Below are 72,089 nucleotides of genomic sequence, written 5' to 3'. Positions count from 1 at the left end.
CTATCTGTCAGCGGCATTTCCTACACTACTAAGTACATTTGTATCGCGTGAAAAACGTCCTCACCTCGCCGTGGGAGGTGCTGGAAGCGTTCAGGCTCTTGTGAATCAGATCAATTTGCTTCTGGGGGCCATAGATGAACGGCAGGGTGGACACCGGCTTGGCGTAGAGGTCATCAGTCGGAATCCAGCGCTGGCCGATCTTGATGCTGCAATAAGTGAATACGGAGAAAGCTCTCTTATTAACAACTTGCTTGAGTATCTATCTGTATAGACTTTCATTGTGTTGATTATTAGCGGGCACTGCCAATCCATGCTTGCTGCCTACACTATACTTAAAGGCGCTAGGCACCCCGAAATATGCTCGTGGTTTTTATTGCGCGTTTGCCTAATATGGAACTTGACGATGTCTCCAGCGCCAGTGGAAACACCGAAATAAAGCCTTCTCATGTTTTCAATTACTATTGAAATAAGTTTCCGCACCGATTGGAGCGTCATGCATCAACAACTTTCGGTACTGGATGTGACGCAAGGACACGTGACATATGCTGTTCGTTCTGACTGGTGAGGCTTGAAGAATATTTTGTACGTCTTTATCCGAAACATACAATGACGTCCTTAAAAAAAATAAAGAACGGGCATTACGCTGTCTGAAGCGGAATAGAGGGCACACATTTGTGCAATACAAACTAATCTTGTTTGGAAGTGGCACTAGGTGCACAGTCCAATAGTGTACACTCGAAATATAATGCGAAAATAAGCACATGCACGTAGCTAGTACAGTCAACCGCAACAGGGCCGCTGTAACGTAAAGCTATTCCAAACTTTTCTATTCCTATTCTGTAATCAGCCCTCCACGACTGGCCATGGACCAACCCCACTTCGTCTGTCTGTCATATGACGTCACGAAAACCGCGCTAGCTCCCAATATTACATGGCGTGTACGCACTTATTAGGCATGATTCGACCGAACACAAGAAGAAAAAAAATATTATTTCGACGCTTTTCGCAATTAACCCGCGGCTATTGGTCAAAAGGTTTCAGGTTGCACCCACTACACCTGTCTGGCACTCGACGTCACAAAACCACAAAATCTCATTGCGTCAGAGGGACGTGTATGCGATAGAGAGGCATTTTATGCCGAAAATACTGCCCCGCTCCGAAAAGTGCAGAAGATGGCTGCCGCGATCGTTCAGACACTGGCTACTCGCACATACCGGAGAGCATGCGTTTATTTGCGTATAACACTTCTTGCGGGGGGGAGGGGGGGGAAGGGAGCGGCGCCTTCTACTTTAGGCGGCCCTGGCGGCCCCGGCGGCCGGCCAGGCTGCTGTCTCTTGAAAGTCATGTGCGCCGGGTACAGTGTCCGTGCTGCGCTTTCGCGTTTTAGTTCGTGTTCATGCGAGCAGCAACACGAAGCTCAATTCGCTCGCTGCTGCTGCCGCATTTCCTCACTGCAGCGTTTTTACAGCGTGTTTCCACGGTCATAGAGTGAGATGTGTTCACGTGTGCTTGGCTGCGCGTGACACCATGCTTGCTAATTTATTTAGTTTGCCTATGTTTACAAGCTTATACGGCCGATCAAACTACTATCCCTAACTTCGTATAGCTGTCCACCTATTTCCTATCGCAATCGATGATTCGCCTTTCGGTTGAGGCGAGGTTGCGACTCTTTATTTATACACCTTTTGCAATCCCGGCAGAACTCGCGGTGCAATGTAATTAGTAGATTTTTGTGAATATATATTTTGTGGTTTTATCATTCACACTACAATTGTAAACTTTCCTCTGCACGTTCAGGAAGGTATCGGCTATACTCCTGCAACGCTCCAACCTGAAAAAAGTTTCGTAATTCACATTATTCCTGGTGCTTGTATATATTCTCGATATTTCCCGAATAAACTCATCTTTCGAAAGCTGACGAGCTTTTGAGGAAGGCGCCTAATTCACCCCTTCGCTTCTGCTTTTGCAGCCGCACCACCCTTATCACTTTCAGAATTCGAATTTTCCGCACGAGGCGACTTTTACATCGTCGAAGCGTACGCATTTGGTAATGCGTGTATCTCGATTATGTCAACTTTTTCAAACCCTTCTTATCGCAACAGCACGTTCCCGCGAGAAATACAGGTAAATGTACAACTGACCACGGACTAATGCCGTATACAGAAGTTTGGCCAAATAAAACTAAGTTACTAAAAGTGCTTAACGGCCGAGAGAGAGAGAAAAGCAGACTGTGTTAAATTCTCAGCAGAAAGAACCTGACAGAAAGTAAGATTGCAAGACCAAATAAAAACCCGCACGGCAGCCGTATTATGTGTAACAGAGTACTCCGAAACCACGACAGAGTTCTCTTACCCCTGGAAGCGGATGATCCACTCATCGGTGGCACTCTGGGCATATGTGAGCTCTCCCTCGTAGTGCGACTTGTCGATGCCGCCGAGCACGAACTCGCCGTCGGTGCCGTTGACGGTCGGGTGGAAGTAGAAGGCGAACACTGGTTGAGGGAGGAGTTGGCTCCAGAACATGTGGTCGAAGATGGACCAGTGCTCGGACAGGAAGCGCGACTCAATGCTCAGACCGACGGCGCCGTCGAACTTCACACCGTTGTAGATCTGCGAAGAGCGACGGGAAGCGAATATGATCAGAATCACCATTCCTCCAAGACTGAGGAGGTTGAGAACGAGAATGATAACGAGAAAGATACACAATTATCAGCATCAACGATTGCAGAAAAAGCTGCTTCTCGAGAAAATGGGTCTCGTAGGAAGGAATCAAATACCTTGGAAACCGCCCAACTATACCACCCTCTGCACCTCATTCAACGTCGACGTATAACTTTAGATACTTAGATTCAGTGCCTAATTAATTGGACATGCTGAAATTTATCATTCTCGAATGTATAATCGACGGTTACCCAGCCGCCCTTGTGACGAGCGAGTACAGTGACGCACACAAATTTCTTGCAGCAGAAATTACACGTCATCAACACCGTACGGCAACGGTGGCGTTCCCCCTATTGCCGTACAGATCAGCACTTCTTACTATCGCTTATCAATTTAAAGCATTTAAAGCAAACACATTGATTCTCGCCCCCCCCTACCAAGTTGCCGGCACAGCCCACAGTGAGCTGTGGGGAGTTGTGGAGGTGATGAAAGAGCAGCTAACGATAAAGTCACGGCAAGCGAACACTTTATCTTAATCAGTGCAAACAACAGTGTCGTATGTGCTGAATGAGTGCAAGAATTTTAGAATTCCCTTCGACACCTTGTTTCATTGTCAACAGCTCTCTCAGAAATCAACGCCCTGTGCTGAATTGTGATAATGCGGATCATCTGTCTTTTACGGGTACCTTTAGGCATGTTTGTGCCTTGTCTCTTATGGTACCGCTTGACTAAAGAGAGGATGCGTCTGGCATTGCGAATCGTAGCGCGATCCACTGGTGCACTTGCCGAACGCTCTACAGATGTCTGATAAAACGAATGAGCAATGCTCAATCCTCCAACCTTCCTCATTTGTGGGAGCTAGCACTTTTAGAAGGTTGGCGCGCCTCTGAAGTCGCAGGGATGCCAGTTTGCATATAAAATCAACAACAGCTGCGTGAGCACCACTTTCGCCCGTGGCCCTGAGGCGAGAACAAAGCGGCAGCTGAAAAGTAGGTGCGAAAGCGGCGGCGCGTCTAAGCAAGCGCAGTGCCTTCTTCGGTAATGTTGTCGTCATTCTGGCGCCATCGTCCGCAGGACAACGTCGTCGCCGCTGTCCTCACACGTGCCATCACTTACTTAGCATGGTCACGTTGGGCCATCTAGTAACACCATACGCAACCTCAAACGAGACTAGATAGTTTCCACTTGCGGAATGCCCGGCATAACATATAGTCCTCTAATCTGCGGGACTTGGATAATTTTTGTGCGCGTTGATATAAATAGCACACTGGACGCATATTATTGCGACATTAAAGCACGACGCCCACCGCAATGCAGAAAAAGCGCTAAACAGTTCCCAGTGCCAGCTCTGTCCTCTTTACTGTCCCCAGTTTTCTCCTCATATGCTTGGCACGCGACAAACAATGACAAAAGAGAGAGAAAGAGAGAAACAGAAGCTCGTCGTGTCTCTCCACCTATGGATATATTGTTGTCTATCATTTGCTCCATATATAACACCAAATCTGCCCACTCATTCAACCCGTCAACCTCGTGTTGTCACCCTGTTAATAGATTGGTCCTGCAGGCTCTATCTAGCGCACCTTAGGATCAATGACGGTAGCCTCGACAAACAGCTGGTCGACGACCTTGACGCCGGCGATGTTGATGGTTTCGCGGGCAGCGGTTCCCAGGATGCTGCCACCTCCGATGTAGGGGGCGCTCACCCAGATGCCGTAGGGCCTGTACGACGACGAGTGGCTGTTGTCGAACAGCGGGCGATCCTCTGTGAGCGGAGGTTAAACAGCGTGTGAGTTTGAAGACGTTTGCAGTAAAACAAACAAACAAACAAACAAAAGAAAGAGGCAACTCAACTGCAGTTAACGTCTACTAAAGCGAGGCATTCTTGGTGTGATTCTTTCATTAACCATGTTTGTGGGCATATGAAGTGTGGTTTTCGAGGTATGAATATCAGGATTGAAGAGCAGCATGCTATACGAAGAAATGATTTCGTTGGAAGTAACATATAGACGTGCTGCATTTTATATACACTTATTTACCTGCAGTACACGAAGCACATATTATTTGGTAAAATTGTAAGTGAGGACCCATAGTGCCATGTTGCACTCGTGGTGTTTGTTCTGCGTCAGTCTCGTCTAGCCCAACTGCGGATCGAAACGTGCCAAGCGTCTCTACGCGCTGGCTTGCTTGCGAGAAAGTGTACTTTGCCGCTTGTCGAAGCATACCCCTGTGGCCGTCGACGTTAAAGGCCAGATATGTGGAAAAATGGGCCTGGAACTCGGGAAGAAGGCCGCGGTTTAAAAAACGTGTTAGGGATCCATTGCACGCTGTGAAGGCCATTGGCCAGCGAAGCTGCGTTATCACTTCATCCGATAGACGGATGTGACGCAGCCTTCAACTGGGTCCGGCCGAGCCTGAGCACGACGCCGTTTTGTTTGTTCCTTTCCTTGGTCATCGCATTCGCACTGCTCCTCGGGAGTCCTTACCGTGCGTGGGTTGCTTTGGGCCGGAACCGCGGCGTCCTGTCTAGCCAGAGCACGATGCCACTGTGCATAATAACGTTGCTGTTCCTGTCTTCACGCATCGACTTCACGCTGCTCTTTGTGCGTCCTACCTATGCGTGGCGTTTCCATAGCGCTGTCATAAAAATAAAATGAGTTGCTAGGAGGGTTGTTCTTTTACATATAAAGTGTAGTGACGTCACTCCATGCTTCGTATGCTGCAGTGGCGCCTTTCTGGCAACTGCAGCTTATGCGACCATTGTCTTTAGTGGGAAACGGTTGCGGCGAACGTTATGCGTGAAGGCGGTTTTTCCGGTTCTTTTTTTGTGTCCCCCGCACGGCCGACGGCGCCGCTGCCGCGGATGTGCGGAGGCGAGTGCCATCTGGCGGTGCTGCAAGGAACTAGCTGGGCCCGCGGCGTACGAATTCCGCTGGGATTGGTTCAGTTTTCTGTCGCCGGAGACGGAGAAATACGGGGATCCTAGTCATACACGGCTTCGCTGTAAAATTGGGCAGTTTGACCTGAATGGCGAAGCAGTCGAAGCGATAGCAACGTTTGACGCTAGACTGAAAGTTCCTCAGTAAATGCTCTAGGAACACGTGGGGACAGTATGTTGGCGCGACACAGTACGTGAAGCAAACAGCTGCGCAGCGGAAACGAACACCTGACAATTGTTTGGCCTCCCACAACGCTGATGTGAGGAGAATCGCCGTGCAACAAACTGGACTCATCGTCACCGTTCCACTTAATCGGTGCAGTGGTGGAGCCTGGACAGTGTTCTTCATTCCGCTGCTGGCATGAGCGTTGTGTTCACGCATAATACTCTAAGCACACTAGCGTTGCTGCTAAACTGGTACTGATGCGAAAGCGTCAAATTGCCCATTGAGCAAAAAAGCCAGCGTCTGTCGTCTGTAGCAGCAAAACGCAGGTAAATGTGCAGTGGCTGCGAAGCCACGCCACGAGCGCTCCTCGATGGAGCAGAGCGAGCGAAACGAAACGCCGGCTGCCTCGATAGCGCAAAAGATGTTGCGTGAGGGGAGAGGGAATCACCGCAACGCCACGTCATGCTCGCTCTCGCTCTCGGGAGGCTATTTTATCCGCGCGTTCTCTGTTCGCGCAAGCTCTCGCCGGCGTCCTAACTGCGTCTCGCTAAGGCCAAATCAAAACGCGCCAAGCGTCTCAACGCGGTCGCTTGCCCCAGAGGAGTTCATGATTCCAAAGATCGCCCATCAATCGGCGTTCAAGTGGGCGATAATGCTTTCGCATTCGCAACTCATCAGTGCTTAGGTGCCGTCGGATTTTTCGTATGTAGTGGTGCGAGCGGCACAGACACTAGACGTCAAGTTAATGCCATTTAATATTTCTAGAGGCGTGCGATCATTCCTGATTTTCGGATAAGAAATCGAATAGTGTCTTAATCAATTCACTCTTCGATTGGAATGGTCCCTATACGTATATGCGAAAAATGTTCAATTACTTATCGAATATCTCGAATATCAACTGCGCCCAAATTTACACAAAATTAACGCAAGAGGACGGTAAAATTTCACCTCCGCGGGCATAGTATAGACAAAAAAACCTAAGAACTTGTGCAGTGGAGCAGGCCACGCCACTGAGGTAGCCGTAGTTTACAGGCTGCACAGCGATCATTTGCGCTCTCTGAGGAGCCCTGCGCATCTCAAGAAACGCCTCGTTTGTACTTTGAATAAAGAACACTTCAAAACATACTGTCTAATGACAGAAACTTGCTAAATTTGATAATTCTGGGACGGGAACATTGTTTTACATATCTGTGACGACGGCCGTTCATTATTCAAAAACCATTCGATTCGATTTGATTCGCTTCTAGCCCTATTCGATTCGCATTCGCTCGGGTCTCAAAAAATCACTATTCGCACACGCCTAAAAATTGGTAGTGGCTTAGCTCGGCTATGCCAGGATATACGTAGCGAAAGCTAATGCATAGCATGGTTAGCCTTGGTTAACCTTGATTGCAAGCCCAGGTTAGTCTGGTTGTCTGGATATTGCGGCGTTTAGCCAATCGTTTGGGCGCGCTGTTCGTCTGTTTCCTGGGTGATTCGTTTCCGCTTCATCTCATCTGAGGTCGATCCCAGTCCTCCTCCTGCTTATCAGATTTGTCGCCGTCCATACTGCCGCCTCAACCGTGGTTTCGGCGCACGCGCGCTCTCCTTTTCAATCCTCTGAGATGTTACCAGGCATGATACGCAGCTGGAAAAGCGATCGGAGGCGAGTGCAAGGACGAGAAACGCGATGTGACGTCACTCCAAACGGCTGCGGCGGAAAGGCGCGGCGCTGTACAGCGGCGGAACACCTGTGGCTCGGTGCTACTAGTGGCGCATGCGCAGTAGTGACTAAGGAGCGAGATAGAGAGAAAAATATCCGCGGCGAGGCGCGCGTTGTGACGTCATGTGCCTCCTCGGAGCACCACCACGGCGAAATCGCAAGTTCGCGGCCAGTAAAGCTTTCGCTTTAACATCCGCGGCGAGGCGCGCGTTGTGACGTCACGTGCCTCGTCGGAGCACCGCCACCGCGAAACCACAAGTTCGCGGCCAGTAAAGCTTTCGTTTTAAAATCACTGGCTGCTGACAGACGCCGACGGTTTCCTATCCGTCTAATCTCTTTCACCATCGAAGTGTGACACTGGCAGCACTCGTCATCTATCCAGCGTTTCAAGATCGTCGGTGACTGCTCGCTGACCTTTCGGTGGAGGAGTGCTGCGCCGTGCCAACCTGTCACACCAGCGTATAGTTGCACGAAACTGCCACATGTTTAGTCTTAATTAACAACATATAAGAGGAATTTAAACACCGATAGTGTACTCTACAATAATAGTATTCTCTCAAATAGGAGAAAAAATAGGACTGTAGTCTGCTGAATATAATCGAAATAGAAAGGAGAGTCAAAACGCAACGTAGGCGGCAGCACCGAACACGAAATATAAGTAGGCCGGCAGGTGAAAGAAAACTTTAGCAGAAGGTTTTGAAGTTTATACAATTTTTGTTTCAAATGGCAAGGTGTAGCTGTCCATCGCACTGTTCAGTTCAATAGACCTTTGTACGGAGAACTCCGGTAAAAGGTCGTCTCGAAACCGCAGTTACAGACCTGTTTCGGGTGTTGAAAACACAATGAAACTCCGCTAACAGCAAGCTAACCAGAAATAAGCTAACTTTGTCTGACCTAATTTATTAGACCAATGCCCGTTATAATTTTTTTCTTTACTGGTTTTTTAGAGGACTGTGAATATTTATAAATGAGAGCGCGAGTTAAATCACCCGAACCACACATTCACAAATTCAAGTTTGGCTACACTATTACATTTGTAATCCCCTGGTTACCTGAATTCGCTGCTCTTGTGCTGCCTTCTGCACTGTTAAATAATTTACATTCTTACACCCATAAAGGGTGTAAGGCATCGAGCGAGTTATAGATCTATTTACGCACGTATTCTCTTTTAAGGGTGTAAGTTCTTTTTTACAGTGTGGTCTTCTGGTCTAGTGCTGGAGCGCAATGGTCACTACGGACGTATGTGCTGAAAGCAGCCACAGCGCTTGGTCATCTCGGGCAGTATACGGGCCTACGAGATAGGCGGTTGGCAGTGACGTACGCTGCCTAAGAATTTTGGGCACCAATTTCCGTTCCCTATTCATTGTTTTTCTCCCTTGCCATATTTACAAATCCTTTTACTTTTCCCCCTTCTAGGTAGCCAATTGGACATCTTAATGGGCAACTTCCCCGCCTTCCCCTTGTTCTGTCTCTCTCTAGTGTCCTTTTCTCTTTCTCTCTAGCACCTAGTAGTATCTGCGCTCATCTAAACCCTGATGTAGATTATATGGACACCGTTCTTTTCAGGCGCACCGTGCCGTTTCAGTCATCGCTGTGCTAAAGAAATACGGCGTGTCATAAGTGGTGCAAGCACGAGTTCGGCGCAGCGTAAGCTTTTCCATTTAGGAGTCGCAGTTACAAAATCCAGCAATCGTGTAATGGTAATGTTTCTTTCATACAATACATGCATATGTGTAGATATATGCCATGAATGCTATATGTACTCACGGCACTGTTCCACACTGCAACCAATGGAGGGCACCCAGGTCAGGTTAGAGGCAGTGTCGAAAATGACACTGAAGTTTTGGGGCGGAGTTCCGATGGTCATGTAACCGTAGTACTGGAGCTGCATGCGAAAGGGAAACACGAAGGGTAAGGCGTGCTGCTGGGAAGGTTCAACTCAAGAATAGCACAAAACACGGGCAACGAGGGCAGCACGGGCTGCATGCCCTGTCTTCGCCTTCCAGTGAATGTCTTGTTTTGCGCTATAATCACCTACGACACGTTCATCAGATCAGAGGTTTAACCATGCCATGGCTGCGAAACTACAAATTCGCAACCGTAATATCGCGGAACGTCTATAAATCGTGTACTTCATGAAAAAGTTCGGCAGCATGTTACTCTCCTGTAATACGTGAAAGGTAAAGCATGCTGCACACGTGGTAATGCATTAGCTTATACGATCGGAAGGGTCAGACGTCTTGCAAGACATAAAGAGCTGCTGCGTGAAGTAAACGTACGGCGTCGCAGGTCGATCTCCTCAACAACACATCTATGCACATAATATGTTACCTAAAGGTTCTTTCGTTTTCTTGCTCTTTCCGCCCTTCTTCCCTTCTTTCATTATTCCCTTTTCTATGTTCTTTCGTTCTTTCATTCTTTCGTTCCTCTATTTGTTGCTTCTATCACTCTCTCTTTCATTTCTTCATTCATATTCAGCCATTGCATCTTTGCTTGCTTGATGAGCGATTTCTGATGGATCGATGGATGCATAACTTTAATAAGGTCCTGAGGTACGCGACTCAGCGCACTGCGGGCCGTTCCCACGTTGGGACAGTCAGACCTTGCCCGACCGTCGCATCGTGGGCCCTCTGGACAGCCCATAGTTGCGCCCCGGCATCGGGGCTCTTAATAGCGGAGAGCCTCATTGATTTATTCTGATGAAGGTATCTTTTACATCACTGCATTAGACAACGCTTTTTTCGGGTATGAGCCACTGCAACGGGCCACTTAGTGCTTTTACCATTATAAATTTTTCAATCGCTAGTGAATCTGGAGCTCAACAAAGTTTGTCACTCACACACTCACTCAATCGCTAGCGCTTACACCGTCGTTTTTGTTGTTCCTCCTTTGTGATATTCGATGATAATGAAAGTGCCGTGATCATGAGTGTTCGTGAATGTCTCTCACTAACAGAGACGGATAAATATACCAGGAAGCCGAGAGCCGGAATGCGGTGCGAACAATTTGGAGCGCACATTTCATGTGCCACGGTGGGCCTCGTTTCTGCCCAATAAGATTTCCGACACAGCTTCATACTAGTGACGTTGAGACGCCAACCCGGGTATCCTGCTTTGAGAGCTATGAACGGGAGAGCTTTATGGCAGCAACACTTGCCTGGTACTCGTGCGCGCTGTAATCACAGGACACACTGTCACGTGACGCATGGTTGGAGCGACGTATGAAATGACGTGTGCGGCGGCTCACGTCACTGCGCTATGCACAACTCGCCGTTGTAACAACGCGTGAACAACAGTGAAGTGAGAGCAGAGGAGAACGGTCTGTAGCAGATGTTGACGTAAAAATACTTCAGAAGCACGCGACGTGGCTGCCCACTCAGAAATAACAAACTCCGATTGCCCTCAACATCACTAGAAACGTGGCTAAGGCATCCCCGCATAAATGGGCTAATAGAAGAAAAAAAGACGGGGAACGATTGAAGCTACTGGCAAGTTTTTGACTAATGTAGAGGCTTGGGCTTGTGGGTTATTCATAACTAAAAGCATGTACAGCGCTAAGGATGGTGACTGTGTGAAAGACGACACACACTTTGCCCCCTCACGAAATACAGGGTGACCCAGCTATCGTGCACCGAGTAAAAATACTCAAAGGTCACGCAGCTAAACCCAACCAAAGTAATTGAATTTGCCGTCGCTTGACTATACTCAAATTATATTTTGCGTTGTGCCTAATTACATAATTAGTCATAATTACTTGTTCAACTTCTCAAATAATACAATTAGATTAAAACTATCAAGGTGAAAATTGTAGAGCAACATGAAAAATTCGCGATGCAGCTTTCTGTTGATCAATACGTGTAACGCAAAAGTGTTTTTCCGAGCGTGAAATAAGCCTTCGGGAGGTACATGGTTTTAATTGTTTGAGAGTTGGGAAAGCAAAACTACTTCATGCTTTCACCTACATGCGTTTGTTGAGGTTCCAGTTGGGTTCTTTCGCACACTGCTTTAGAGGGCATTCTAATAAAAGAAAGCAAATGGCACAACCATTAATTTAGTTTTACAACCTGCGAACGCACATCACAGAAGCAGTTTAAATCAAAGTAGATTCGCCTTCCGAATTTACCGGCTGAAGTTCGTGATTCGGAATATATTACCTAAACGGTGATTAATAATATTTTGTTACATAGTGAGTGGTTCATTTATATTTATCGTCTAAGTAATATGCGCCGTTTCGAGTAGCCCAGCTCAAAGGATAAAACTGAGCTATATAAATAAAAATCATGCGCATAAACTATAGGGTAATGACCTGAACACTCTGCTTTGTATCCTTATTTAGCGCTTCTTTCTTTTGTGTCTTTCGCAATTTCAGTTCTACATATGTAACGAATAGTGATTTTGCTTCACGTAAACGTTAACCTTCGGACAGAATTTCATGCAAAGGAACAGCGCCATTGGTTACATTGGAGGTCACGTGTACATCGACTCGCATTCAAGAGGAAGCTTTAGCTCGGGGGTTATCTATACGCATGGGAAAGGAGAAATCGTTTTTCTTGGCAACCGCTGCACCAAATTTCATGATGTCTGTTTCACTAAAAAAAATTAAAAGCCAGTTACTGTAGTGGCAAATTTTTTATTGGCGCCGCTGATTTCTACAAGAATTGCTGAAAATAGCAAATTTTCAGAAAATCATACTATCAAGTGTAAAACTTCAGCAATGACAAACGGTATCAGCATTCCTTACATTGCATCTAAAAGCACATCTAAAGACGACTAAATTGATGTATTATACCTGGCTTTTTAATACACCACTAATATGTACGACTTTTGCAAAACCACTGCGAGCATTGTAACAAATTAAACAAAATGTATAAGTTTAGTTATCAAATTTGTAGGCTTTCAATGTTCTAGCGGATGCAGTTTACAGAACTGCTATATCTGTTCTTTGTGCAGACTTACGGATTTTTAGCCTTCGTGCTCGTACTTTTTTTTTTCAATCTTGCTGATTTTCTGCAATTTTCGTAAACAAACTCAGGCCCTGAGTTTAATTTGCGCTTCCGGCACTCACCAGCATTTAAGTTTGTCTCCCAAATGCTAAATATTCTAATTTAAATCAACCCAAAGAGATATGTTACAAAAGCTTCTCTGCATTTTACACATGTTAGAATAGGTGACATCGGAGTTAGGCCCAGGCTAAAGTTCCCTCTCGAGCATGTTTGTCTTTGTCTTGCTTGTCTTCACACAGAAAAAGGAGGGCACGTTTGTGCTTGCTGTGAATCAGTGCTCTCACCTGAGTGTAGTTCAGGGGCGCGATGTAGCCTTCGGAAGTGTTGTGGTACATGTTCATCACCGGGGAGATTTTGATCTTCATCAGTGGAATGCTGCACAAAATGGGGAACATACCGTGTCACCCTTAATAAGTTGTTGGCGAGAAGAGACAGAGGGGAATTGCGCGCGCTCGTATGACTAATATCGACCTTATACACTGTCCTAAGTAACGCAGTATTTCGCAGCTCCGTTTCATTACTGCGTCGCAATCTGCTGCGCCAGGAAGAGTAACATAATGGGCAAAGAATGACGGTAAGTGCAAGCTAATTTTTATGCGCATGTGCTTTACTACGTTATGAAGATATTTTTAACCGTCACCGTTTACGATGTACTGTGTGCGCCCTTATTTTCACATGAGCAGAGTAAGTAAACCATCTGTGACATATTGCACATTTGAGATCAAAATAAAGAAGATAAGCGGGGCAAGCGGAACATCGAAATTGCCTTTTAGAATTTCCAAGTGAGCCCTTGAACAGATTTGCGCAAAAAAAACCTGTCAGGCTGCCTGTGACTTGGTATTTTTTCGGGAGAGAGGGGCCGGGAGCGAACTGCGTGCTATTGTACTAGTGGACGCTGTGAGATTTAGTACTTTAAACCAGGGCTGACCATATGCTTATGCAATTTCCATTAGCTACGAAATACCCCGCAGGGACGCAGTTACTCCTGCATGGAACGCAAGTATGGCACTTACCCGTCAGTAAAGTTCCATTCGCAATGGAACAAGAAATAGTGATAATATGGCATATACGAGCAAATCGTCCTCACAGCATGTTACAGCTCCGTTCATTTCTACATTCATTCACTATAAAAGTAGTAAGGCTGAAATCGCAACGCTCTCTTTCCACCTCATAAAAAAGGCAATGAGAATCACTAGTTTATTTTTTTTCTTTTACGTGCGTCATCCTATTATGTTTCTAATTATGAAGCGTTCCGTTTCAGCGTCTCGACTTGCGAGTCGGAGCATCGCCTCATTCTTTACACGCATGCCCAACACGAAGCCAAGCTGAAACGATAAGAGTGACGCCCGTAATAACCAATATTTTCTCTATAAACTATGGATTTTCTTTGGGACACGGATAGCCACTACTCTTACCTAATCCTGGCGGCGGCCGCGCCGACCAAGGCGATCAGCGCAATGCACACGGCTCTCATGGTGACGACGGGAATCCTCCGGTCAAGAGAAAAGACAACTGGGTGCTGGTCCGTCTCGAGGCACTACTTGGAACCGTCGAGCGTACTCCTTTGCCCGGACGTGGGCTTTTAAAGGGTCGCGCCACTCGGACGTGGCGCGATATCGCCGCGAAGCTGACGACGCCGCAACGTCGAGCGTTGTCAGACCGCGCCGCAAGAAAACAACCGAAAGCGAAGGCAGCAGCAGCCGTGGCAGCGTCTTGCGACGTCTACTTACGCCGAGCTGGCCGATCGAGGCAGTGCTGACGCAGGTACAGTACTCGAACAGCCGGTCCAGCGGTATATGTTTCTCGGTTTTGTTGAGCAGCCTGGCCGGAGAAACGATTGGCCGAATGCGCTGCAGCTCGGGCCTACACGTGCAGCACGAGGACAAGGTTTAGGAAAAAAAAACGAAACCTCTGAAGCCACCCGCCAGTGCGCTTTCGATTGCGCGTAAACGTAAACGTAAACTGCAGAACAAAACCGGGGTGCAACAACTTCTGCGAGCGACAAAGCAACACGGTGTATGACGTGCGGGGGTCTCTCTCCAGCAATTAGCGTTCTGTGCATGCCGTGGAATCAGCGAACGGGATTCGCGTGTTCCCCGTTACGGCTGGTGACAGACTGGTCGAAGAGACATAGGACTTGTAGCTGAGGCTTTCAAAGGCAGAGATGTTAATTTCTCAAGCAACCCGGAGAGGTGGTCTTCGTTCTCCACGACTTCCGGACAGTGTAGAGTCTTAAGTTTGACACGGTTCAGACTCTATAGCTGAATTTAGATAGCTTGTTAGTTTCTAACCTCAACGTTATTGCATATTCTGCAGGTATTTTTCGTTGAAGTGATCAGTTATGAAAGGTGAGCAAGAAGATGGGAAGATACCTAAGAGGTTTGGTGCTAGATGCAGGGGTATCCATCGTTGCAAAGGCACACCGGCAACTGCTTGGCTCTTAGGTCTCATTTTACTTTTGCTCAGTGGAATCGTCTTTTCCATCTCATTAGCCAGCATTGGCGGTAAGTGGCATTCTTACGCCGTTTGAACGCTGTGACACAGGAGAAAACATTTCCGACGTGGCTTGCACCGAGCAAAGCGCCACGAGAACGCTTTGCCAGAGCACCTGTTGTCCTCCACATCTCTCGTGATCCTCCCTTCAGTAAAGCGAGATACGTATATTGATAGGCAATAATTGGCTGTTATCTCTTTGATTAGCCAATGTTTTCAAAACTCTGATACTGCAGCAGACAGGAGGTCGATATGGCAATACGTGGCCGAAAACAAATAAACAAGAAACGTGCAGCGGTTCACAAGAGAAACTATCAGACAAAGAACGAGAAGAACGGGAAGGAAGGCGCCATATTTTCGTTAATGTCAACCACACGAAGCCGACAAACCGAGTTTCTCGTAATGCGAAGCCGTGGGTTGGAATCCCATCTGTGGCAAGTCGTCTTTTCGTCCCTTTTACTTTGCCTCTTATTTATTAGGTTTAGATTTCCATTTGAAACAAAGAAAAAAACTAATTTGCCCTATGCTTTCCTTGGTATTGGTGTCTGTTGGCTTCATATTATTGTACCTGATACCGAGAGAAACCTTAACACGTTGTCGAACTCCGGCCTTGTTGAAACAGCGAATGAGATGTGTGAATTGTAGCTGCAAGGTTTCTATCGTTGCACATGCAGAACTTTAAGCGAGAACTGTTCATTCTATGAGAGTGCTTTCGCTCACTTCTGTAGCTTTGTAGTAGACACAACAGACATTGAAGAAAAGATTGAATGATGACGTAGGATTGAAAACTGAGGCGCAATATTAGCTGCAAAGCAAGAAACGCCGTAAGAATGATAGCGCCTTCATCATTAAATTAATCAGTAACGTTTTCTTATAAGCAGAAAAAGAAGCTTCGTTTCTCCATTGATGTGGCTACATACAGCTCGCAGCTTTCTTTTTTTTTACACCAACGCCCTGCTCCAATCAAGTAATTATGCAAGCTGCAGGTCACTGAAAGTAGCGAGTCATGTATATGGACAAAGTAGATGTGCGGGCGCAGCGTGCTCGCCTTGGTGGCGTAGTGGTTAGAGTGTTGCGCTACTAAGCCTGAGAGCGCGCGATCGAATCTCGGTTGCGGAGGCTGCATTACGATGGGGGTGCATTGCAAAAAGCGCCCGTATACCGTGCATTGGGTGCACATAATAGAAACCCAGACGGTCAGAGTTAATCCGGAGTCCCTGACTAATGCGCGCCTTGTAATCAAATCGTTATTTTGGCACATCAAATCCAGGAATATATATCTTTTAATTAAGCTGCGTAATGAAACCCAAACTCATATTCCTCGCAATAGCGTGTATTTTCATTTGTGCTAAGCAAGAAGGACTACGGGTAATGCGGTCCTCCTTTTGCCTCACGGAACACAGCTCTCACAAGGCCTTCAAGTGATAACGTTATCTCTACGACGACGCGTTGATGCTCGCACCATGGTGTATCGACAGTTTTTCTCGATAGCGGCGCCAAGAAGCTGGCCATAAGCTTGGTCGGGTCTCCAACTTCATTCTTATTTCCGACACCACGTTCTAATTTCAAGTTATTTTTTGTTTACTTAGCTTTGCTTCACTTTGCAAGTTATGTGGCTTTGCCTTATTTACCTACTTTTAAGAAAGAGAGAGAGAGAAGTTTAATGATACAAACTGCAGAGAGGTCAGCCTGAGGTATATTCCTCTAGCCAGCTATTCGGCGTTGTGGGAAGGGGAAGAGCGAAAGAAAGAGGGAACAAAGACGCGCATGATGGTTGACGATGACGAGAGAAGGAGGATGTAAAACATATGGCAAGCAATATGGCATGCTCAAAGCCTACAGTCCAGGCCCTACTTTCAGCTGCTAAAGATACGTCGTAAAAGCCCTGCTGAAATATCACCGCTTACAGCGGTGATTGCAATGAGCTCTAGAGTGCGAAACGTTTGGGACAGTCGGCATCGTTCTCGTTGTCTTCTGTAGCAGTTCAGAAGCTCTTATTATTAATGGACGAATTTGGAGCGCTTTGGCAACGGAAGCACGGCACAATAAAAACAATCTGACCGCTGGCTTAGTCACAACAGTACATGAAGTCTGCGATTTGTATGGCAACCAAAAATGTCTTAGAAAAGGGCCCGGCAGATATGGTATAGCGTCTCGGTAATTGCAGCCGGTTACTTTACGTTAGCTTGCTTCTAAAAGCCATGGACGGCATAATTATACATGTAACAACGCTCAGCAAGGGCAATTCAAAGCGCGTGAGGTGCAGTACTTATCTTGCTTAAGAAAACTTTTGAGTAATGGGAATCTAGTAGAAGATTCTCAGCTTATATTGTATCGGTCTCCATATCTGCGTAAAAGAATTGCTGCGAATGTACTGTGAAAAATGAAATTCCCCGTTTTAAGTGCGCCATTGCAATGCAACGAGTGTCTTCCGAACCCTAAACTATGTTACATTTTGCACCACGAAAATTGTCACTTTTGCCTGAAGGCGAAGCACTGGAAGTGGTAGCAAGGTCTTGCTTTGCGCTTATCGTGTCTCGAAACGTGATAGGGAGCGCGGGGGCGACGTTGCAAGCGCCGCTATACTATGCTGCACGACTTAGAACCCCATGCGAACCAAAGTGCAGGTATACGCGGTAGCGAAGCTCCATAAGAGTTCAAACGCCCAAAACACGGCGCTTCATCAGTGTCTCATAGGGCTTAGTGCGAGCTGTATATGTGAAGAAAGACTTCCGGCGGGACAAAATTAAAACAACGCCATATTCGGGCCAACAAAGAGAAGGAATTTACGTCAGTTTTATTATTACAGGCACTAAAAGCTTTCTCTTAGCTTGCAATTAGCACAATATCTCCAAATATCTTACACCTCGACTCGATGGGCGCTTAAAGTAGCGTTGCTTCTTAGCAGAATAAACGTTGTAGCGAAACGCCAAATGTACGGTTGTCGGTATTGTACTCTTTCATGAGACGTAGTTTCTTCGTGTACCCAAGAAAGCACTTGGTCGCATCGGCCACAGCGAAGACCAGCCGATCGGCGACCATAGCCACACAAAGGAAGATAAAGTGAGCAATGTATTGATGGTCATAACTCATTGCTGTTAACTGGACATGTCAGGGCACGATGAAACACACCTCGGTAACACACCATTCAGCAAGTTTTAAGCTTTCTGGACCAAAACACTGTAGGATGTCAAGGGGGCGTATTATAGCTCGCAAGCTTTAGATGAGTGCCTCTCCGCACAGTACAAAAGCTGCGTTGCATTGCTACCTAGAGCGGCATAAACGCCCCATTTTTCGCCGGATGCTGCAAAAGAGCTACCGTTTATTAACGCTGAAATTAGAAACAGTCATCTTTTACTTGCAGGTGCCATGTAAATAAAACCAAACGGCAGGTGTGTATATAATATGCAGGCCTTTGGCTCCATAGCAAGCCAACTAATTTTGCATAGGACAAAGCAGGGCAAGCTTGGAAAAGACAACCTGTGGTATCAGCCACTTCCTGGCAAAGACACTTGTTCAGGTTAAACTAAATGACAATTGAGACGTTAGCCGCCTCAGAAGGCTCCCGGCGGGAGTAGCAGATATCCCACGAAGCCATATTGTCAACAGCCGCCATTTACTAGGCAATGATTAGGCTAATGTCACTGCTGAACTAGATACATATCTGCAAATACGCATTATATACGCTTCATATAACACTGATGCTGTACGGGTTTCCCGTGAGAAAAAGCACGCATTGTTAAATAGGCCCTAGACAAAGTTGTAGATTACGTCGCGTAAAGATCGGAATACACGTGCACGTTAAAAACAAGAGGAGCAAGAAGGAATAGACGGATCGACAGGGATGTTAACCAGCTCTCCGACTGGCCGGCTTCCCTGTGCTGGGGAAAGGGGGCAAAATGAATAAAAGATAATATAACAGAAATGTTACATAAAAAGAAAAGACCAAAAAAAGGGGGAAGGCGCAAAGGAGAATACGGCACTGCTTAAAGTGTTTCTCTAATGCCAGTTTTTCGCAAGAAGCGCGACAACGCTTTCGAAGCCTTTTGTGTAGAGGACGCTCTCGGCCAGTGTCCCAGGACCATTTCCTACGGCAAAGTACGTTTAAGACTATCAAACAGTATTGAAAGTTATTTCCTGGCCGCATTGAAGCGAGGATACTCACAGAGAAGGTGGGCGATTGTTTCCTCGCAGCTACAGTTATTGCATGTAGGGTTGTTGGTCCTTCCGATCCGAAAGGAGCAAGCATTCGTGAAGGCCACGCCAAGCCACAAGCGGCACAGAAGAGTCTCCTCAGCTCTACATAGTCCTTACAGAAGACGTAGCCGTAGATTCGGTTCCAAGTTGTGGAGACGGGCGTCAATAAATTCTGTCGTGTTCCACTGTGCGAGTGTAAGTTCACGTGCGAGCGAACGAAGTCCTGTAGTTGCGCCTGTTCTGGATAACAGTATAGCTGCACAGTGGGTACCATCATGAGCAGGTCGGGCGGCCTTACCTGCACGGCCGTTTCCGTAGATACCGCAATGGCCCGGCGTCCACTGATATGCTATGTTCTGTTTTTTTCTATTGCGTGGTGGTGAAGAAGTGTTATGTCAGTGACTAATTGCTCATTCGGTGCATGACTACATGGCGACATAATGCACTGGGAGCGGCCTTGGAGTCTGAAAAGATTGGCCATGCCTCTGACGGTTCTTCAATTCTCTAAAGCGGCACGGAGGGCGGAGAGTTGTTCAGCTGTCAATTAGGTAAAATGTGATGTCTTGAATTTTGTGGCGATGGACATCGCGGCAATAACCACTGCTCCTGCGGTAGTAGCGGAAGAAATTGAATCACCCTTGTAAATGTGGAGGCGTCCTCTGTGTTTCTCAGCAGCAGTGTGGCTTGTTGTAGGGCTAAAAATGACAATTGTTTTTCCTTATTCTAGGAATTGTTAGGAGGACTTCAAGGGTATGTAGGCACCACAACGGTAATGGTGGTCTTGCTTCATGCGTGCACTTGGAGGAAAGCACTAAACAATGCAAATCGATAATACCGCTAAACGCAGAGCGTGGTCTAGAAGTCAGAAGTGAGGTGAGGTGCTGTGATTGAATCCGAACGAAATGTCTGTTGTGCATTCTTAAGGCATCGACACGAGTAAATGTTATGAGTGACAACGCGCAATGGCGACAGTCACTGCTGAAAATACACAACTCGGAAGGCCAAGGCATATTCTCAGTGCTTGAGCTTGAATCGACTGGTTAACGTGTATGTTTTTCCTCCGGGTCCTGTCCATCCCAGGTAAGCTGTAGCACATGGGCCCAAGAAAAAGTACCGTATAAAGTTGAAACCTTTCTTCTGCAAAGGCACCCCGCAATTTTCCCACAAGAAATTTTAGCACGTGGGTGACCGTGGTGAATTTCTTTCTAATGTAGCAATATGAGGGCTCCAGGACAGGTCGCGATCTATTATAACTCCCAGAAAGCGCTGATTCTTCTCGTAATAGCCTGTCCTTTGGTTTTAATAACGTATGGAGCCATCGCCTTGCGCGTGCAGGCAACCAGCGAGCACCTCTCACACGACAGCTGTAGTCCCCGTCCTTGAAAGTAGTTTGACGTCAGTGTAGCCACTATCTGAAATCTGGCACGCACGTGTAGACGCGTCACCCCTGATGCTTAGATGCAGATGTCGTCTGCACATACTGACAGATGCACGGACCGCGGAAGTACACCAATAAGGTGGATGAGCTCAAGACTGAAGTTAGTGGGCTCAGGACTCCGCCTTGAGGCCCACCACGACAAGTACAATGATGCGTTGGTGTGCCATCTTCTGTTTGTATAAAGAAGGTTCTGCTCATAAAATAACTGTAAATAAATACATTGGTAGACACACCCCCTCCCTCACCCGATGTTCCCCAAGGCATCCAGATTAGCTTCGTGCGATACATTGTCGTATGCGCCTTTTACGTCTAAGGGCATCGCCACCCATAAACTCTTGAGGCTTTTTTGTTCCTGTACAGACGAGACAAGCTAAATCACGTTATCTATTGCAGACCATCCCCGCCGAAGGTGTGCCATAGCATCACGGTATATCTCGTTATGATCAAGATACCACTCTGAGCGAGTCAGTACGATCCTCCCCCTCAGCTTTCCAAAACAGCTGGCAAGTGCGATGTGGCGATAGGAGCCGCCAGGCCCAGAAGATATTTACCTGATTTGAGCAGAGAAACGAGGCGCCTGTACTCCACGAGAAAGGAACCAATCAGTCACAGCAAGAGTCGTATGTGGTTCGAAGGACGCGCCGAGATACTTCAGCGAGGTTACACAGAGCCATGGAAGTGACATGATCAAGTCCCGATGACGATGAAAGTTTGAATGTGGCCAAAGCTGCTTGAAGCTCCTCTCCAGACAACATATTGTCCAACGGGGAATCTCTTGGAATCGGTAGATACAAGAATTCGCATAGAAAGGGCAGAAACAAAAACGAGAGCAATGTTATTGACCTATTGGTTTAGGAAAGGTTGTGCCATAAATGGACATCGTCATCATTAGCATCGTATCCTTCCACTTGTAGTGCGATGTGAGATGCGCGCAGCCTAACGTCTACACGCGCGCCCTTTGCTTTGTAATTGCTTATTATTTCACCAGGGTGGCTGCCACGTAGCAGTTGCAAAGGTTGCGGTATAAGGTAGATAGAGAATGCTTGATAAAGAAAAACTAGGGGGAAGCTTAGGCTTCGCCTTTAAGAGTGGAACGCGATAGCATTCAAAGATCGCCGACTACTTTAGGCGCTTCCCATGCAACTGCAGCTTATGTAACCGTAATGTCTACCGGAAAACGCTTGCGGCGAAGATTTTACACGAAGGCTAGCTTTCCGGAGCTTTCCTGCGTGGGCCGGTCTTGGAGGTTGTGCCCAGCGGTGCCTAAAGATTACATCATTTTAAGGTTTCTATGATTGTTTCGCGTGTTAATATTCAAGTCTAAGAAGATTTAACATAAATGGCACGCACAGTCGGTGTTTTCTTTCACGAAATTTGTTTGTGGGCTGTATTTCTCAAAATTCCGAGGAATAACTTTGTCAAGAATGTAAGACAAGGTATGACAAAACTTTAGGGACAGAACGGTGTGGCATGTAAGCCGCATATCCCGCATGTCATTTAGTAAGGCGTGGCATATAGATGTACCTAAAGACGAAAGTAAATTTTCACTCACGGACAACTCCGCTGGCGGCGGCGCAAACGGCGACGCCAACACTGGATTTTCGGCGACACGGGGCCCTTAACGCTTAAACAAAAATTACAGAGATGCGTAAAGATTGTTAAATGCAAAACATGTATGCAATATCTGATTAAATCAAGCAGGCCAGGTGACTATTTGTCACGGCCCCATTTCAAAGGTGTTGCCAATAAATCCTCCTCCTCATCAACTTATTCTTGTACTGTATTAGCATCGTATCGTGCCACTTACCTTGCGATGTGAGATGCGTGCCGCGTAGCATCAATACGTACACACTTTGTGTAACAGTTGGAGAGGTAGTCGGACAAGCTAAATAGGTAGGTTTGAGGGAGAAAAAGGAGATTAAGGAGATGTATAAAATATTCTAGAATGAGAACCACGTATAGCAGACCTGATTAAATGAAGGAGGCTAGGGGACTGTTTCTCATCGTCCCGTTTCAAAGGCAATGCGAATAAATCATCACAATCATCATCAGCATTGTATCGTGCCATATATCGCGCGATGCGACATGCGCACCGCGTAGCGCCGATAGGTTCAAAATTTGCATTGCTGTTGCGTTATATTCCAATAGGTGTCCCGACATGTAGCAGCTTCTCAGGTATGTGTTTTCTGTAGCTATTGTATTATTTGGAATGCATCTATACGTACAATTCTGTATCTTGAAATCACTGGCCACAGCACGCACATTTCCATAGGGGCGAAATGCAACAATGCTTATGCAACAAGATATAGATGTCAGTTAACAAACCGGTGGTGGTCAAAATCTTTGACCCCCCACTATAGAGAGCGTGACTCATCACAAGACCGGGGTTTTGGCCCGTAAAATTTTCATTTATTTTCAAAATTTTTGCAAACTAATTTTCTCAGTATCCCCCCATCCCTACGGCTTCTCATTTAACTTCCCAATCTCAAGGCGCTGAGGTTTTCTTCACCACATAAATAAACGGCGAAAATCAAGCAACAACGAGTCACTAGAGTGAACTTGTTTCGTGTGCAACAAATATAAAAAATTTTCAGTTACTATGACTTGTGGAAAAATGCACGTCACTTATGCCATTGCTCCGTTTACGCTTACAGAAAAACATATATTTAATTTGTGATATCTGGATTCCAAATGAAGCTGGAGTAAAGTCGGCATATATATATTCATGTCACAATGGTCTTCGGTGTCATCTCCCACTGTAACATTGGACAAGCAGTCTTACTGCACTTGTGCGGCTGGAAGGGAACAAGACAATATTGTTTTTCTTTTTCGATCAATTGAGCAATGAATTTAGAAAGAACGTTAAGTTGTGCAGGGCACACATGACGAAACAACTTATAGAAGAACTCCTACAGTCGGTCAAACTGGCATACTTTATTGCTGCAACCTCGATTTCTGCAGAAATGCATCTTTCATTTCCGCTTTGTTTCTGCTAGTCCAAAATAATTTAACAAGCACACGTAAGCGTAAAGAGCTTGATCCGTTGGTACCTAATCAGAAGTAGGAGTTTTTAGAAATGAATGAATGTCCTGCATAAAATGTTTATCGTGGAATATGAGCGTCGTTCCACAAAACCATGAAATCGCTGCCTTGCGTCTTTTCCACAATCATCTTCTTTAGTCGCTTCAGCTGGTCTTCCGAGAAGGGAACCGCCAATCACCGACAACACATTTGCGAACAAAAACGCCTGATGTCGGCTTATTCAAGGTCTCAGCTCCTACTGACTCCCTCATAAGTGCAAGCCATTTGGGCACCTTTCCACCGAGCATGCTCTCAAAGTTATCGAGCATGTGTTTCGTTGAGTCACTCATACTTTCCTTCATGATTTTGAAGCTGATGTTCTGTAGTACTTTCTATAACCGACTTTTGTCCCTCCGGAGCTTCTGGCCGAACTCTTTGCCAATGAAATCAGCAATCTTCAGGACCCAAGCGTTGATGTCCTTCTTGAGCTGCTCGTAGGTCACAAACAAGACGTTCGGGTCATTTCGATGCTCATACCATGAACGTAAATGGTCGAAGTAGTCGCCAAAATCGACCTTGCCTTCCACGAACATGTCGAAGAACTGATCGAACGTGCCCTCTTGGAAGCGGTAGTCAGGATTGTTCCTGGTGTGGTAAAAATAAGCCACGCAGCAGTCGTACGGGTTTCGCACCACGTATATGTATCGGCGTCCTTTGAGTAGAGTTGGAATCGGAAAGTCATGTGTGTCTTAATGAAGCCCGACTTCTTCATGTCCTCAACACATTCGACTCCTCGGGCTTCGAGGAAAAGCATCCCTATCCAGCTGAGCGGCTGATTTCTGGGGGGGAAGGTGATTGCTTATAATGTTGTATACAATGTGCTGCATCCATGTTGTCCTGCACTTGGGGTAGCTGACGATGAATAGGTCGCCCGGCTCTGCCTTATAGCGGAGAGCTGAACAGACGCATTATTTAGGAAAGCTCTTGCATTTGTTGAAGCCGTCGACTTCGGGATACTGTTGATAGCCTTGTATATTTCGTTCCATGACCAGGGCACTGCGCAAAAAGAGCGGTAGCCAAGTGAAATATTTGTGTAATATTAGCAAGGAGACTGATTCTGTGATTTTAGAAGTGGCCGTATCACACGACAGAGCTTGGGTCATGCAGAGGTTGGATTGCGACAACAAATTATTAGACAGCTATACGAAGAAGGGGGCAGTAGTTTTCTCAACTCCATAAACTGCTGTAAACATTCTCTCCCTGTATAAATGAAAAAGAAAGTGCCACCCGCAGAGGCAAACATGAACACATGTCACCCGATGAACGCAGACGCTGGCGGTCACAACGCTGGCGTGATGAAGAGCGGCAGCAGTGGGAGAGAATTGCCCCCGTGCTGCATTGAACACCAACGTGAACTAACCGCGTGGAAGCACAGCGCACACGAAGGTATCAGCTATCGTCCTATGCTTCGCACTCACCGCAGATATTATTTCCAAGGTGGGGCGCACGCGACCGCCCTCAGCCGCATACGCAGAATAAGCGAGATGCGCGCTAACGTTTGACGCCTTTTTGCTACGACAAACCGCGTTTACTTGCTTCTGTTAGGTCGCTAGATAATGCCTAATGTTTAGCGAGCGTGTCACTGCCATTTAACAGCGACGACGCATATCCACGAATTTCTCCATCGACATCTCTCCGGGAAAGAAAGATACAACGGCGTGTTCTAAAGCAACAAATTGTTTAGTCAGACAATGTACGCTTTAAATTGCTGTGCGTATGGGGCATGTAGTCTGCGAGAATGCCAGAACGCACATGTACGACTCTTACCTTTAGCAATAGAAAGCCGCAGTTTCGGCCGAAAGGCGAAGCATCGATTGCGAGAGCAAATTAGTAGAAAGCTGTACGAATTAAATATAGTAGTTTTATCGGCCGCATGTACTTGTAAACATTAGCTTACCAATTAAATTAAAGCATGCAAGCGTGCACAAGCAATCATGAATACAGCTCACTTGACGAACACGGAAAGTCACTGTGAAAACGCTGGAGTGAGGAAGTGCAGCAGCAGCAGTGAGCGAATTGGCCTTCGTACTGCCTGTCGCTCCAACGCGAACTTAGCGACAAGAACATAGCGTCCAGAAAGCTATGAACCCGCGGTGCTTCTAGGTTCTGCATTTATTGCAGATAGGGCCCGCGTGGCCACGCCATACGCAGCAGCCGCCGGACTAGAACGCCTCCCTATCCCTTCTCTACCTCACCCCGGTGCCTTGCGCCCGACTGAAGACGCATTAACAACCTGCGGCGCGACGACACTGGTATCGCCCTTGGACTTTATACAGAACATTACGGCGACGCCGATAGCAAAAATGCGCTTGGAGTGGCTATATCATTGCTATTACAGCAAAACGAAATTAGGTGTTTATAGGGAGTGGTTTTCTACCACTTTACGACCTGATGCAGTATAAAGCTCGAACGCTCAGAAAATTTTCACAGAGGTCACAAATCAAAGAAGACAACAATAAGTAGTAGGTTCACGACAATTCATATCATGCTTAAAATTGAGTTTTGTCTGAAGTTTATATTCCCTATGAACTCATATTCTCGTAACTTTTCAATTTATGATAACACAGATAAACCTTTAAGAAATTTTATTTCAGAATGCGTCATACGCATTCGTGGCTCGCGAACGCGACATAAACGTGACTAAAATATAATAAGTCATGTTTCATGGAGATAATAGCTATCGATTGCAACTTACTCTCGCTGAAGGTGGAGCATGGGAAATCTTTATTTAAGAAATGATATGGAAATGAACGTTTGGCATCACAGTATCAGATTGGAATATTAAAAGAAATTCCAAGCTCTAACGCGTAGCCCCAAAGGAACGCAAATAAATACGAAAGTAGGTGAAGAATTGCTCGAGGATGATGTGATACAGCTTTCGAAGAGTCTTGGGCGTCCCCAGTGGGGTTGGTCACGGAAAAAAAAGACTGCAGCTTAGGCTTCTGTATTGACTACCGCAAGTTAAATTAGGTAACAAAGAAAGACGTCTAACCATTACCACGCATAGAAGTTCCACTAGACAAGTTGCGCTATGCACGTTATTTTTCTTGCACGCACCTACGCAGCGGGTATTGGCTGATATAAGTCGATGAGAGAGATCGTGAGAAAAAGCACCTTCAAGGCGCCCGATGGTCTTTACAAATTTAAAGTACTTTATTTCGGTATGTGTACAGCGCCTGCCACATTTCAGTGTCTAATAGACGCCGTACTTTCACCTCTAAAGGGGCAAACGTCCTTGGAATACCTACACGAGGTGATCGTGTTTCCAGCTACATTTCCAGAGTACCTAAGCCTTCTCCAAGTAATACGCTCGGTTTGCTCAGGTTAAAATCAGAAAAAAAATGTCATCTTTACTCTCGTGTTAGTCGCGTCAGCGTTGACGCGACTAATATGAGGTGACGTTCGTTTTGTGCGACGTGAAAGAGAGCAATTGGCATTTAAGAAGTTACGTCAACGTCTGCAAACGCCCGCTGTTCTTGCACACTTTGACCAAGCGCTTCGTACACACGCGAACAATGTAGGCCGGGGTGCCGTGCTGGTTGCAGTGGCAAGACGGCTCCGAAAAAAAGTCACAGCCTACGTCAGCTGAACTCTCTCCACACTGAGCAAAACTCCTCCACTACGGAGAAGGAATGACTCGTCGTAGCGTTGGCTGATATCGAATTTCGCGTTTACTTGTGCAGCGGCCTTTTCACCATCATCAGCGACCACCAGTCTCTCTGTTGGCCGACTAACTCATGTTCATGCGGTGGTTTGGAACGTTTAAAGCCACAAATGTTTTCCTTTATTTTTTTATTCAGTGTTTTTTCTTTTTTTTTTTGCTGCTTGTCCTTTGTATTGTTATTATGAACCGTCTCGACACCCGCACATCACTGTCGCGAACCTCACAGCCGACGCTCTTCTTCATGCCCTCTCATCACTTTGTTACCCGAAAAGCGGTTCCTTTGCCCTTTGCAGCTCTTGATCTTGCCGCCGGTTTCAGCACGATGCCCATTTACAATCATCTTTCATCGCCTGTATCACTGCTCCGCCGCGAATGCCTTGGTTACGTCGAGTCGGTCGATTCAACACGAATTGTCTCCGTCCTCGACGAAGTGCCTTCTACTGCCGTCCATGAACTGAGTGCCCTCTCCGTACCCGACTCAACATGGACTGGTGTGTTCAGCACATTCATCGGCGAAGATCTGACGCATTCGCAGCGATCTCAACTTCTCGCAATCCTTCAGCACTTCCGCCGTTCTTTCGACGTTGCGCAAACATCTCTTGGCCGTGCATCGACGGTCGAGCATTACATCGACACTGGCTCTCACTCACCGCTGCGACAAAGACCACATCGCGTGCTACGGAATGTTGCGTCATTGCAGACCAGGTCGATGACATGCTCCGTCGAGGCGTCATTCAACCTTCCCAAAGCCCATGGGCCTCTCTCCGTGGCCCTCGTCACAAAAAAGACGGTTCCATCCGCTTCTGTGTTGATTTTCGACGGTTGAACAAGATCACGCTGAAGGACGTCTACCCATTACAACGCATCGATGATGCTCTGGACTGTTTGCAGGGAGCCGAGTTCTTCGCTGGATTTGCTTTCAGGCTGCTGGCAGGTTCCGATGGCAGAGGCCGATCGCCCGAAAACTGCCTTTGTTACACCAGACGGCTTGTATGAATTCACCGTCATACCTTTCGGACTTTGTAACGCACCTGCTACGTTCGAAACAATGATGGATAATGCTCAGCGTGGCCTCAAACGGAAAATCTGTCTTTGCTATCTTGACGACATTGTGGTGTTCGCCCCTGATTTCGCAACGCACCTGCTCCGCCTCCAGCACGTACTCACTTGATTGACCAACGCTGGGTTGCAACTTAAACTGAAGAAGTGTCAATTTACTGTTCGTCAGCTCACAATTTTAGGCCATGTCGTTTTAAAGGAGGCCATTCGCCCGGATCCCGAGAAGCTACGTGCTGTTACTGCGTTCCCGAAACCTACCACTATGAAAGAGCTACACAGTCTTATCGGCCTCTGCTCTTACTTCCGGCGATTCGTTCGAAACTTCGTGTCAATTATATCGCCTCTCACGCAGCTCCTTGGTGGCGCTAGAAATCTCTCATCATGGTCTCCAGCGTGTGACGACACCTTCACAAACTTGCGCCGTCTTCTCACGACGCCACCCATTCTTCGCCATTTGGACCCTCAAGCGCCAACGGAAATCCATACCGATGCAAGTGGTGTAGGCCTTGGCGCTGTGTTGGCATAGCGTCAACCTGGCCACACAGCATACGTCGTCGCATACGCGAGTCGCACGTTAACCAAGGCGGAGACCAATTACAGCTTTACAGAAAAGGAGTGTTTGGCCATTTTGTGGGCGCTTGGCAAGCTTCGCTCATATTTATACGGCCGATCGTTTGACGTAGTGACCGACCACCACGCACTATGTTGGCTGTTGACGCTCAAAGATCCATCGGGCCGCCTTGCCCACTGGGCATTACGAATCCAAGAATATGACATCCACGTGGTTTACCGTTCCGGGCGAAAGCACTACGACGCTGACGCGCTATCCCGATCGCCGCTTCCCCCGAAGGCCAGTCACGACTCCTCCTGCGAGTGCACATTATCCTCTCTGGACGTTGACACTATCGCTGCTGCACAGCGTAATGATCCCTGGACTGCATCTCTGCTCTACCTTCTCTCGGATACGTCGAGAATTCTGGTGTCACGTACGCTTCTGCGCCAAGTTCCTCATTTTGCGATTCGAGACAAGCTACTATGTCGACAAAACTATGCCCCAGAGGGACGCACCTGGTTACTCGTCATTCCGAGAATCTTGCGATCAGAGCTCTGCACCTCGTTCCACGTCGACCCTCTGTGTGGCCACGCGGGAGTCTTCAAGACCTACGAAATACTTCGACACTGCTATTACTGGCGGGGAATGTACAATTTCGTTCGAAAGTTCGTCCACTCTTGTCATGAGTGCCAACGCCGCAAAGCGCCACCGCACAACTCCGCCGGTGAACTCAAGCCTTTACAATGCCCATCCCGATCCTTTGATCGCGTGGGCATAGATCTCTCCGGGCCACTTCCGTTTACTCCTACCGGCAACAGGGGGATAATAGATGCGGTAGACCACTTAGCCCGTTATGCGGAGACTGCTGCTCTACCGAATGCTACAGCGCAGGAGGTCGCCAATTTCATACTTCGCCGTTTTCTCCTTCGTCATGGAGGTCCACGTGAACTTTTAAGCGACAGAGGCCGCGCCTTCTTATCTGAAGTCACCGAACAACTGCTTGCTTAATGCGCTATTGTTCATCGTAAATGCACTGCTTATCACCCACAGACTAACCATACCACGGAACGCTTTAATCGAACTCTTGGTGACATGCTCGCTATGTATGTCTCATCTGATCACTCTAATTGGGACCTAGTTCGTCCGTTTGTCACACACGCCTACAACCCCGCGACTCAGGCCACTACCGGATTCTCTCCCTTTTACCTTCTTTACGCCCGTCATCCTTCGCACACAATTGACACCATTCTGCCCTACCGGCCGGACCCATCCACATGCCTGCCGATCTCGGAAGCTGCCAGACACGCCGAGGAATGTCGCCAGCTGGTCCGCCGATTCACCTCGGACGACCAGAACCGTCAAAAAGCCGTTCCCGATGCCCAGAACTCGACTCCCACTTTTCTCCCAGGCGCTCTCGTCTGGTTGTTAGTGCCACAGCGCACTCCTGGGCTCGCTTCAAAACTCCTTCCGAAGTACGACGGACCATACCGCGTTCTCGAGAGAGCATCACCCGTTAATAACCTGGTTGAGCCGCTAACGCCGCTGTCCGACATGCGACGTCGTAACCACGAAGTCGTTCACGTTCAGTGTCTCAAGCCGTACCACCATTCTACCTTCCTTCCGGAAAACTAAGTCGCCAGGATGGCTCCTTTATTTCCGCGGGGCCATTGTAAGGAGGATAACGAACGTGCGCATAGAGTCAGCAGCGTCGGCAGCATCATGCGCGCAGCAGAGGCTCGAGCTCGGGAACTGTTCGGTACATCCTAGAACCGGCGGTCGCTACGAACCCCAATAAATCTCTTTTATAATACAAACAGACGTTATGATGAAGAAATGAACTTGCTTGATACAGATACAGCATACATCACAGAATGCATAAACAGTGCAGGAAATGTAGCAGCCAGGAGAAAAGAAAAGGTTCATTGCTTCTTCAGGTAAATCACGCACCTCCAAGTTGAGTTGAGTTGAGTTGAGTTGTTGTAGGCTACTGGTGGGATTAGCCTTGCAGTTGCTGCCGGCAATTGCTCCACCGTAGCGACACTTAAAATAAGTAAATCACATAATCAGACACAGACCTCACAAAATACCAATGGTCACTCCTCAGTTCACCATGTGGAGGCCAAATCTGTGTCCTGTAGGTAATTTAAAAGAAGGCGAGAGACCTCCTTCCTACACAACCGGTTCCCGCGCGGGAAAACAATGTCTTGAAAAGAGCTGTGAGGAACTCCTGTCTTCTTGAGGGACCCGAATAACACCCTCCTTTCCGCGTTATACACAGTACAGCACATTAGGTAATGTTCTATGTCACCGCACACACCACACGTTGAACATAATGGTGATAACGCCAGGCCAGTCTTATACATCCACGCAGGGGTTCGAGCAGAGCCCGTGCGAATGCGTAGCAGTAAGGTGGCTTGGTTTCTTTTGAGGCCCTTGATCACACATGGCTTGTGAGGTGAGCTCCACAAAGAACTGAGGTGGCACAACACTGCTTCTCTGAAGAGTCTGTTGTCGTCTTGAGGCACTCTTCTCAATGGATTCCCAGACAGCGCTCTATGGGCGAGGCTGTCCACCATCTCGTTGCCTATGATACCTGTGTGCGAGGGCACCCATTGGAAACATATGGAGAAGCCTTTGATATGGAAATTGTGCACCGAGCGTAGGGATCTAAGACATAAGGCATCAGTAGGGAACCCGTGCTCTAACCTTTGAAGGGCAGATTTTGAATCTGTAAGAATAACAACAGGTTGAGGCGTACAAAACCGTAGTTTCTTTAGAGCTGCCTCAATGGCAACGCTTTCGGCCGTTGTGGAGGACACGACTGCAGTGAAGCGAACAGACCAATCATACTTCAAAGAGGGAATGTGAAAAGCAGCCGCACTAGATCCTTTGACCTTGTCCACAGAGCCATCAGTAAAGATTTGAAGATGACGTGCATATTCAGACTCAAGATGTTCCAGTACCAGCGAACGCGTTGCCGCCAGAGGAGAATTCCGCTTAACGCGTACGGGAGGAATTGTCAACGAACAATCGAGGCTCGCGAATGACCAAGGTGGTTTCAACCTCTTAGTTCGACCTCTAACGTCAAGACCCAGGTAACCAAGAGTATTTAGTGCCAAGTACGCTCGGGACTCAGATCTCTTTCGAAGGTGCTGTAGAAGGGCTCGGCCGGCTGCCGTCTGTTTGAGGCGGCAAATTTGCATCAATAACCTTTGTGAAGCGACTAGGCTAAGAGGTCTCGATAGAGATTCACAAAGTACTGCTTTGTTAGGAGCAGTCTGCGGAACGCCAAGAGCCCTTCTCAGGCCCTTTCTGTGCAGAACCTCAAGTCGTTCCAGCTGTGATATCGAGGGGGAAATTAAAGGGAATTTAAACATGCCGAGTGGAGCACTGAAATTAGTGTGAGCTTTTAAGAAGTTGCACAGGGTTGGTATGCAGTAATGCAGCCTAGATCTACCGTAATTTGTACGTTTACGCGGCACTGGTATTAGCCTGTTACGTATGCTGTAGTCATACGGGGAATATTCTCTATCATTTGGGAGTTTATTTTCACACATATAAAGAGTTTGGTTACAGTCGTATAACTTAGACGCTTTAAGTATATCATGTTTAATGAATAGGTGACCAGTGGGTAATAGGCTCGGGCGTCAATTAATGTTCTCAAAGATTCTTAGTACCTTCTATTGGAGCCGCTCCAGTTTGTTATAGTTGGTGGTGGTTGTAGTACCCCAAACTAAAGTGCAATATCAAAGACGTGAGTAAAAATTAGCATAATATATTGCATTCTTCAGAGTAATTGGTATTAGTTCCCTCAGTCTGTAAAGGCAACTGCTTTGCAGAATTCAATCGTGAGCTTATTGACATGCATGTTCCAAGACATTGTTTCTTCGAACCAAACCCCCCAAAATTTTTCAGACGCAACGCACTGCAAGGCCATTCCTTGAAAGTTTAGGGTGAGTCCGAAGTCACTTTGTTTGTTGAGAGGTTTAAAAACAATATATTTAGTTTTTAATATTTAAGGTTAGTCTGTTTGAGTTCAACCACTGTTCAAGGTTAATTAGGTAATTGTTTATCGTTGTGTTTAGGTGGGCTAAAGTTGCTGCGGAAAAGAAAATATTAGTATCGTCAGCATACATGATAAGTTTGGGAGAATTAGGCAGATCACATAAGTCATTGATGTAAAGTATAAACAATAAGGGCCCTAGAAACGACCCCTGAGGTACTCCATGTCTTACCACAGTAGTCGGAGATGACAAGCCATCGACTTTCACACACTGTTTTCTATTGTAACGATAGTTCTTAATGAATTCATGGGCGACGCCACGTATACCATAGTCATGCAGTTTTGACAGCAGAATATTATGATTTACACACTCAGCTGCTTTCCTTAAATCAATGAACAATCCCACAGTAAAAAGACTCTTTTCAATGTTGCTAAGAATTTCATTCTTGATTAGTAATAACGCCATTTCAGTAGATTTGCCTTTCTGGAAGCCGTATTGTGAATCATTCACAACGTGGTGTTTAGTAAAAAAGTATTTGAGTCGTGTATAAACGACATTCTCAAAAATTTTGGACAAGATGGGCAGAACAGCTATAGGTCGGTAGTTTGCTATAACACTGACGCCTCCACCTTTGTGAACAGGGGTTATACGTGCCAGTTTAAGGCCAGATGGAAATATACCAGTGTCTAACGTTTGATTATTATGAATGCTAGCGGTAAGGCTATAATGGACGCCACACGCTTAATAGGAACAGCACTCAGGCCATTCCACCCGGCGGCGACGTTGTTTCTAATTCTGGAAATAAAATTTGTGACTTCTTGTGCAGTAACCAGAGAAAGAATATTTGAATTAGCCACTTTGGACGTGCATACAGTGGCGTTTTAGTACAATCACAATGGCTATTCGGAGACACGCAGTCGCCAACGTTGTAAAAATTCGTTCATTTTTGTTAGGACGTCTTCATGCGTCTTGCCTTGAACAAAAACTCCAATATTAATTTAGCACTGAACCTTAGAGTTATTAGACAAATTACGATTTCCTGCCATAATTTTCCTGAACAAACAAACGAAGTTAGATCAGTTAGAGATTAAGAACTTTTGATGTTCCGTAGAGAACACAAACATTTTGCAGCTAGCGTGACATAGCTAAGAATGTACGCCGATTGTGCTATTGTGCCGCTGAGCTTCAAGTAAAGCCCCCACACTCTTTTGTTGCAGTTCGCAAATTCTGGCTATCAACTGAAACTAGAGTAAATAGGATAGTTGCGACCAGGTCACAAAGTAGTTTTATGTCGTCTTGTGCTGCCGTTATGTACAAGCAGCGTTATTGTGGCTGTGTGAATAGAAGTGAACAGACTAACATATTTTATGGACAACTAAGCTCGAAAGTTACAAGAAAGCTAGAAAGTTACAAAAACGTTAAGGGCCGCCTGACCCACATGAGGCATTGGCAAACAGAAGACCACGTAGAATTATTGAACTGTAATGGCTTTGATGTATTCCTGCAACCTCAATTTCTGCGAAAATTCCAATAGAATTTCCTTTATTTTACACCAGCGCAAAAGATCTAAGGGAACATTATCAAGCGTAAGGAAGCAGTACTTCATCCGTTCGCATTTCATCAGCGGTACGAGGCTCGCGAAATCGCCCGAAGTTTAGCATTAAACACTCAGTGCGGAATATCGACGTCCTTCCACAATTTCATGACATCACTGCCTAGCGTCTTCTCCCGAATCCTCTTCTTCAATCGCTTCACTTGGTCTTCCGAGAAGTGGTTCCGCCAATCGCCGACAACGCCTTTTCGAACAAAATCGCCTGTCATAGGCCTATCACAGGCCTCAGCTCCTATCGATTCCCTCATGAGTGCGACCCATTTCGGCACCTTTCTACCGAGTGCGGTCTCTGCACCATCGAATAAGGTTTTCATAGAATCGTTGACAGTTTCTCTCATGTTCTTAACGCTGATGCTCAGTAGTACGTTCTCTAACCGACTACTGTCGCTCCGCAGCTTCTGGCCGAACTCTTCCCCAATGAAATCAGCAATCTTCAGGACCCAGGCCTTGATGTCCTTCTTAAGCTGCTCGTAGGTTACGAATAAGACGTTTGGATCATCTCTGTGTACATGGCAAGAGAGCAAATGGTCGAAGTAGTCGCCAAAGTCAACCTTGCCTTCCACAAACATATCGAAGAACTCATCGAACGTGCCGTCTTCGAAGTGGTACTCAGGCATGTGCTTGGTGTGGTAGAAATGAGACACGCAGCAGTCGTACGGGTTTCTCGCTACGTAGATGTACTTGGCGGCTTTCGAGTAAGGTTGGAATCGGAAAGCCATATGTGTCTTGATTGGGCCCGGCCTCTTCATGTCCTCGACAGATTCGGCTCCTTGGGCTTCGAGGAAAGGCATCTCTACCCTGCTCAACAGCCGGTTTTTGGGAGGTGGATGGTCATTTATGATGTTGTAAACGATGTGCTGCATCCACGTTGTCCCGCACTTGGGGTAACCGATGATGAAGAGGTCGCCCGGTTGTGCCTTGTACCGGAGCGCCGAACGGACACATTCTACTGGAAAACTCTTGCTGATGTAGAAGCCGTCGACTTCGTGATACTGTTCATAGTGCCGCATCTTTCGTTCCACGCGTGAGGCACTGCGCAGAAAGAGGAGAACGCAAGAAATATTAATGCAATATTAGCATGGTGACTAATTGTTTGCTTTGAGAAATATTAAAATGACTGGAGCGTCGTAAATATAGCAGAATCAACGCAAACAAATTTCTGACATTGCAGGAGTAGATGCGAGCGCCGAGAGCAGTTCACCCATGCTTCCGAGTTGACACATTCTCGCACTGCTTTTGCACTTCCAAATAACTGAACAAAAACTGTTTTTCGCGTGAGAACGGTAGGGTCAGGTAAAAAAAATGATGGCATCGCTGTCCCGCCTATACATTCCTTTCGACAGTATTAAGATAAGACGAAACGTTTCAAAGCTCGAAAGCGAGGTAAGTTTTCCCATATACTCTTTTTTACCAGCTAAACGAGATAACCTCTGAAGACTAACACGATTTATTACATTTATTGCGGCCGCATCTTGACGGCGGAAAAATGCAAAAACGTTTGTGGTGCTTCGATTAATCAGTAATACCCTACTACGGCGTGCTATATATTACTATCGTGATTATCGCACATAAAACCACAGAATTTAAGTAATTTACTTTATTTTTTTCCTACTAAGGCACTTCGATTTTCTTTCGCATCCATATTTACGGTATCTGAATGGACAATCAGCTCCGCATCGAAAAATGGACTTTAATTGCGCGTTCTAGACAACAACGGCGGTATCCCTGAAAAAAAAAATCGAGTAATATCCAACAACTGAACACCATGAGCGTGCATTTAATGCATAGAAATAACTTTTGGAATGGTCGAAAATTGGGGAAAATCATGAGAGCGATGTAACATGTTTTCGTATGAATTATAGCTTGTGGAAATACCCCGTGCAGCACTATACTGTCTCTGAGAAGTGTCCCTCCATCTCGAACATTTGTTAAAACCAGTCGTGCAACCCCGTATATGGGCGCATTGTATGAAAGTCTGTGGTTTCTTCAGTGACACATGACCTCCGACTGACTGCTTTATAATTTTATTTTTTATCCATCGCTATTACACGAGCTGACATTAGTTCCTGCGCTCGCTGTGTGTTCTAGCGAACAATGTGCTAGCTTGAATTTCATGTGCTCTTTAGCACATTTCGACTTTCATTTATAGCTTGCATTATTAAAGGTATCTCTTACGTTATTATTTTGTCTAGTACGTCTATTTGTTTTAGCCAGCCTTGCTTTGCTACGTACGATTTCCCTTAGCCGGAAACAGAAGCGGATATCGCCCATAGTTGCAACATCTACCACAAACGCATTTAAATCAGAACACAGCAAAATAAAAAAGAAGCAAGAACCAAACGTCAAATAAGTACAAAAAAAGAACGTTGCCGTCAAGGATAGTTGTCGTGACATTGCAAGTAGTGTAGTTTCCGCACTGCAGTCCGCGGTCTCGCGAATTTAATGAATTGAAATATTTCGGTGTGCAGACTATCTATAGGTTCGGACTATGCATCATCTTATCTTTTAAGGTGGGAAGCACGCTTCAAGAAAACAAGTTCACATTCAGGCGTGCTATGACTGTCGCTGCGTACGATCAATATTTCCAGCCCATATTGGCACTAAGCTAGCGCTGCTTGTGCTACGTAAATGGCTGCTTTTGAGTGTTTAGACTGGCGAGCGCATGCACGAAAATCCTGTTCGAAACGCTGCCACGAATTTATAAGCATTCGTACGCACAAAAATGTAGAGATGTGGGCTGCTTCCCAGGAAAGTCGGAAGGAAATGCCTGCGCATAGGAAGGTACGGGGTTCGAGGGGTCCAGTATGGCTAAGTTTGTAAAAAAGCTTGCCGCGTGGGTTGCTTCTCTACTGTATGCTGAAGCGCCCCTGCATATTATACTGTCGTGAGTGGATTATCTAAAGAACAAAAAGCCTTTCACGCCCAAATTGGCCTCTGGGAACTACCCACCGGCCACGTACTATAATCCGGAAAATACAGTACGTACAACCCGAGCAGATGGCAACAATGTGTTCGGTTTACTTTCTTGATCTGTCTCCATCTGGTCTCGCTGTACGTATAGTTGCTCGCCGAACCCCAACAGAAAAGATGTTTGCGCATACTAATTCAAGAACAGTTCAATCTTTATTGTGTTCGAACGTATAGCGCTTACTTGTATTTCATTCCTTTGTTCAATCCGAACGAAGAATATCAGGACAGAACTGTAGCTAAAATGCAGTAGAACCACTGGAATCTAAAAACGGAAGTATACCAATGCTGCTGGCAGTTAGATACGGTGAATGCATGGGCGATAAACGCAGGTATTATCTTAATAGTCGCCAAGACTCAAAGGGCTCATAAGCAAGAAAGTGCAGGCCCTAGGAAGCCGCAACTCAGCGCGAACATGAGTCAATAAATTAGTTATCTGTAGCCGCATTTATTAGTTAGCCGATTCGACAGCGTTATTCTTCGATTGAGAAGTTGCAGTTAACGCACAAATGCAAAATATATTAGCTGGCGTACAAAAGCGTAAAAAACTTGTACCATCTGCCCGAACGTTCCGTTGTATACTATAGATGCAGCTGCGGGAGGTCGTGGCCGCCTTATATACGTGTTACATGGTCCGCGCTTCCTCATCCCCGACAAGCGTTATCACGCGCATGCATTGCGGCAGCAAACATCACGTATCGCCTCTAGTCGTGGCGTGATGACTCACGGTTAGAAGGTCGCCGGAGCGGCACGCCTTCCCCGACAAGCGGCGTCTCGCGAGAAGCCCTCGACGCCGCTAGTACGTTCCAGCTTGGCTCCTTGCTTGGTGCCGCGCAGGTGTCGCGTCTGAGCAAATTGAAGACGGCGTCAAGGCCGATTCCACTACGTCGCTCGGAGGGGAGGCAGCGCGTAAAACAATGCCGTTACGGACGACGGGACTCCGTAAGACCTTCAAAGGCGCGCGAGGTTGTCGCGCACTGCGCATACGTGCAAAAAAGGAAAAAGAAAAGAAATAACAATGATCAAGCGAGCGCTCTGAGCCTTCTTCTACATTGCGACGCATACCTCAGCGTTCCAAGGCACGTCGTCACCCACGTGTGCGGAGGGATCGACGGCCGTGCTCATGTTCTCGCATTTCGTATAGTTTACAATTCCTCCGTTTAGCTATTTTGAAGGGACACTAAACGAAAATATTAAATTGAGCTATACTTCGCTTCATACATCAGGTGCAACACTGTGGAAGCTGCGCAAGTAGTTAGGTCTCCAAATTTTATCACTCCGCGCATTCCGTCTATGCTTCCTTGGGCGCCAGCGGCGTTTGCTCGCTCGAGCATGGACGTGAGGCTGCGGCGACGGGATGCAGATAAAGAAAGTACGAAAAGCAAATTGACGTAAAACAACGTGTTAGCAGCCGAATGAGCGCACGGTTTATCTGCTGCTAACGCCGTATTTAGAAATGCGTCGTAACTTAAAGTCCATGCTTGACTTGATTTAAATGACGCCTGTCGTGAACGCACTAAAAGAAACGCAATGAGCGTCTTGGGTGCGTTCGCACCAGGCGTCATTTATATCGGGTCAAGCATGAGCTTCAAGTTACGCTACATTTCTGAATGCGGGTGTAAGGGTAAATTCTTATTTTCATTCAGAATTGACCTTATATAAAGAACATTTTCACAAAAATCCGTCGAAAGACACCGAACTGTTTCTAAGTTCTCTGCAAAAAGTATATCTAGCTTCCACAGCGTTGGACCTGATGTATGAAACGGAATATAAGTGGGTAGATGATTCGCCTAAAAGTCCGTTTCCTGTGCGCCAGCATGGGACCTTGTTCGATGGAAAACTTCTACCGAAAATGCCGCTGCGGCTTCTGAATTTGAATCGCCCGCACTGAACGAAGGAGTTAATGTAATCTGCACGGGAGCTCCGTTTGAGCCACTTCTTTGGCATCCTTGTGAATCAGCCAGCGCTGATGTAATATGATAAGTACCATGGTTCAAAATAGGCGGCCCCACTGCGAGTTGCAATTTTCGCGATTTTCTCGCTCACGGAAGCTCTTTCCTCTTTACGAATGGCCAATTGGCTAAAGAATTAACGAAATGAACCCAGAGCCCCCCCCGATATGTTAAACGCAGCAATCAATTTTCCCTGTCTTCACACTGAGCAAAAACAAACAAACACAGACAAAAAAAAAGGAAAGAGCACGAAGATGACCTACACGTTTAGGTTCATCGTTCATGTTAGAAATCAGGTATATCAACGCTGCTATTGAAAGCAGCCGTTGGCCTGAGGAAGCCACGACTGCTCGTGTAAGCGACGTTGGTTTTCGTTCTTGAGGCTCGGATGACGGCTTGTTGGGGGCCATCCGGTGCATGAAGGCAAAGAACTTCCAGCAGATGTCGCATTGCAGTGACGGTGTAGAAAGCGGCAAAACTGTGAATGAGGAAACTTCCGCTTTATTGGGCGAACCTGCGCCCCCGAAAACCGGCTACACTTAAAGAATACGATCGCGCCTTTGGAATTGGTATCAGGTTTACCATCTTCCAATGGCGTGGCAGGTGGCCTTTAGTACAAATTTCTTGCATGTACTCCGTCAGAGCGCTGTAGGAGGCATCGTCCAGACTTCTTAGAATTTTGTTAGTTATACCGTCAGGGCCCGTGGCTGATTTTGTTTTTAGTCCCAATATTACTGCCCTGACCTCCGCCTCCGTGATGGGTGCGTCGAGCTCCTCATGGGGAGCTCCGTCGTACTCCCGGAGGGGGGTGCTATGAGTATCGCCAATGTACATGTTGATTAGTTTGTCCTTAAATTCCGCGTCTGTACCCTCATACGCGTGCCTCGCTTTGGATAATCTAATTCCCGATACGGTTTTCGAATTGGTCGGATCTAATAGGTGTCTCAGCAGACCCCACGTTTTGGAAAGGCTCATGCCCCTCTCCATCTCGTCGCATCTGCTGCACCAATTCTGTTCGCATAATTTGATCGCGTAATTTTCAATTTCTTTGTTACGTCTAGCAATCCGCCTTCTAAGATTTCGGTTCCATTTTTGCTTCTTTAGTCTGCGCTCCATACCATGTTTTGCCTCCCACATGTGAAGCAGTTTGCTATCGACTATTTCCGGGGCATCGTCCCCTTCAAGCGTCTCGGTTGCCTCTTCAGCGCGACGCGCGATGACCTCCGTCCAGTTCTCTATGTTTGTGATTTTCCCTATGGCAGCTTTCTCTCGCTCCTCCCTAAATAATCCCCATTCGGTGAACCTCGGTTGACGCGCACGACGCGTCTTCACCCCCTTTTTTAAGGATCAAGGCCAGAATGAAATGATCACTTCCGAAATTGAGCTCCGAGTTTTTCCGATTCAGATCTGTCATATTTTTGGAGAAGGTCAGGTCAGGGGAGGTGTCTGCGCACACGCTGTTACCCACCCTGGTCGGACTGCTAGGGTCCGTATGTAGGGTGAGTTCTAGCTCGTGCGCGTCCTCCCATAGCTGCCTACCTTTTGTATTCTTGTTTAGCGTAACCCCATTTCGGATGCGCTGCATTAAAGTCACCGACTATTAGCAAGGGATTAGTCCCAGCTGCCTGAATAGCTTTGCGAAAGAGGGCTCTGAATCGCACCTTTCTCTGCTGTGGAGTACTCTACAAGTTTAATAGGAACACGCTCGGTTCCTCTTTTCGTCCCGTAATAATTTCCAGAAGCACTGCCTCAATGTCTCTCGAGTTGATTTCGTGCACGATTGCCGCAATATTCCTCTTAATCAGCGTAGTGACGCGAGATTTCTCACCCCTGTCACTTGAAAAAGCTTGGTATCCCGAGAGCTGTGCTGCGTTGCCCGTCTCTTGCAGGGCTATAGCTAGCGGTTTCTCATGTAATAGCGTCAATTACTGTTATACTAACGCTCGCTTTCGTCGGAAGCCGCGACCGTTCCACTGCCAGATTAGAGACTCACTTTGCGCGCCTCTGGCCATGTTGGAGCTGGTCGAGTTATTCCTCCGCTTTTAGTTGCCATTCACCGATGGCTACTAATTCTGCCCTTTGCTTTTGTACTTCACCCGTAAGGGCTTGGATCTGGCTTTGAGTCTGCTGTATTGCTCCCATAATTTGGGCCATGAACGAACCAAATTTAGCATCGATTTTGGCTTCTAATCTTTCCTCTAGTGCCACCAACGGATCAACGTCTTCCCCTTTGCGTTTCATTGGGGGTAGTCTAACCGATTCGATAATCATATTTTCCTCCTCCGGTGCCGCAGGCTACATGGGAGTCGCAGCCGTACGGAGCGGGCTTTTTGGTTTCGATACCAAATTTGGTTGCGCGTTGTGGGTGGAGGGGGACCCCGTACACGCCTGTAATTTGGTGTATGCAACTCTTGAGCGACCTTATTAATGACCTCTTTAAGCTCCCCAACCTCTCTTAGTAATTTATTTATGTCCTCATCTTTCTTATTTTTTGCCTGGGAAACCCCACTGCCAAAGCTTACATTGTTTCGGTACCTGCTCTGCTTCCGCTTCTTAGTCCATTGGTGCGCCGGGTCCCTGGAGCTTGATCTCCCCTTTTGTCTGGATCCGGAGCACCCCCTAGTGCGCGACCGCGAACGGCCACGCTGCTGGTGCCCTCCGGTGGTCTCCTAATAAACCCCGCCGCAGATTACCTCGAAGATTCGGGGCGCGAGACACGTGGACAGCCATGCGTAATGACGGCCGGGCAAGAATGGTCTAGAATACTTTCTAGACAACTCTATACGGGATATGGGAGGAAAGGCGTGCTCTCCTCACCAAGCGTTCCGCTTGATCGCAAGATTTCCAACATTGTGCGAGCATGTTAGACGGCACGTACGCAACTAGCCACCATCCTTCCCGACTCACCCTCACACGGTTTCCCTCATTGCCATAGGATGCGACGCCCTATAGGCGCGATTATTGATCTTCCGACTTTATACGCGGCATCGAAGCGACGGCGCAAATTCGCCTCGAGTGTCTATCGCAATTATATGTATCAGTTGGGCTTGAAGTATCATTTGATGCTTTCCCTTCGCATGTATAGTATTCTTGTGCCTAGTAAATTCACTATTTATTACGTAGTACCTCACCATATAATCTTCTTACGCGTTGCACGCTTTGCGCAACGGAGTTTCACATCTCTCAAAAGAGCTTTTCATCTCTCAGTATATGACAATCGGTGTTCTTCCTTCACCACTGCTTTTTCACTGCGGTTTTCAATTATTCTTTTCCTGGTACAATTACCAGTGCTATTATTACCACTTGCACAACCATATCCAAAGCTTTTTCAAATTTCTTGCTTTGTTTGCAACTTTCTTCTTATTCCTTGCAAGCTGTATTTTTCATTTTATGCGATATCCTCCAGCTATTCTATGAGACGTAATGCTAGTAACTCTTCCACTATGTAACCCTATCTTTAAATTGTAACAGTCGGGTATTTTTGAATAAATAAATGAAGTTGGGTCAGCAAATGACCATGGCGCAAGAGAATGACAACTTTTAATGATCCGTGGGGAAAACAAAAATATTTTGCACCTAGCGTGACATGTCTAAGAACGTACGCCGCTTGTGCTATTGCTCAGTGGCGCTTACAGTGAAGCCCCGCCCCCCTTCCTTTCTTTTGGACTTCGTAATTTCTGGCTATCAACTTAAGCTAGAGTAAATAGGGTACTTGCGAGCCGGTCACAAGGTAGTTCAATGTCGTCTCGCGCTGCCGCATTGTACAAGCAGAGTTATTGTGGCCATGTGGCTAGAAGGGAACAGACTAATATTTTCTAAGTACAGTTGAGTTAGAAAATTAAAATAACGTTAAGGGAACCATGACACACATGAGGCATCCGTAAACAGAAAAACAACTCGTGCACTTGTAGAACTCTTACGTTTAATATATTCCTCCAATCTCGATTTCGGCAAAAATTCCCCTAGCACTTTCGTTTATTATATATAAGCGCAAGGAAACTAAAGGAACATCACCAAGCGTAAGGAAGCAGTACCTTATCCGTTCGCTTTTCATAACTATTACGAGCCTCGCGAAATCGCCGGAAGTTTAGCATTAAGCAATCAGTGCGGAATATCGGCGTCCTTCCACAAATCCATGACATCACTGCCTAGTGTTTTCTCCTGAAGCCTCTTCTTTAATCGCTTCACCTGGTCTTCCGAGAAGTGGTTCCGCCAATCACCGACGATACCTTTGCGAACGAAATCGCCTGTCATCGGCCTATCGCAGGCCTCAGCTCCTATCGATTCCCTCAGAAGTGCGACTGATTTGGGCACCTTTGTACCGAGTGCGGTATCGAGATCATCGAATAAGGCTTTTATAGAATCGTTAAGAGCTTCTTTCATGTTCTTAAAGCCGACGTTCAGTAGTATGCTCTCTAACCGACTGTTGTCACTCCGCAGCTTCTGGCCGAACTCTTTCCCAATAAAGTCAGCGATTTTCAGGGCCCAAGCCTTTGTGTCCTTCTTGAGCTGCTCGTAGGTCACGAACAAGACGTTCGGATCATTTCGATGCTCATACCACGAAAGCAAATGGTCGAAGTAGTCGCCAACATCGACCTTGCCTTCCACGAACATGTCGAAGAACTGATCGAACGTGCCTTCTTGAAAGCGGTAGATGGGCACGTTCCTGGTGTGGTAGAAATGAGACACGCAACAGTCGTACGGGTTTCTCGCTACGTAGATGTACTTGGCGTCATTCGAGTAAGGTTGGAATCGGAAAGCCATGTGTGTCTTTATTGGGCCGGGTCTCTTCATGTCCTTGACAGATTCGGCTCCTTGGGCTTCGAGGAAAGGCATCTCTATGCAGCTGAGCAGCTGATTTCTGGGGGGAGGGTGATTGTTTATGATGTTGTATACAATGTGCTGCATCCATGTTGTCCCGCACTTGGGGTAGCTGACGATGAATAGGTCTCCCGGCTGCGCCTTGTAGCGGAGAGCTGAACGGACGCATTCTTCTGCAAAGCTTTTGCTGATGTAATAGCCGTCCACTTCGTGATACTGTTGATAGTGTTGTATTTTTGGTTCCATGACGAGGGTACTGCGAAGAAAAAGCGATGACTAAGTGAATTATTCGTCTAATATTAGCAATGAGACTGATTCTGTGATTTCAAAAATAAGTGGCCATATCACACTCCAGGCCAGATCATTTATACCGACAACAATTTACTACACAGCTATTCGAAGTAAGCGTAGTAGTTTTGTCAATTCCATAAACTGCTGCAAACCTTCTCTCACCATTTAAACTAAGAAATAACTTGCGACGTCCGCAGGCTATTATGAACACATGTCACTCGATGAACGCAGACGCTCGATGTCAGAACGCTGGTGGTATGTCAGAGCACACACGACGCCATCAGCTATCGTCCCATGCTTCGTACTCACCGCAGATATTATTGCTAAGAAGCGGCACGCGCGACCGTTCTCAGCCGCAGCCGCAGAATAAGCGAGATGCGCGCTAACGCTTGAAGCCTTTCTGCTACGACAAATCGCGCTTCCTTGCTTCTGTTAGGTCGCTAGGTAATGCGTAATGTTTAACGAGCCTGTAACTGCCATTTAATGGGGAAGTTAGTCGCATATCCACGAATTTCTCCATTAACATTTCTCCGGGAAAGAAAGATACAACGGCGTGTTCTAAAGCAACAACTTGTTTGGTTACATATTCTACGCTTCAAATTGCTGTGCGTGTGGGGCATACAATCTATGAGAATGCGCGAACGCCCATGTACGAGTCTAGCTTTAGCAATAAAAAGCCGCAGTTTCGCCCGAAAGGCGAGGCATCGATTGCGACAGCAAATTAGTAGACAGCTATAGGAGTTAAGGATAGTAGTTTTATCGGCCGAGTGTACTTGTAAACATCAGCTTACTAATTAAAGCATGCGCGTACGCACAAGCAATCGTGAATAAAGCTCACTTGATGACCGCTCAAACTCGCTGTGAAAACGCCGGAGTGGGGAAGTTCAGCAGCAACAGTGATCGAATTGAGCTTCGTACTCCCTGTCGCTTCAGCGCGAACTTAGCGGCTAGAACATAGCCCCCCCCCCCCCCCCCCCCACCAAACTATGAATCCGCTGCGCTTATCTAGACTCTGTATTTATCGCAGATGACTTTGCAGATAAAGCCCGCGCGGCCACTCCATACGCCGCAGCGGGGCCCGACTAGAACGCCCTCCTATCCCTTCCCTACCTCACCCCGGTGCCTTACGCGCGACTGAAGACGGCGCGCTTCCTCACTGCTTTCTTCCCTTGCACACGCGCGCTTCAGCTGCCATTGTCGGATCACCCTCGTACAAAGAACCTTTAGCGCGACGACACTGTTTCGCCCTTGGACTTTATATGGAACATCATGGCGACGCCGATAGCGGAAATGCGCCTGGAGTGGCTATATAATTGCTATGGCAACAAAACGAAATTAGAAGTTTATAGCGGGTTCTTTTCTACCAGTTTACGATCTGATGCAATATGAAACTCAAATCCTCGGAAAATTTTCACGCAGATCGCAAATAAAAAAAGAAGAACTATAGGCAGTAGGTTCACGACAATTGACATTATGGTAAAAAATTTAATTTTTGTGCGAAGTTTATATTCTCTATAAACTCATATTATCATAAATTTCAATTCATGACACCGCAGATAAAGCTAAACAATTTTTTTATCGCAGGATGCGTCATACGCATTTGTGGTTCGCGAACCGGACATACTGCTTCACAAAAAAAATAATAAGTGTTGTTGAATGGAGATAATAGCGGTGGATTGCAACTTACTCTCGCCGAAGATCGAGCGTAGGAAATCTTTATTTAAAAAATTATTTCGAAATGACCATTTGGCATCACAGTCTTAAACTGGATTACTAAAATAAATTGATAGCCTAGGTCAGCAGAACTCTCCCCACACTGAGGAAAACTGTTCCACTAAGGTGAAGGAAAGACTCGTGATGGCGTTTGCCGCTATCAAATTTCTTCTATATTAGTGCGGTGGATTATTCATCATCATCAGCGACCACCACTCTCTCCCTTGGCCGCCTAACTCATTCTCATATGATGATATTGGGTCATTAAACGCCGGAAATGTTTTCTTTCTTTTTTTTCCTGCTTCGCCTTGTTATTGCTATCATGAACCATCTCGAGGCCCGCACATCACTGCCGCAAACCTCGTAGCCGACGCCAGCACCTCTGCAGTGTCCCTTTAAATTGTCAGACCATATGTCCAGGTGGTCATCCATCGTCTGGGGATAACCAACTCTAGGAAACTAGAGAAGCATAAAATTGGTACAGAATAAGAAAAAGAGAAAGGACCGCAGCCTTCAGCCATATATTCGGCTGTGAACTCGTTCACTGCGAAATTGCCATTTTCCTCCTTTGAAGAGCAGCATTTTGTTTGCGCATTTAAGAAGTACAAGAGGCATACGTGAATACCTTCGGAAAAATCTACAAGGATTCCTCAGCTAACTTGGTTCCCCACAACATAACCAGAAGATTGCCTATCAAGAAAGCGTTCAGGCACGTAGTCAGAATTTCTGCAAAGCTATTCGCCGCAGGCTTGGAAGAAGTATTAAAGCTAACGGAGTGGGAAGGAATTAGGAGGGATGATCAACGACGAATATCTTAGCAGCCTTCGGTTTTCAGATGGCATTGTCCTGTTTACCAACACGGGAGATGAATGGCAACAAATGATTGAGGCCCTTAACCAACAACGGGCAAGATTGCAGTCGATGAATGATATGCAAAGTACAAAGGTAATCTTTAACAGCCTGACTATGAAACAAGAATTCATAATCACCAGTCTCTGGAGCCTTCCCAAGAGTACGTTTACCTTAGTCTCTTAGTCACAGGTAAACCTGACCATGAGAAGGAAGTTTTCTGAGGAATAAAATTGGGTTAGTGTACATACGGCAGGCATTACGAAATCCTGACAAGGAGGTTACCCTGTCATTGAAAACCAATTGCACAACCATTGCCTCTGCCGGTGATAACATACGGGGTAGAAATATGGAGGTTAACAAAGAAGCTCGAGAACAAGTTAAGGACCGCGCAAAGAGCGATGGAACGAAAAATTTAAGGCTTAACGTTAAGTGACAGGAACGAAGTGCGTGGATCAGAGAGCCAACGGGATACGGGGATAGCAGTAATCCAGTTGCCTTTAACATAAAACAACGAAACGGGCAGGCCGTGTAATGCGCAAGGTAAATAACAGGCGGACGAATTGAGTTACAAAATGGGTGCAAGGGAGCGGTAGCGCCGTCGAGGACGCCAGGAAATGTGGTGAGATGATGAAATTAGAAAATCTGCAGACGCAAGTTGGAATCACTTAGCGCATAGCAGCGCTAATTGGAGATCGCTGGGAGAGGCCATTGTGCAGAAGTGGACAAAAAAAAATATGCACTTGATGATTATGATAACTTAATTTCCTTGCATGTTACAGTCGCGAGCAGTGCCACCTATGAGATTTCAACGAATGCATTCTATCAGTACATTTTCATGACTACTACAAGGACAACTCGCGCCGTTAAATGCTGCGAGTTGCTTTGTGACTACATGGCGTTTCTCACCGTGACGTCACTATTAACATTGGCGCTGACGATGCTTTCCACGGTGTTTTTTTTTTTCAAAGAGTTTAATTGTCAGTGCATATATATATCTTTATATATATATATATATATATATATATATATATATATTGACACGTGTACTTATCTTTATCGGGCGACCACGCTTCGCCGCCTAACACATGCGATCACACAGCGCGGGACGCGCCTGCATGTATCCGACGTTTCTGGAAAGTTATCGATGCTTCTATCCGCGGTCTGTTTTCGCCGAACCTTGTGTTATCTGATTTCATCGCCTGACGCGAATGGTGTAGAACTTTGTGGAAGGCACGCGGGTCCCAACGTTTAGTCTGGAACATTCGACGACTGCTGTATAAAAGCCGACGCGCTTGACCCGCTGATCAGATTTCCGACGATCGCCGACTGTGTTCGCCACTTTAGTTGTGCTATAAGTGTAGCCTGTTTTGTGGGCACAGGTTCGCCCAATAAAATCTAGTTTTGCCTTTCACAGTATTGCTACTGTGTTCTTAACGTCACCACCACGTGACATCTGGTGGAGGTGCGTGCGCGTTCATGTACCGGACGCCCCCGACAAACCGTGATCCAAGCCCGGACCTCAAAGACAGCACCAACGTAGTCCCGGATCATCGAGCAAGCCGCCGTCTTCAACAACTGCCCCCGGAGCACGGACTTTTGCCTGAAACCAGGAAGATCACCACCAAGTCCACCCCAATGGCAGCCCCTGCATCTCCCATTGTGCTGCAGCAGCCCAGGGAGCCTCCGACGTTCCGCGGTTCAACGTTCGAGGACCCGGAAAGCTGGCTTGAGACATACGAGAGGGTCGCTGCTTTTAACAACTGGAACAGCGACGACAAACTGCGACATGTCTTCTTCGCATTGGAAGACGCTGCCAGGACGTGGTTCGAGAACCGAGAAGCCACCTTGACGACCTGGGAGCTGTTCCGAAGCGGCTTCCTGCAGACATTCGCAAGCGTTGTACGCCGAGAACGAGCCCAAGCGCTATTAGAAACCCGGGTGCAACTACCAAATGAGACCACCGCAATATTTACAGAAGAAATGAGCCGCCTATTCCGCCACGCTGACCCGGAAATGTCCGAGGAAAAGAAAGTCCGCCTACTCATGCGTGGTGTGAAGGAGGAACTTTTTGCCGGGATGGTACGAAGCCCACCGAAGACCGTCGACGAGTTTCTTCGCGAGGCCACCAGCATCGAGAAGACACTCGAGATGCGAAACCGGCAATTCGACCGCCGCACAAACGCGACAAACTACGCCGGAGTTCAGTCACTGGCCACCGACGACCTACGCGAGACTATCCGAGCTGTCGTGCGGGAGGAGCTACAAAAGCTGTTCCCTTCATCACAGCCTCAAGTGGCTTCGATTACCGACGCCGTGCGTGAGGAACTCCAACAACAACTTGGAGTAGCCCCTGAATCGCCGCAGCCTGAGCCGCAAGCGATGACCTACGCCGCCGTCGCACGCCGTCAAGGTCCCCCTCCGCGACCGCGCCAGGGCCCTGTCACGCCGCAATTCCGTCGTCCGCCGCCGCCGCCGCCGCCAGCACGACCACACGTCGCCCAGCGCAGCTACCCGAGGAAGACAGACGTTTGGCGCGCTCCTGACCACCGCCCGCTCTGCTACCACTGCGGAGAAGCAGGCCATGTGTACCACCGATGCCCATACCGGGAGATGGGACTGCGAGGTTTCGCCGTTAACGCGCCGCGGCCACAGATTGGCGAACGACCTCGCGATATCGCCGACTACCTCGCCGCCACTCAGTGGAGCCCTCGACGAGCTTCCCGTTCGCCGTCACCAGGCCGCTGCCTGTCGCCGCAGCGCCGACCATACACTGGCCCAGCCCGCGGCCGGTCCGTCAGCCCATATCCGGAAAACTAAAAGCAGCAACCGATGGAGGTGCGGTTGCTGTTCGTCGAACTGACGAAGATCCTCCGCCGCCGACGAAGACGACGAAGCAACCATCTCGACGACCTAATGACGACACGCCGCTGTCCCGACGAAGTCAGGAAGCCAAGACTACACCGACGAAAGACGACTTGACGACGCGACGTTCAAGCTTCAGTTCAACACGACGCAGCCGTGATCCGACGCCAAGACCCAACTGCAATATAACCAGACAAGCCACAGGAGGACTATTCAAAAGAAAAGCGCAAAGTAGCAGGGACAATGACAGAGAATACGACAGGACGAGCGCTAATGCAGGGACAATGACAGAGAATACGACAGGAGGACAACTGCCTACCATCCGCAAACTAATGGTCTCACGGAGCGCCTGAATAAAACCCTCGCCGACATGCTAGCGATGTACGTCGACGTTGAGCCCAAGACGTGGGACGCGGTCCTGCCGTATGTAACCTTCGCTTACAACACGGCGGTGGAAGAAACAACACAGATCACGCCGTTTAAGCTGGTTTACGGCAGGAACCCGACGACGACGCTCGACGCCATGCTGCCCCACGTCATTGACGAAGAGAATGTTGACGTCGCTAGCTATCTCCAGCGCGCCGAAGAAGCCCGACAGCTCGCCCGCCTCCGGATCAAGAACCAACAGAGGACCGACAGCCGACACTACAACCTCCGACGACGCTTCGTCGAGTACCAGCCCGGCGACCGTGTTTGGGTATGGACCCCGATACGCCGACGAGGACTCAGTGAGAAGCTACTGCGACGCTATTTCGGACCCTACAAGGTCATCCGACGTGTTGGCGCTCTGGACTATGAGGTCGTGCCAGACGGCATTTCGCATTCACAGCGGCGCCGCGCACGATCTGAAGTGGTCCACGTGGTGCGCCTTAAACCCTTTTACGGACGCTGACGAACTTCGTTGTTTTCTTTGCTACGAGTGCTTTTGTGTATTACTTTCGTTTGTTTGCAGCATCGGGTCGATGCTTTTTTAAGAGGGGGGTATTGACACGTGTACTTATCTTTATCGGGCGACCATGCTTCGCCGCCTAACAAATGCTATCACACAGCGCGGGACGCGCCTGCATGTATCCGAAGTTTCTCGAAAGTTATCGATGCTTCTATCCGCGGTCTGTTGTCGCCGAACCTTGTGTTATCTGATTTCATCGCCTGACGCGAATGGTGTAGAACTATGTCGAAGGCACGCGGGTCCCAACGATTAGTCTGGAACATTCGATGACTGCTCTATAAAAGCCGACGCGCTTGACCCGCTGATCAGATTTCCGACGATCGCCGACTGTGTTCGCCGCTTTCGTTGTGCTATAAGTGTAGCCTGTTTTGTGGGCACAGGTTCGCCCAATAAAATCTAGTTTTGCCTTTCACAGTATTGCTACTGTGTTCTTAACGTCACCACCACGTGACAATATATATATATATATATATATATATATATATATATATATATATATATATATATATATATATTATCTATATGTGTACACATATGTGTATGCTTTTTTTAAAGCTTCTGAATAATTGCCACGTGCGCCTTCTTCCTGCCGCCGACGTTGTTTTCGTGAGAATGACGACGAGAAATTACACGCAAAAACACCGACAGCTAGTCGAGAACAATTTCTATGTGATCTGAATAATGTAATTCTCGTCCACTATAGTACTGCTCAATGTGACCTCAGAAGAAAAATTATGGCAGATTCTTCCGCTGTAAAAGTGTGTGTAAAGCGGAATACCTTGCACTAATTGCACAAGGCTGCTTTTGTCCTATAGCTGTTAGCGCTCTACAGTCCTAATTGCAGATTGCCTGCCTGACACGAGTTAACAACAAAATGGAAGTGGTAGTCAGAAACTTTTTTTCTCTTCAGGCGGTGACATTGGCGAGGATATGATTTGGCACGAAGATGAAAAAAAAGTTCGTTGTTTATTGCCAATGACGACAAAGGCCGTCGTTAGCGTAACAGAAGTTAGAGACAGACGTGCGCTACGGTGGAACAAGACAAAGCTAGTGTAAAGCGAAAAAAAAATATGCTGGTGCTGTAACATTCGAAAACGAAGAGAGGAATTGCCCCGCAGTTTGTCAATCTGCCACACGGAGTCAGCGTGACAGACATACATAAAAAGTCAGAGTGGGTAATGTCATGAAGAACATACAGAAAAAGTAATACTGAAAAGATCCAACGAGATCCACATATTTCGAACTGATAATTTTGTTTTGCAAATAGGCCTCCCCGAAATGAATGGAGTAGTAGAGAATGGGTCTCCTAGCCAGAAATACTAGGCGTTAAATAAACTGCGCACTGCCAACCATTGCCATGTTGGCCACACACGCACACAATGCCCCCATTTCCACCCAGTAATCGCAGCATCAACATCTATACAAGGAACGCATATGTTCCGACTCTCTGCTTGCAGCAAGGTTCTAGCAACGACGTTATGTTCATGAATGTACGTCCAGCTGGATTATCTTTGAACGAATAATGTTCCTTGACGCGTGATTGAAGACCACGTCAGATGATACCACCGGCGCTACCTTCCCATCTACGAGTTGGGTTTTCCAAGATTTCTTAAAGCAACACTAAAGATAAAGAGAAAAATTAAAGCAATGGAAAGACGGAAAGGTTCACGAGAGGTTATTGCCGGTTGGTTGATCTGTATTAACTTTTGTACACAAAAGCGAAACGCTTATTAGTTTAGAATGATGAAGTTTTCATTCAAATTCTGTTTAAGTTAATTTCTCGTAGTTGATTATGGGAAGAGAAAATGAAACCAAATTTGCGATTTTGGAATTTCACGTGAGAGCACCCCCATTGTCAATACCTCAGTGCGACATAGCAGATATTGAAGCATTTTCACACAACTGGGCCCTCAAGGACCACTAACATTTCTTAAAATTTGCTACGTTTGGCCTTTGGCTCACTTAGATGAGAGTTAAGTTCGCCTTTCCCTATAACAGGCTAGCTGGACCCGAGCTACCGCTGTCATACCATTGACGTCACGGAGGCCTCGTGCGGGAACAACAACGCTGCGTCCACACGTTTCGTTCGTTTTTGCGTCTGTTAAGGAACCTTTGTCAAATCGAGTTACCCGGACTTTCACGTGTCGGGTGTCTCTGTTTCTAGCCAAGCGTTTCCCGAGCCTTTCCTGTGGGTATGTAGTGTCTAAAAACATTACTCTTTGCATAGACAGTGCAGCCAAAAAATTCCGCCAGTACGACACGCTCCTCTAGACCCCCCCCCCCCCCCCTACGCGAGGGTTCACGCGGGAGAGTACCGTGCTTTAGAATTGTGTCCCATTCTTAGCTCCTACTCGCTGAGCAAGATCTTTGTCTTTGCGTAACTTCGCTAACTACAGGTTGGCTTACCTCACAAGTTTTTTTTTTTCTTTTCAATGCGCAAAGAAGCCTTTCACGGTGAAAAAAAAGAATTTAGTTATGGGTTGTTACCTGACAAAGCCAGGATCTGATTATGAGGCACGTCATAGCGGGGGACTGTGATTAATTTTCACCAGCTGGGGTTCTCATCGTGCACCTAAATCTAAGTACACTTGTGTTTTTGCACTTCGTCCCCATCGAAATGCGGCCGCCGTGGCCGGGATATGATCCCGCGACCTCGTGCTTACCAGCGCAACACCGAAGCCTCAAAGCAACCACGGAGGATGTTTCACGGGGAGATTACCAATGTAAGAGCAGAAGCGAAACTTACCAGTGCTGCAAACTCAGACTTTCTTCTTTAGTGTCCTTCCCTTTAGATGGTGGAGTGTGCGAGTCAGGCTAAAAGGCTCGAATGAGTAAGTGGTCGGAACGACATGTAAATACGTAGAATGTCTGTACATTGTTCATTTTTTCTATGATTTTGTGTTTCCGTTTCCTGCATGTGTTTTTTCACCTCTGCAAGGCCTTTTTTTGCCACGTGGCTTCCCAGGTGTAACGCAAAAAAAAAAAGAACATGCACAATGCATATCTGCCGGGGTCGAGGTAGCCATATCCTGTGCCATATCCTGTGATGTTGTTGCGGCATAAATTGAACTAGGGTTCACCGTACTGAAAAGGCGGCCGCTACCAGTGAAGGCATTTTAGGCTATCGTATCAAACCTACCTGAAAGAAAACTAAACGCGGATGCATTATCGCTATTGAATATACGTTTGTGCCTAATATCTCTTTATTATTTCCTTGTGTACAAATGCTTCCATTAGTCGCCTTTGTTATATCTTCTCCTGAAACACGACACCAATCCACAACAGGACTCACACTGAAGGGACAAGGTGGGCGCACGCTGGAGTACTGTAAAATCACTAGGAACGATAGAATAAAAGCGTCAAGCCGCCCAATAACTATCGTGTAGGGGAGAAAAATGCTTTGTAATAAGGCTTTGTAATAAGACCTTGTAATAATAATACACTGCAACGGAATGTAATATGCCGCCGTGTGGTTTCCTTTTCTTTTTTTGCATATGTAACGCATAAGAGGGGGCTGTTCCTAAATTGCACCAAATCTCGGGTTGCTTAGAGAACGCCAGACACGCACCAATTTTGCCCGCTCGCTAACACGCAGAAAAGAAGCCGCTACAATTAAATGATTGCGGGCGACAGCCGCTCCAGTAAGGTCTTGTAGAAAGGTGAACGGGAGCTCACGGTATCAGGCCACTACGGCGGCCAAATGAGCAGGGAGAAAATATGCAAATAAAAACGAACAGCAACGTCTTTGAACTAGCGAATATTGGAATGTTGATGTATGCTTATGCGACACTTTGACGGAACTGAAGCTTGCTTATTGTTAGTAGCGCTCTATAGATGGATGCCATAATCAAACGCGTTTCAGCTTCAGCCAAACATGAGCGCAGTCATATCTATTCAGCGTTGTGTAGCTCTCGAGAAGCATGCCGGGAATAGTATCGCCGGTGCAGTCTTTTCGTAACGGCCGTGCCGGGCTTTGTTTCATCGCTTTAATCACATTTTAGCGCTCTCCGATTTGGTGACGTGCGCTTGCCAAGCGTGCTTTGTGTCTGAAGCGCTCGTGTCGCGTGGAAGAGTTACAAAAAAGACCCCTAAAGGTGCGCGAGCCACTGAAAAGGAGCATTGACGCCCTGGTGCAGCGACATGTTCGGTGCGCTGCATGGCCTCTTGAAGGTGACACATTGGCGATGGACAATGACACAAGTTCTTCGCTTACGTAAGGGTGGTGAGTACCAGAGGCAGCAACGAATACCGAAGACAGCAATAAATGTGATCTATAGGTAAGCAATGCTTCTCGTTAAATTCTTTATTTACCCGCCGTGGTTGCTCAGTGGCTATGCTGTTGGGCTGCTGAGCACGAGGTCGCGGGATTGAATCCCGGCCACTGCGGCCGCATTTCGATGGGGGCGAAATGCGAAAACACCCGTGTACTTAGATATAGGTGCACGTTAAAGGTCCCCAGGTGGTCGAAATTCCCGGAGTCCTCCACTACGGCGTGCCTCATAATCAGAAAGTGGTTTTGGCACGTAAAACCCCATAATTTAATTTAAATTCTTTATTTGCTGGTGTGTTTGTCGTATATTTCACCGTCAATTCATGATCATGCTTACGCGACTCAATTTTTTTGAAGCGAACTACTTGCTCGCTTCATAGGCACAGCTTTTTTTTTCTTCTTGTAACTCTATTAGTCACCGTGTTCGTTATTCTTAAAGTTCGAATATATGTTGCACTTTTGTGCGTAGGCACAGCATTAGATTTCATGCACAGAACTGATCTTTTGTGCTGATATCGTCATACGTTTACAAATGGATTGTAAACTATTTATTTATTTATTTAGTTATTTATTTATTTATGTATACATTTATTTATTTATTTTTTTATTTATTTATTTATATAATACCATACCGCCGGGGTCATCAGCGGCGTTACGGAGGGGGTGGGTGGAAAAACAAATTAACAACAAAAGAAGTACAGCAATAAGCAGGAATCCTAATGCAGATGCCTGTTCAAGGACATGATTGGTGACGGTTGTCTTGAAGGATGGCTTGTCTTCAATGCAAACAATAAGAGGGGGAACGTGTTTCCACTCTGCACTAGTCTTAGGTAAGAAAGAATTAAAAGCACATTTGTTTTTCAGCTAACATTATGCGGGTGATCAACACGTGATGATATATATGATGGGATTTAAGAAAGAAATTCCTGTTTTAGTGTCTTGTTATAAAAAAAATGCTGTGGAAAAGTCTAAGGCGTGCAATTTTTCTACGAACTGCAAGATTAGCTATACCAAGTTTTTATTTCATTAAAGAAACTCTAGCTGTGCGAGAATAATTCGAAATAGCGTCGACTGAAGTGAGTTGCAAGGGTCCCATATGGATGATGCATATACTAGCTTAGGCCGTATTAGTGTTTGATACAAAAGTAGCTTCAAATGGGACCGAGCCTGACAGAAGTTTCTGCGCATGTAGCCAAGGGCGCGGTTCGCATTGTTGGTGACATATTCTATGTGCATGCGCCACGATAGGTTGTTAGTAATGTGAACACCAATACATTTATAAGATAGGACACTCTCTAGTGAAACTCCGTTTTCTTGTAATCGAATGTTTCGGACGGATTAGATTGGCGTGAGGTGGACATAACTTCACACTTAGACGGGTTAAGAACCATACACCATCGCTCACACCAATTAAATACGTTGTCAAGATCACACTGAAGGGCTCAACTATCGTTAGGGTCACTTAGTGCGCGAAAGAGAACACAGCCATCAGCAAAAAGCTTAAGGGAAGAGGTAATCCCAATCGGAAGATCATTAATATGAATTAGAAAGAGTAAAGGACCCAAAACAGAACCTTTGGGAAAACTAGATGTTACGGCACATGGTTATAATAACGAGTCGTTAGCTGATACAAATTGAGAGCGGTTAGTCAAGAAACATTCAATCCATTTGAAAAGATTAGGGTCAATGTTCAGGGAACTAATGTTAAGAAGGAGTAATTGATGTGGCACCTTATCAAAAGCCTTAGCAAAGTCTAGAAATATACAGTCGGTTAGCAGATCTCTATCTAAAGACGACGCTAAGATATTAGTGAAAGACAAGAGTTGAGCTGCGCAAGAAAAATTATTTCGAAAACCGTGCTGACAAGAACTGAAAAACGAGTTGCTTTCAAGAAAAGAAACTAGATTAGAGTATATGATGTGCTCTATAAGTTTACGGGGAATGCTTGTTAATTAATAAAGTAGGCCTGCAGTTAAGGGGAGAATTCGGATTACCTTGTTTGAAGAGTGAAACCACCCTCGCTACCTTCAAATCAGCCGGTATTGTGGAGCGTTCAACACACTGGATGAAAAGGTGCGCTAAGTATGCGCTGCAATAAATAGCAGTATTTTGAAAAACTTTGAATTGATGTTGTAAACACCGCAACTAGAAGATAACTTCAGGCCCTGTATTAGCTTCACAATACCTGTGAAATCGATGACAACGGCGTCCATGGGGAAAAAGTCACGCTTAAGCATTTCTGGGGCCACATGAAAAGAACAATCAGAAAATAATTTCGCAAAGGTGATGTTTATGGCATTCACAGCATTTTATGGCATTCACAGCAGTTTACAGCATTCATAAGTTGTCATAGTATTCCTAGCGCTATCAGAAAGCTAAATGACATTTCGTTCTTTGGGTTCGATAACGCTCCAGAATTTACATGGATTTGTGGAAAGAAGTGATGGAAGTGTGTTATTCAGAAAGACATGCTTGGCTTCTTTGATAGCCAATCGATAAGTTCATAGAACATCGATGTATGCGCACTAACGTTCCGAATTGTTAACACGGTTTGCAAGGCGAAAGAAGCGTTTCTTCTTATTCAAAAGTCATTTCAGGATGACGGTGAACCACGGTGATTGGGAGTTTTTCGCAATTAGGCGTAATGGGACATACTTATCAACTAGGGAAGCGACTGCTTTCTTAAATAAAGGCCAATTTTGATCAACTGTTCTCTCAAAGAAAGTAGGCATGCAATTTTCAATGAAGAGTGCAAGTTCAGTGTTCAATAAAACTTGGTGCTGGGCTAGTTGGTGATGCATTCTTTAAAACTGATGGTAGCGCTAAAAGGACGGACACAAGATGAAAAGACGACACGACGACGAGAAAACGCTACTGACAACTGGTTTATTTTTCGAAAAAGTTCTATATTTAAAAGAATCACAACACATGCGCACAACCGAACTGCACCAGCCTTCTTTATCGCAATATCGAAAACATGCACGCGAAGTGAAATGATAAAACATTCGAGCACCAAGAGGTGAACACATGACCAATTGAAGACAGCCATACGTTACGGTTTTTCAAATCTCCCCAGAAGTGTGCGCTCAGCCGAGTACAAATTTATTGAAGCATTGCTGATGCTTCAATAAATTTGTACTCGGCTGAGCGCACACTTCTGGGGAGATTTGAAAAACCGTAACGTATGGCTGTATTCAATTGGTCATGTGTTCACCTCTTGGTGCTCGAATGTTTTATCATTTCACTTCGCGTGCATGTTTTCGATATTGCGATAAAGAAGGCTGGTGCAGTTCGGTTGTGCGCATGTGTTGTGATTCTTTTAAATATAGAACTTTTTCGAAAAATAAACCAGTTGTTAGTAGCGTTTCCTCGTCGTCGTGTCGTCTTTTCATCTTGTGTCCGTCCTTTTAGCGCTACCATCAGTTTTAAAGTTCAGTGTTGTCCGATGCGTAGTCACCTCTCGAATAGTCTCTAGTTGTCTTGAGCTTTTTAACTTTCTTAGTAGTATGCACAGTTATTTCGAAGTGAACAAGGCAATGGCCGCTCAAACCGGACATGTAAGTAATACCATGCAAAAGGTGAGGAGCAGTGGTAAGAATTAAATCTAACAGGTTAGGTGTACCGGAGCCCAAACCTGTAGGTATTGAAACCAGTTATGTAAGATTGAACTGCCTGCATAGGTTGAAAAAGGATTGACTGACAGCAGAAGCGTCTCTGATAGTAGGAAAGGCACCACGCCAATCGATTTTGGGAAAGTTGAAGTCAGCTTACAAAAATAAAGGCAGTGAAGGGTATCTCGTAACCGAACCATTCAATGCATCACATAATTCGTCACAGAAAGATGTCGAGCTCGGTAACCTAGAGCACACACCGAATAATGCACTTTGGTAGTCAAGGTTTTGCGGACACAGAAAATTTCAAGGGCAGTAGCGACGATGACGATGTCTGATACGGGGTAATCGGCAACGGCAATCAGTACACCACCTCCGTGTTTTCCATCTGGTCTTGGCGACAGATTGTGTAAGTTTTTTCAGAGTCAAATAATTCTGTAGTACTGATAGCGTTTGAAAGCCAAGTCTCCGTCAGCACCACCACATCGGCAGCACATGAGTCAATAATGAACGATAAATCGTCACATTTGTTTGCAATACTCCTGACATTACTGAGCAGACTCAAGAAATTCTGGTGGTCGATATTAAGAGCGCGTTTGTGGTTAGGATAAAGACGTATCTGTGGCAGTATGGGTAGTGCTAGACGAAGACCCGGCTATACCGCTGTCACTGGTTGGTCCTAATTCACACACGCTGTCTGTGTCCGCCGAGTAAACATAGCACTTATTGCCACTATGAAGCTTGTTATACCATAGTGAAAACTTTTTGCCACTTTGCTTACCAAATTCAAACAACTTTTTCCTCACATTTCTTGTCGCTTTGGAAAAATCTTCACTAACGGATACTTTGGAGGATTTTAGGTTGTTTTCTTGAGGCAAGAATAGTTTCCCGGAGCCTAAACGAAACATATTTAGCCAAACGACCAAGTCTGTGGCCGCGAGATATGCTTTCGTCGTTCCCGTCCAAACCAAAGTTAAATGCGTCATTCAGAGCAGAGCATATTTTTGGTTCCGATTCGGCCCACATCTGTTTAGAACTATCGACGACACTGTGGAATATGAGATTCTCGCGGCTTGAGCAATCTTCGAATTCGTCGAGTCTCTGCTCAAGTGTCACGACTTGCGGAGCAACACTTTGAAACAGCATTGCCTCAGATGTACGAATGCTTTTTTCAACTGCATGAAGACGATCTTCAATATCTGTAATCTGCTGTTCTATTGAATTTTGGGCAGCCTTGACTTCATTGAGCGCAGTCATAACTTCGTCATGGCTATAATTCATTTTTTCATGTGAAGAACTTATAAGCGAAACTAGCTCGCTGTATTGCCGGGAAGATTCCTCCCTAGTGGGTCCGGGATTCAATTCTACGTCGCCGGGCGTTAACAACAATTTCGCGACATGAACGCATTCACAAGACAAAGGAAACAACACTTTTGGGCATGGAAGTACGAGCAAAAAAAAAACATCGTCAGATTTTTGTCAATACAGTTCAGGAGCTGAACCTACCTGCATCAAGAAACAGTTGCCGTACTTCCATACCCACTAAGAGGATTCCAGGGGCACCGACTTCTTAAGTAGTGTGCCGATGATGATCCATCAGTCGATGCCGATGACATGGCGAAGGTGAGGTGACGAATGTTATCTTCAAATAAGGAGGCCATTCCCTCGCAGCGAAGCGGGCGGGCTGACGCTGAAAAAAAAAATAGCAAGGCGGCAAAGGTTACTTATAAGCTGTGATCGGGACTTGAATAATAAAAGTAGAGCATTTGAGTTGAAATGTTCATTTTTCCTGAAAAAGTTTATAGCAATCGCAAGAGAATTTTTGCAAGAATCATTAGCATGAACATTACCAATACATAACCGATTATCGTGTATATAACCAGTTGTGGTTAACTGCAGGTCTGTTCAATCAGCACTCCATTTCCGGGTGCAGGAAGCATTCTGTCGCAGAATAGTCTCTAGAATAAGTTGTGTCCTCCTGGCCTCATAACTTATTTGCACAGGTTGTCTTCACGTGCCTCTCACTGCCTGAACTTAAGAAAACCATGAAGCTCAATTTTAAACACTAGGTATATGAACGCACACCAGTTCTCTACACTACTATGGGACACTTCTCACCTGGATACTGGTCTCTCAAAGCGAAGCTTGCTGAGTTCCAGGCACCGTTAGTATGTACCTTGCCTCTCACACTGTACGCGTTTCACGAGATAGAGGCATCTAAGAGCTGTGCTGCAGTGAAATAGTTTACGACTCTACCATTTCGAGCATACAGTTTCATACAATAATTACTAGAGGTTACTCTGGCGCCAGTGCCGACGCTAGCTGCAAGCAGGGCAAATCAGCCAGCCTGGGATTGACGGTCAGTACTTCGATTGACCTAAACTTCGTCCTTTTGGTTTCAAACGGCTTTGTGAAATTGCAAGCGGATCATTTTCAACGAAGTACGGTGCTATAATTAAGCAAATAAACAATAATATAGTTATCCGAAGGCAGCATTCCAGCACAGGACCTCTAGCATACAAGCCTGATATTGTAACCATTGCGCCACGGACGCATGCGTCAACGAGCTGCACAGAACACGCTTAACTCGCGGTCAACGCAGCACGTTGAAAGGCTTGGCGCGTTTCGATCCGCAATTGCACTCGAAGAAACCGACGCATCAGAAACAGCACGAGTAAAACACGACATTATGGACACCACTGAAAATTTGAAAAAAGATATATGTTGTACTGCATTTAATTATGTCCATGTAATATTAAGTGTAATTCACAGCGAATGAAATCATTTCTTCGTATAACATGCTGTCTTTATTACTACTATGGCGAGAGCGATTATATGGACACTCCAAGTGAATTCTTGCTGTCTTCGATGCGATGTTCCGTATATATTTAGGTATATGTATGCTATATGTCACATCGTGCTAAAGTTGCTCATGCCAGGTCCTGCATTCCTGACAAAATTATTCCTCAGAGTTTGGGAATGGGCGCCCACATACAAATGCAATGAAACAAATCACCGACAGCGCATGCATTTTATCTTAAGTCTTCTCAGGGTTAAATATTAAAAGTGCAAAATAATAACAGAGCACAAACCTGAAACTGATGCAACTTTATTGGTGCGGCTGCGCACTACTTCCGGGATCCGTCCAGGAAAGAGGTTTGAAACATACCCGGCCAGAAAAAGCGGTGGTGAAGTCGCTAATGAATATGTTTGCTTTACTTAATAGACATAAATGAAATTTCCTGGTGGCAGGATTCAAAGACAGCACAACGACTCCTTTTTACTTAGTCTCCTTGCGTTTACATTAATTCATACGGCTAATACACCTTCCAGTCTTACAATTCCTGTAACATTCTAGCATGTTGCTACCGCATCAATTGCTTCGGCCGTATGGCGAAACAGCGATCTTATTAACACCTCAAAACACCCACTTGATATACACATATACATGCTTCATGAGGCCAAGAATGCTTTGCTTTACGTAGATGTCAACAGGAGCTGAGTCTGCCTGTTTTTACCCTGCTGAATTTATTTCAAACAAAATGAGTATTATTTCGTCTTCTCTTGTTCGAATAGGCCAAAGACAGACAGACAGACAGACAGACAAAGAACTTTAATAACAAGGTCCTGAGAAGCTTTGCCCTAGGGCAGAGCTGCGGGCCGCTCCCACGTGGGGACGGGTAGGCCGAGCCTAACCGCCGCATCGTGGGCTCTCTGGACCGCCCAAGTTTGACGTGCATACTCTGAGCTCCGGATGGCAGAGCTCCATTCTTGTTCCGTGATGCGATTGGGTCCCTGTAACGAGGGGCATCGCCAGAGCATGTGTGCCAAATTGCTAACAGCCCCACAGTCGGGGCAAGTAGAGCTGAAAGCCTCTGGAGTGATTGTGTGGAAAAGGGCCAGGTTTGGATAGCACTGCGTCTGAAGCATGCGTAAAGTGGACGCCAGAGGTCTGGCCAGTTTGCAGTGAGGGGGAGGATAAGTCCTCCTACCCAGGTGATAGTGCGTAGTAATTTCGCTGAAAGTAGTGAGAGTGTCCCGAAACTCGAGAACACCGGAGTCTGAGCTCAATCTTGCTCCCGCGCGGTGGGTTAGTGCGCACGCTTGGGAGTGGGCAATGTCATTAAGATTGGGAAACGAGTCAAGCTGGGGGTCGAGGTGAGCCGGAAACCACGTGATGGTGTGCGGAGAGATTATCTTGTTCTTGAGAATCTTGTGAGCCTCCTCAGCGATGGATCCTGAAGCGAAAGCCCTGACCGCCGACCTCGACTCAGTGAAGATTTGTGATCTGCTGTTGTCTAGGAGTGCTATAGCAACTGCGACCTGCTCTGCTCTGGTTGGTGTTGAGCACTTCAGGGAAGCCGCATTCACTATCTGTCCGTTGTGATCAACGAGGGCAATGGCGAAGTTAGACGACTGTCCATATTGGGCTGCGTCGACAAAACATGCCGAGTAGGGATCGTCTTTGGTACGCTTGAGGAGGGCGAGGGCGCTTGCCCTGCGTCTGCCTACGTTGTGTTGAGGATGAACATTACGGGGAAACGGTGCAACTCGTATGTTGTTCCTTTGATTTTCTGAAATTTCATATTTCCGCTCTTTCATGAGGATAGGGTTGATCCCAAGAACTGCCAGGATCTTCTTTCCAGCCGGGGTAGAGGATAGACGGGCCAGTTGGGCTGACTCCTGGGCCTCGATTATCTCGTCCAGTGTGTTGTGCACTCCTAGTTGCAAAAGGAGGTCCGTGCTCGCCCGTAACGGAATGCCTAGTACTTTTTTTATACTTTTTCTGATGAGCGTGTTTAATCGTTTCTTCTCGGAGTTATACCAGTTGTGCATGGCTGCCACATAAACTATATGACTCATGAGGAAGGCGTGGAACAACCGGAGGAGGTTGTCTTCCTTTAAGCCTCCACGCCTATTCGAGACTCTGTTGATGAGTCTCATCATGTTCTCAGTCTTGGCTGTGAGCTTGTTGAGCGTAGTATTATTACCGCCATTGGATTCGATGAAGATGCCAAGGACCCGAATGGTGTCTACTCTGGGGATGGTACAGCCGCTTTTAGTGTGGAGTTTGATGTTTATTTCAGACAACGGTTTCCAGCCTCTAGGTTTGGGACCTCTCCTGACTGGCCTGTAGAGGAGGAGCTCAGACTTTCTCGGGGAGCATCTAAGCCCCGTATTTTCCAGGTACATCTCTGTTTGATCTACAGCCTCCTGTAAGCCGAATTCAACAGTTCCTTCGCTTCCTCCGGTGCACCAGATTGTGATGTCATCAGCGTAGAGCGTATGATTGATCCCTTCTATGTTGGAGAGCCTTTCCGATAATTTCTTCATGGCGATGTTAAAAAGCAGTGGTGAGACTACCGCTCCTTGTGGTGTGCCTCTGGGGCCCAAACTGAAATTGTCGGACTTGAGGTCACCGATTTTGAGCGTGGCCTTGCGATCCCGGAGGAACGAGCTTATGTATCTGTGGAAGGCGTCTCCCAAATGGAGCTCTGAGATGGAGTTCAGAATGTGAGCATGGGATACATTGTCAAAGGTTTTCTCCAGGTCTAAGCCTAGGATGCCTCTTATATCTCTTGTGGTGTTGTCAATGATTTGACATTTGATGAGTTTCGTGACGTCTTGCGTTGACAGGGCCGGACGGAAGCCGATCATGTTGTACGGAAACAATCCTTGTTTCCCGGTGTGCCTAGAAATTCGATTGTGTATGACATGTTCCGCTACTTTCCCCACGCAGGACGTGAGGGAAATGGGTCTGAGGTTTGAGAGACTCGGGGGCCTTCCAGGCTTTGTAATTAGGATGACCGAGGCCATTTTCCAGGACTCCGGGACAACCCCTCGTTCCCATATTCCATTAATCTCCTCTGTCAACCATTCTATAGAGCTGTCGTCCAGGTTTCTGAGGGCACGGTTGGGGATGCCATCAGGACCAGGGGCAGACCTGCCATTTAGATTCTGGAGAGCTTCCCTTACTTCGCATGCCTTGAAGGGGTTATCTAGCTCGGGGCAAGATGAGCCTTTGTAGGGGGGATAGTCTTCGTCACTCGAGTTGCCCAGTGGCAGATACTTGTGAGCTAGTCTGTCGAGTACGGCCTGCAATGTCTCTGATTGCGATTCCTGGTGCAAAACCTTCGCTATCACTTGTCTTTGGTTTGACTTGGTATTGGTATCATCGAGCAGATGCTTGAGTAGGTTCCATTTAGCTCCAACTCTCATCTGGCCATCCACGGAATTGCAGACCTCATCCCACTGTTGTCTGCTCAAGGTTTGGCAGTGATCTTCTATAGTTTTGTTGAGCTCCGCGATCTTTTTTCGGAGCCTTCGGTTGAGTTTCTGCCCTTTCCATCGTTTCACCAGTGACGATTTAGCTTCTAGAAGATGAGCGAGGCGGCTATCCATCCTGTCCACCTCTAGTTCAGCCTGTATTTTCTTTGTCGCCGCACTGATATCCTGCTTTAACTGTTCAGCCCACTGCTCCAGGCTAAGTGCTGAGTCATGCGTTTGTGCTCGCTGTTCCCGAATCTTGCGAAAGTAATCCCAATCTGCAATAATGAACTCTTTGAGGTTCCCGCTTCTCACGTTGACGGAGGTGGCCACGATGTTGTGATCACTGCCAAGGTCAACTTGGAGGTTGGACCAAGATGCCGATTCCACATTCCGTATGAAAAAGAGATCGGGTGTGGTATCCCTAGAGCAGGAGTTGCCGATCCTGGTCGGAAAAGCCGGATCTGTTATAAGCGTGAGGTTATTATTGAGTGTAGTTTGCCATAGGTGAAGGCCCTTGCGGTTAGCTTGTTGGTACCCCCATGCTTGATGCGGAGCGTTGAAGTCTCCGGCCATAAGGAGTGGAAATGTCTTGGCCTTGCTTGTAGCCCTGTTGATAATTGCCGCGAATCGTTGCCTGAGGTCTTTGGGTGTACTGTATATGTTAAGTATAAATATACTTGTCTTGAATGGTCCGCTGGGGATGATTTCAACAAGCGAGTGTTCAACCTTATTGGATTCAAGATTCAGATCGTGGGCTATGAACGCACATTTGTTCGTGACTAATGTGCTGATTCCCCTCTTCCCATCAGCATATTGGGTATGCGATTTATAGCCTGGTGGGGTGACCTTATCCGTGAGCGTTTCTTGTAATAAGATTACATGTGGCTTTTCCGAGTGGGTCCGAATGAACTTTTGGAGGACGCTCCTTTTACGATGGAATCCCCTATGTTCCACTGCCAGATGTTAATTACCCTGTGATGTGCCGCCATGGTGGGACGTAGTAGATAGCTTGTATTATAAAGTGCTGCGGAGCGCAGCCGCTGCCGACCTTTCAGTGTCAGTGTTATTCACTTTTTCCAACGGTGTAACTGAAGCCATTGTAGAAACGTGGCGTTCCAGATTATCGCATCTGATTCCTAGTGCTCTGACCGCCTCCGCAAGTTTGTCAATAACAATTTGAACTTTTTCGAGGGATTCATCAATTTTATCTATCGTTTTTTCCAATTTTCGAACACTGGCGCTCTTGTGTGAGGCATGAACTGCCAGCGCCCTCTTTTTGGGTAGACCATTGGCAGTCGGTTCCGCTACGGGGATCTCCATGGGCGTTTCTACTGCAGGGGCCTGACTGGGTTGAACTGCCTCTCGCTTGCTGGCTTTTTTTAGTTCTGCAATTTCTGCTTTGAGCTGCTCCATTGCGTATTTTAACGAAGCGTTTTCTCTTTCTAATTGTGCAATCCTGTCGTGCTCTGGCGATTGACCCCCCGTTACCTTTTTCGGTGATTCCTTGACCCGGTCAGCCCATGTGGTACCACGATGAGCAGGCTCCTGGATCTGAACTGCAGGCCCCCTGGAACGAGAGTGGCCTCTGGAGCGGGAGCGGGTCCCGGGGGCCTTGCGGCCTCTGGAAGACGAGCGTTCCGTCGAGCGACCCCTAGAAGGGGCACGGTCCTGGTGGCCGCTATCCTCGCCCCCAGGGTCTCGGGATCGGCTCCTGGATCTGTGCGAGCTGCTGAGGGTCGGCTTGAAAGGCATTGGCGACCCGGTTGGTTGTTTGGATTGGTCGCGGTTGCGCCGTTCTCTTCTCCGTTGTCTAACTACAAACGGAATTTAGAACCTTTGCTTGCAGGTTCTGTCAGCCGTGGGATGAGGGCCTCCGCAGAGGGTGCACCTCGGTGTACATTCGTGCTTATCGTCCGGGTTGCTCGCACCACAGCCGCGGCAGATGGCATTTTCAGGGGCTGGGCAAACGTCAGCTCTATGGCCAAGCTTTCCACATGCGTAGCAAACGTCAGTTTGTCTGCGATAAAGTGAGCATTTGATCAAACTGGGACCGCATTTTACGTAGTCCGGGACTTTGAGTCCATCAAACAGGATGACTACCGTGCTTGTGTTCTTGATTCGTCTCACCTCGAGGGCGCTTGGATTCTTGGGTTGAATAATGAGGCTTTTGAGCTCCTCTCGATCGATGGTGGGATCAATGTCACGAATAACTCCCTTGCATGTGTTTTCGGGGGCTGCGATATATGTACTAACTTCGTAGCTTGCTTGTCCAATGAGTATAGCTTTCACATCGGCCTAGGCCATAGCGTTGCGTTTTGATGGCGTGCTTGCCACCAATATGTTTTGAACCATGTTCGGACATATAATATCCTCCGCCGTATCCGCTTCCGTAAGTCTAGCAGCGGTAGTGAGGGCTTGGGCAACTCTGAAGTGGCCCATCTTCTTGATGTCCAGTCCTCCACGGGGACGGATTATGATTCGAACATGTTCTTTCGGCAGGCGAGGCAATCTCGAAGCAGTCATTAGCCGTGTCTTGACACTCGCCGTAGCCTGGCTTTTATTCCCGCCACGTCGCATGTCGGTGACTCGGCCGCCCTGCCCGAGCGGGTCCTGGATGATGGGTTTTCGCTTGTGTAATGCCGTGGTCCACCCAGCGTTTTCATTGACTTCGTCGGGAGAGATATCCTCACCCTCAACGGTGACTTGCATAGCTGTAGACATCGTGGCTTGAGCGTGCGGAACCGCGCTGAGCCCGCCGTGCCTCTGCCGGGCTGTGGTCGCACAGAAAAGTCCTCGAGCGATTGGGAAAATGTCCACCCACCGTTGAAAACTTGGCATCGGCGAAATCCTTGCAACTTTAGCCGTCGATTAGTACCGACATCTTCAAGATTGAAGCAAGTTCTCGACCTTTAGCATGTAGAGAAGCAGGAGAAGCAGATATTGACGCACTCTCTCGTTTCTTCTTCTTCTTCCCCATCCAATAGGCCAAAGAGGCAGATGAGAAATTCATGGATTGTCAGTCGGAAAATATGTGGGAGCCGCTTTTCTTCCAGGCACGTTCGTGTAATGCAGACAGCGAGCAACCTTCAGTGCACGTTCACACTCGCGAATACGGCGTCATGAGCGACGCGTGAACCATTTCGGCGACTGCGAGATCCGCTGAAAGGGCGCTTTGCACACTAATCGGTTCCAAACCGATATATGTCTTAGCTGCTGCCGGAAACCTTCGCCGGGCCCCAATTCGAACGCCAATAGAGAGAGAAAGCCGGCCCACCACCGTCGTTGACCCAGTCTGTTCTCTGGTAAGTGCTGCTTCTGCTCCTGATGCATAGGCAAAGTGGCCTTGCCAAGAGGCCCAGAAATATCGCTTCTTCTTACTCGAGACTTGTGTTCCCGATTGACACGAAGTGCATTCTTTTTCCCTCGTCTTTGTCGTGTTGCCGATGTACGTAAACATTATCAAAACAAACACGCAATCTCAAAGCCCGCGTGCACATCCGGTATTGTCCACGCGGGCGTGTAATATGGCGCGAACTTTCCAGATGACGCGAGTGCTCAGATAAAGCTAAGCTCTCATGATAATTTTAAGGTACCTCCACTCTTTGAACTCTGCCGCCGCCACGCGAGATCCCCGCGGACTCCTCGCCCTTTGTGCTATCGCTCCGCTGGAACCGCTCTTGCGCCGGTTTATCTGCACGATGATTGGTCTTCCTGCGTTGCCCTTGGAAACGCGCGAATCATTCTTTTTGCCTGTTTTCCTTTTTCGTTGCCATTTTCCTCCTTAGCTCAGCGGACTTGGAGAAACAAACGCTGCACGCTGTGTTTCCTGTGGTGTTGTGCTGACGCTATGCCGTGCTATAGCGCATAAGAGTGCAGCAAGAAGTTCGAAGATGGTTATGGCGGTTCTTTTATGATACCACAAGGATAGTGGAACCGCTTGCACTAGGAGCAGTGGCTGCACAACATTAGCCAAAAGAACTTTGTTCCGACAAAGAATAGCGTTGTTTGCGAGATACGGCGCCTTTCTTATTGCTCGTATGAAAGCGTGCCCTAGTGCTACATTTTTTAGTATTCTTCTGGCCGGCTCATGGGTGTTCTGCTGCGACAATTATTGTGTTGCATAAAAATGGATTTGTCCTCACTATGCTGAATTTTCTTCTTGTACGCCATCACCTCGCACGTCGTCAACTGTTATCCAGTGGTTAATGCAGCACTATTGGTTCTTATTTGCGCTGTGAACAATTACGCGCGAAGATTCAGCCTCCTATAGCCTCTCTATCTCTATCCATCACTTTTGTGATTGTTAGGATCCGTTGCCCTTTTTAGTGAAAATATAAACAGGGGCCTGAAAAAGAGTTTTCTTTCCAGCTTGCTTCGAAGTGTGCGCCAGTCACTTAGATACAATAAATGCAGGTCCTGAAAAAATTAATAGCAAGTATACCGTGGTATTGCGACTGAAGCGCGCTAGCTATCTCACATTGTGTTTCTTTTTTTTTTTTCTGGTCTTTTATTTGCTTTCATGTGAGCTGCCATGCACGCATGTGTGGGTGACGATTATTATTTGGTTTTCTCGCGGATATAGGCAATGTGCAGAGGATGTGCACATGATCGCGCCTGCTTGCTCGCAGTGAAATTGCGCAACCGTCCTATTCAGTTTAGAGATCACACCGCGAAAGATACTTTCACATTGAGAAGACAAACACATGAGCTAATGAAGCACCCACGACTAATTCATTATAAGAAGGCAGGCTGAGTGCAATACCACGAAAGGGAAAAATTGGCATTCACCCGAATGTAGCACGAAGCTACAAAGGAAAGCCATGTGAGTTTCTCAGAAAGAACGCCTTCCAGTTGAGGAAAGTTCCTCCCGGTTCGAACTTTTCCTCAACTGCGAGTCATTCTTTCTGAGAAACCGGTATGGATTCCTTTGTAGCTTCGTGCTACATTCGGGCGGATGACAATTGTTCCTCTACGTTGCGAGATTCCGTAGAACTGATTTGCTAAATATTATGTCTGCGGTGCACAAGCGCGCACAGGCGAGAAAAAGAAGCCACTAACAGAGGGATGTGCCACAAGCAATGCTCTTTCAGATGCACAAAGTAAAGCAACTTATTATGCGGCACAAGAAGAAACATGTCAGGAAAATGTAAATCGCCTCAAAGCTCCTTTCACATCAGTGTGCCCAATTCATGCGGCTTTAAGAAGAAACCAACCTCCTCATTAACCTTATCTTCAGCATTCTCGATGCGGTTACCACAATTTTTCAGTTTCCTACAGCACTAAGGCACGCACTTGGAGCAAAACCAAGCGCCTGCATCGAATACTGCGGCTCGTCCGCTGGTGCCAAGGAGAAAAAGCGTGCCGTGCGCAGCGCGCGAAGGCGGCGCGCGAGGATAATCGAGGAGGAAAGCACCGCGGGGAGGAGAGTGTCGCCACTTTCGAATTGTCAAAGGGTTTTAGATATCACGGATTGGCAGTGGTTCTGTCGGTGCAGTGGGTAAGCAATGGGAACCATGCAGCATTTTGGAGGCAGGAGAGTTCCGGCCTCTACAGACGCTGAATGCCCTGTGTGAACCTTGCGTTAGTGAAAAATTGGTTGGGATCATTTTTAAATGAGGTGGGCCCACTTTCGCGAGCGCCACTTCATTATTGATTTTATTATTCCAAATTTCTTAGACAGCATATGGTAGTCAGTATATAAAAAGGTGTGCTTGGTCAGATTCTATCGGCATGTTCGTTTTCAGGATGGGTGAAACATATCAGAAAACTTCACTCATGCAAGGAATGCTTCACAAATAGTAAAAGTAGTAGGAATTAAAAAGGGGAGCAGTGCAGTTGTAAGATTACATTGCAATCCGAAAAGGCGCTTTCTATTGGTTACGCGAGTGGATCTGGAAGTAAATGAAACTTCTTGTACATTATCATTCTTTAAAACGTTTTTAACAATTCGGAAACATTGCAGACCCACATAAACTTTCTCTTTTCTTCTGGTATGCCTTCGAATCGGAGCGGACGTTTATTTTTTTTTTATAATGTGAGACAATACATTCACGGGTCATTTCATGGGCTAAGAAGCGGTTTGGGATTTCACAATTGGAGGCACTTGGAGACACTTCACAATTGGAGACACCGCAGTGCTCACCTGCTCACTGCAGCAACACGGTGCCAAATAAAGTGTTCTCGCTAATGCGAACTGATACTGTTCCATCGCTTAACATGGGTACCGAGCTTGATAACAGCTTAATAACAGGTGCGTGAATAGACGTCCTAGCTGCTAAGCTAATCTTCATATCATCTCATAGGCAGTGCACTTCAAGAGCTATAAAACAGGAGGCAAAGCGCGAATGCTTAGGGTAAAAACGTAAGAAGCAGTTTCTGCACGTGTCCACGAACAGCAGTATGTTCATTGTGATTGCTAAAACGCAACGTCCAGCCAGATAGTAAATGTTGTGAGGCAGCCTTGTTGCTTGCTGGATCTCGCATTCATATTTGCAGCGTGGATTTGAAAAACACTTACGCAGGACAAAATACGTAGACTGGACAAGCACCCGCGCTATCCCATCTACTTGTTTCGTCCTGTGCAAGTGTTTTTCAATTTCGCGCTACAAGCATGAATGCGAGGCACACAAAAGTGCTGCGCATATTCGTAACCTTTCTTTTCTTCATTCCATAAAAACGTGCAATATGCATCTGCCATCTGGGACACAGAACCCGTTTATATTGCACAATACTAATCAATCGATAACATACAGTTCTTGTAAAACCATGTGTCTTTTAGTGACTGACTACTTGCATTGCAATAGAGTCACTGTTCTTGAAAACACGTGCTAAATGCTTACGCTATAGTGTCGGCATAAGGTAGTTCGCCTTTCATTACACACACACACACTATCAAACATCGCATGATGCTCTCCTGCAGAATACACACACCTTTCTATGCCGATATTCTTTTATACTTCACACTC

The 72,089-nt window shown here is 46.7% G+C and overlaps 2 protein-coding genes and 1 pseudogene across 5 annotated transcripts in view; all 3 read right to left on the bottom strand.

The window, feature by feature from the left end:
* Positions 1 to 14,102, bottom strand: part of LOC126533787 (lysosomal aspartic protease-like) — a 20,700-nt gene extending 6,598 nt beyond the window's left edge. Inside the window, exons 1-6 of the mRNA XM_050180982.2 lie at positions 13,881 to 14,102; positions 12,750 to 12,840; positions 9,231 to 9,348; positions 4,241 to 4,422; positions 2,353 to 2,609; positions 65 to 206 (exon numbers count right to left, since the gene is read on the bottom strand). Of these exons, the coding sequence (XP_050036939.2) occupies positions 65 to 206; positions 2,353 to 2,609; positions 4,241 to 4,422; positions 9,231 to 9,348; positions 12,750 to 12,840; positions 13,881 to 13,939 (849 nt within the window). The 5' untranslated portion in view covers positions 13,940 to 14,102. The remainder of the gene's footprint in view (positions 1 to 64; positions 207 to 2,352; positions 2,610 to 4,240; positions 4,423 to 9,230; positions 9,349 to 12,749; positions 12,841 to 13,880) is intronic.
* Positions 14,103 to 22,996: 8,894 nt separating this feature from the next.
* On the bottom strand, positions 22,997 to 24,880 carry LOC126534519 (sulfotransferase 1C2-like; annotated as a pseudogene).
* Positions 24,881 to 34,479: 9,599 nt separating this feature from the next.
* On the bottom strand, positions 34,480 to 60,976 carry LOC129380059 (sulfotransferase ssu-1-like). Of its 4 annotated transcripts, XM_055072363.1 has the most exons (3): positions 60,361 to 60,976; positions 57,429 to 57,482; positions 43,354 to 44,562 (listed from the first exon to the last, which is right to left on the bottom strand). In XM_055072363.1, the coding sequence occupies exon 3, from the start codon at positions 44,550 to 44,552 to the stop codon at positions 43,587 to 43,589; it is 966 nt and encodes a 321-aa protein (XP_054928338.1). In that variant the 5' UTR covers positions 44,553 to 44,562; positions 57,429 to 57,482; positions 60,361 to 60,976; the 3' UTR covers positions 43,354 to 43,586. The 4 variants fall into 4 exon arrangements, with proteins under 4 accessions (XP_054928341.1, XP_054928340.1, XP_054928338.1 ...); XM_055072366.2 differs by lacking the exons at positions 43,354 to 44,562; positions 57,429 to 57,482 and adding an exon at positions 34,480 to 35,598 and having other exon boundaries at positions 60,361 to 60,601; XM_055072365.2 differs by lacking the exons at positions 43,354 to 44,562; positions 57,429 to 57,482; positions 60,361 to 60,976 and adding exons at positions 34,480 to 35,598; positions 38,261 to 38,954.
* Positions 60,977 to 72,089: the final 11,113 nt, after the last annotated feature.

The sequence above is a fragment of the Dermacentor andersoni genome, chromosome 7, assembly GCF_023375885.2.
Source record: "Dermacentor andersoni chromosome 7, qqDerAnde1_hic_scaffold, whole genome shotgun sequence".
NCBI classification, from domain to species: domain Eukaryota; kingdom Metazoa; phylum Arthropoda; class Arachnida; order Ixodida; family Ixodidae; genus Dermacentor; species Dermacentor andersoni.
This window is presented reverse-complemented; position numbering and strand designations above follow the sequence as displayed.

What these genes read in the sequence shown, in the direction of transcription:
- LOC129380059 (XM_055072363.1), bottom strand. Translation starts at nt 44,552, where the DNA reads ATGGAACCAAAAATACAACACTATCAACAGTATCACGAAGTGGACGGC.